The sequence below is a fragment of the Trematomus bernacchii genome, unplaced genomic scaffold (genome assembly GCF_902827165.1).
Source record: "Trematomus bernacchii unplaced genomic scaffold, fTreBer1.1, whole genome shotgun sequence".
Classification (NCBI taxonomy): Eukaryota; Metazoa; Chordata; class Actinopteri; order Perciformes; family Nototheniidae; genus Trematomus; species Trematomus bernacchii.
In genome coordinates, this window is record NW_022987776.1 from 237921 (window position 1) to 310009 (window position 72089).

Consider the following 72089-nt stretch of genomic DNA (forward strand, 5'->3'; position numbering starts at 1 on the left):
TAAGTTTCATGTATTTGTTATTGGCTATGGGTTATTGGTTATGTTCACATACACACATTTGGTTATTAAAATGTAAACCAATCTTTTTCATATGGGTGTTTTAGAGTTGTACCCCCTAGATCAGGTCTCTAGTAATTCTGCTCAAAGTGCACCAGATTGAAGCATTTTACTTTAAAATGTTAAAAAAATCTTACCCCCGGACCCCCCTAGACTAGAGGATGTGACATCCATCCCCCATTATATTGCGTATGCCTTGGATACTCTATTGATCTTTATCTTTTCTATTGTACGATTCTCTGGCTGGGGCGCCAGCTCAAATCTCACCTAGGGCAGCAAATTGTCTAGAGCCGGCCCTGGATACAAGAAAAGGTGTTTAAAACGGCAAGCCAAGCACACAGCTGATGCTGACAGCCCCGCTCCTGCCGCTCACTTGCGGCAGACCACACTTGAAAGTTTTCCGGGGAGACGCCTGGACACATCTACGAGCAGCAAGCTTTTCATAGGCCGGCCCGCAGGAGGGAACGCAACATAGAACAATTCTATGATGTGTGGCACTTTGAAAAAGGTATTTATCCCTATATGTTTGAATGGAAGAATACCAAATCAGAGACACTATCCTTTGTTCAGATATTCCTTTGTTTTACTATGCAATTTATCCTGAGCTTCTAATCAGCAGCAGACATGACATCATGTCTGGATAGATACATGATTTATATCCCCCGACAATTTGTCCCTCTAATCTGGTCTTTCCTCTGTTATTGTAAACTGTCTGCCAGACCACTTGATCACAGCCCCTTTTGTCATTGTAAATTCAATTTCACTCACTACTCTTAGGATAACTCTTTAGAATGGGAATTTACAGTGATGTGTATATGAATATGTATGGGGGTTTCCTGGGCTGGCTATTAAATGCTTTCAGACAGAAGGGTGTCTCTCTGACCATTGTCAGGCAATTATCATATGGATGTTATGGTTGTAATTAACATGCTGTGCTTACCCTTCTGTCTGCCCCCCACCCTTCTTTCCACCACACCCTTGAATATTGTCCATCACAGCACATCATTTACACACTATGGCTTGAATATTCACTTGTGCATGTGTTTTCTTTTTATCAGGTTTGTCCAAGAAACTTGTGAAACTTTCACAGAACAAGGACTGCAAGTTGTTGAAGAGGTGGCTGCACAGCATAAAAACCCATGTATACTGGAGTGCGACGAGCACAACCTCGGGGCCGGAGAAGGTGGCAAGGTGGACGTCAGTCGTCAACCACCTACAAAACATTCACGTGCACGACGACCCCCTATTCCCCAAGTGTGAACATCCTGAAAGAGCCACAACAGATGCAAATAAATGGCTAAAACCTGGTAAGTTCAATATTTATAAAACAATTGGAAATAACAAGTGAGAAATTTAAAAACACTTCACTTCCTTCATAATATCAACAATATTGAATGTAAATATAACATTGTTGTTATGGAAAATGATAGTTGTAATGTTCTAATGGGATGTTGATGTTTTTGTAATTTCACTCAAGATTCAATAACACTCCACAAAGTTGACAAAATACTCAACAACACGAGAGTTCTCAAAGATGTGAAAAAGCTAAGCCATCACTACCAGACCTCGCTGGAGTCCTTCCACAGCTTGATTCTGCGTTTTGCCCCCAAAAAGGTGGTTTTCCCCTTCATGGGAATGTTGTGCAGGTAACACACTGTATAATTGATTCTGTAGCATCTTATAACACAGTCACTGTTTAGTGGCATGAGGGTTTTATTCTGTCATAACACAAAGTCTCATTTTATTTTGCTATTCTATAGGTTGTGTCTAGCAGCCATGCATCACAATGAGAATGCTGACCGTGAGCAAGCCACAACAGCTGCAGGACTACTTGTGTACAAATTGGCCTATCCAAAAGCAAGGAGGGGAGAATGTACCGCAAAGCCTGTAAAGAAGGACCCTACATACAGTAAGTTGTCAAATATTTTTGTTTTTATTAAAAACATAACTTACATTTTAAATGATTATTGCACAAAGTACCAATGAACTGGCCAGATATATGGAGAACCGGGATGGGCATGGGCGGAGCCTCTCTGGTGGTTGACTAATCAGAACAGAGTGGCCGAGCTGACCAATCGGAGCACACTAGGCTCACAGGGAGGGGGGGGGCAGGAGCACAATCAAGCCGTTTTGAACAGAGAGTGAATACTGCTGAATACACATACTATACAGAGATGCTGTATGCGAAACCAATGTGAGTTTGGAAAATTGCACAGTATAAATCTATTTTAGTAGACCTCAACAATGTAATTATGATCAGTGGAAATGGCCATGACATGGGCCCTTTAAGGATCACAACATGAGTCCCAGTTCCCAGCTGAAGTGGAAAACTGGACAAAGGAGGAAGTGGCTCAGTGGTTAGTGGGGCATGTGAAGGGCGATGGCAAAAAGGCTGCACGATTTTTCAAGAGCAAGAAGTGTCTGGAGATTGTCTTGTTTGCTTCGAGGAGCAGGATTTCCTGCATCTGGGGCTAAAGAGGGGTCCCGCTATCAAGATCCTGAAGGAGCTCAGACGACTGAGAAATCAAGAGTCAACGCCACCATCCAGAATCAGAACTTTCTTTATGGGCAAAAACAAACAAGCAGGCAAGAATCTGCCAACGGAGAGAAAGACAACTGAAGTAACATTTCAGGTTTGTTTTCCAGTTCATGAGAATGTTGTTGTTGTTTGAGCGGTGTGAGAAATATCGGCTTCTTCCAGGTTAAACTTTAGTGCTTTATTTTTTCATTTCTATTCTGTTTTTTTCTTCAGAAACCAGCCCCGTTGATCAAGGATACCCTGGATGGGCTTTCGACTCTATACTCTAGTTTGGGTAAATGGGCCGCTAAAGATATGATCAATTTAGCCAGTTAATTAATTATCTACGATTGTTATCGAACTAGGTTGCATAACATGAACACTACTGTGTAATATATGTTTACAGATATATTTAAGAAGTACAATACAACACAAGCTCAAGTTTCATTTGTGGGCCGCATTCCATTATGCTTTTTTAATTTGCTGAGGGCTGATTCAAAATGGCCCGCGGGCTGCATTTGGCCCCCGGGCCATAGTTTGGACACCCCTGATCTATAGCAACTGAATGTGGAGTTATCTAAGGTTTTAAACCCAAAATATTACCGTACAGGTTCACTCTAGTTCTAGTTTTAGAGAAAGTACTAGGTTTGATAAGGAGACTAACAGCAGGAATCTCTTCAATCAGAGTACATAATGTATCTCCAATAAAATGTATCCTACTGATCAGCAGCCCGTGAGACGTTCAGGGAACCTGTGGGAAAGACAGAAAATAACCTGGGTTACACATGGATCTTTTGACAGATTTGTTCAATGTGGAGGAAAATATAACTGTTCACTGCAGTAACTGGTTTTGTGTGTTTTGTTTTGTTAATAAATTAATCGTTTGTACTTCAACTATTTCTATTTAAAGGGCCCATGTCATGGCCATTTCCACTGATCATAATTACATTGTTGAGGTATACTAAAATAGATTTATACTGTGCAATTTTCCAAACTCACATTGGTTTCGCATACAGCATCTCTGTCAAGCATGTGTATTCAGCAGTATTCACTTTCTCCACTAAACGACTCGTTGGAGCTCTTGCCCCCCCCCTCCCTGTGAGCCTAGTGTGCTCCGATTGGTCAGCTCGGCCACTCGTTCTGATTAGTCAACCACCAGAGAGGCTGCGCCCATGTCAGTGCTTTTCCCGGCTGCTCTCAGCGTAACATCAGTCTTATCATGGCGTCGGTACAGCGGTATATTTTATATACATATATATTTTTTAACTGTTGTTATAGAAGAGTGTGACGGCCTCAGGGCCTTTGTCTTACGGTGGGGTGGAGCTGAAGAGGGTAATCAGCGCGATCACGGACACCTCCGTAGCCGGTGCTATTAATCCCAGCGGCCCGGAGTCTCTCTCCAAAGCGGCTGCAGAAGGACGAACTGAGCGACCCTCTCCCCTCGACCACCTGTCTCTGCATTTACCACAATAAATGTGCCGTGGTTTTGTAAACTCGTGTATGTCTCCTTGTCTTTCCGTTGTGGCCTACGAGCTACTCTCATAACAAAGAGTAAGTTATTTTTACCCGTTATAAACTACTACTGTTTGATGAGAAATCAAATCATGGTTTGCTATATATGAATTCAGGGAAGAAAGGATAGGCCTACTAAGTATTTCCATTAAACTTTATTTTTAGAAATGTACAAAATGAACATAAATATACATATATACACGGTATATCATCCATTCCTCCTCCTCGCATCTTGCCTGCGCACAGTCGGTGCGGTGCCTTTTAGCACCCTCAGTAGTAGTAGAATCCCTTCCCCGTCATGGATTGTCCGCCAGGATCTGGCTGGACGAAATCAAATGCAAATCACAAAATATTAGAGAAACTTAGTTGTTTTAGATTCGTTAGTAGTAGTTGTGTAATGAACAGCTTGCCTGCTAATATGCTAACCTAGCTTTGTTTACCTTGGTAGCTAACACGATATGAACGTTAGCTTGGAGGAAAGGCAACTATAATGCAGTGTAATAAAACTACTATGAACAAAAGCTAGTGGTTCATATTAGGCTAGCAATAACGTGTTTATTATTGCAATCGTATACGGGTATTCTGCTACCATACAATGTAACTTGCATGAATACATTGTTTTGCGCTAGCATACAGCTAGCCTCGTTAGCTACATGCAGTATATGTACGGTCACAATGTACGGTAAATCACAGTACAGTATACTGTATGAGTATTCCGTGTGTGTGACTGCAGACATTCTCCTGCCATGACAAACATGTAAGGCCATCTGCTGACATTGTAGTTGATATATTTAAACGCTAGCAACGTAGCATCACAAAAATGTTTTTCTGACCAAAACTAGCTCTAGCTCCGTGTGTTAGATCGCTACGCCAGCTATAATGTAATTACGTTTCGCGACTGACCGGCAAATCACCCGGAGTATACTGTCAATAGGTATTTTGTGTGTGAATGCAGACATTCTCCTGCTATGAGATACATGTATGCAAGGCCATCTGCTGATATTAGAGTTGATATATGGAAACTCTAGCAACTTAGTTAGCACAGTTAGCACTGTGTCAATGGCTTAGCAGTCCAACACAGTTTACACATTTAAACAGTCTTGTTTGATAAATACACAAATAACAATGCAAACTTACAGGTTGTATACCCAGATCTTCCCCTGCTCCAAACGGTCCAAACAAGCTGTGCATATCCGGCCTCAAACTGGGCAATGTTTTGGAAGCTTTCGTCTGTGAAATGCCGGTTCTTCGAACCTCTGGAGGAGGAACACGCCGCTGCTGGTGTGGCCATAGCTCTTCGGGATTGGTCCATTTCGTTCCGGGTACCGCATGACATCAGGCGGTACCCGGAACTAAATGGAAGACTCAAATGGGCAGTGACGTATCTCCAACGAGGCGTTTTGGGGAGGTATTTTCTGTGTTAGAGTTTTACTCGCTACAGGGTGTACTTTGAGGGTTTTGACTCTGCACACCGTTTACATGCATAAAAACCTTCATAACACACAAGGGGACGGGTAATAACCGGAAAAGCATGACATGGGAGCTTTAAAGGTCTCCTATCATGCAAAATGCACTTTTTGATGTCTTGTCTACATCAACATGTGTCCCCGGTGTGTCGGGGAACTCACGCAGCGTCAGAAAATAAAACCCTCTCTCTTTTCCTCCGTACCCAAATCTCTAAAAAAACGGGGGAACAACGGAGCTGATCCAGATTTGCTGCCGATATGACGTAATTTCGGATGGTGGACCCACAGAGAGTTCAAATTCAAATTCAATTCAAAAGCTTTTATTGTCATTGTACAGAATACAACGAGATTTATAGTTACTGCTCCAGCGAGTTCTTTAAAAACAGACATATTAAAACACAGATTAAAAGGTCTGACAGTTACGACCAGCAAGTAGCGCACACAGCTTCGGATCGTCATGTAGATGACCAGGATTAATAAATAAATGAATAAAATAGAATTATGATCAAATATATATGATAAATATTACAGTATATACATAGAGACAGACCATAATTGTTGCACAGTGGGGATATGGGGAGTTATCTTTGTGTGTTTAATGTCCTAATGGCCCATGGGAAGAAATTGTTTGTGAATTTGGAGGTGCGGGCTTTCAGTGAACGGTAGCGCCGGCCCGAGGGCAGCAGGTCGAACTTTTTGAACTGAACCCGGCCTCGCCTATACTCTGCGCAGTCGTGTATCGTCCACCAAAGTGCAATAAGGATTTCATAAATGACTTTTCTGACTTTCTGTCCGGGATCATGGTGAAATATGATCGTGTTTTGATCTCCGGAGACTTCAATGTCCATGTGTGTTGCGAGTCCAAACCTCTGGTTAGGGACTTTTTAAATCTCCTTGATTCTTTCGGTCTCGTTCAGTCCGTGGCTGGTCCAACACACGAAAAAGGACACACTTTGGACTTAGTATTATCGTTTGGACTGTCTGTCTCTGTGGATGAAATCTGTGCAGCAACGCGTATCTCAGACCATTTACCGGTTCTGTTTACAACCTCGATCCCTTCCGCAGGAGTCGAATCACGTGTCCCTGCGCGTCGTCTGCGTTCGATTAACCCCTTGACTGCCTCACAGTTTTCTGATGTTTTTAATGCTTCTCCTATCTGTAAATTAGAGGTGAACTGTGCTCTTAGTGCGGATGAGCTTATCTCCATGTTTGACTCGACATGTACCCTAATACTGGATTCTGTTGCTCCTTTTACGCTTAGACGCACCAAAGTTCTCTCAGAGCCGTGGCTCAATGACTGTACTCGTGCTCTCAGACGCGCTTGCAGGTGTGCAGAGAGAAAATGGAAAAAGGATCAACTCCATGTCTCCCTAGAAATCCTTCGTGCTTGCCTTTCTGACTACCAGACGGCAGTCAAAGCAGCCAAAACAGAGCACAAATCTCGATCCCTCCATTCTCGCAAATTTTAGGCCCATCTCCCAGCTACCTTTTTTATCTAAAGTCCTGGAGCGAGTAGTCTATGTCCAGCTGCAGTCGTTCTTAACCACGCATGGCATCCATGAAAAGTTTCAGTCTGGCTTCAAACCCATGCACAGCACTGAAACAGCCCTTTTAAGAGTTTTTAATGATCTGCTCCTAGCCGCCGACTCAGGTAGCCCAGCTGTCCTGGTGCCGTTAGACCTGACAGCTGCCTTTGACACTGTGGACCATAGCATCCTGTTGTCACAGCTTGAACAGTCCGCTGGCATCACAGGCTCTGCCCTTGCATGGTTCAGGTCCTACCTGACAGACCGTAGCTTCTCAGTGCAGCTAGGTGCCTTCTCCTCTGCTAAAGCCCCTCTTACCTGTGGGGTTCCCCAAGGCTCTATCCTGGGTCCCATCCTCTTTTTACTGTACATACTGCCCCTAGGTTCAATTCTCACTAAACACAATATTCCCTTCCACTGCTACGCCGACGATGTACAGATCTATCTGCCTCTCAAAGCAAATGTCAAACACTCACTACAGCAGTTGATGGACTGCTTAGCAGAGATAAAATCCTGGCTGAGCAAAAACGTCCTCAACCTCAACGAGAGCAAGACTGAGGTCATCTTTTTTGGACCCCAACCTCCAGCCTCTCCGGTTGATATTCTGGGCTCTCTCAATAAAAACATCCTCCCCTCGGTCATGAACCTTGGAGTGACCTTCACTAGCACTTTTAAATTCGACAAGCAGGTCAGCACCATAGTCAAATCCTGCTTTTTTTAAATAAGACTATTGGCCAAAACCAAGTCGTATTTATCTTGTAAAGATCTAGAAAGGGTTATTAATGCCTTTGTTACCTCAAGACTGGATTACTGCAACGCTCTGTATGTGGGTATGGACCAGGCCTCAATTAGACGCCTGCAGCTAGTCCAAAACGCAGCTGCACGTCTTCTGACTGGCCACAAAAAGCGTCACCACATCACCCCAATTCTGGCCTCACTGCACTGGCTTCCAATTCGGTTCCGAATTGATTTTTACTCCTTTTATTTGTTTTTAAAGCACTAAATGGGCTGGCTCCAGCCTATATAGCTGAACTCCTCCAGCGCTACACCCCAGCCAGAGCTTTAAGGTCTGCTGACCAGCTGCTGCTGGTAGTGCCCAAGACCCTCCATGTGAGGTCGGCCCAGACCCTAGGGGTTTTTAAGTCAACACTTAAAACTCACTTCTTCTCTCTGGCCTTCTAGTCAGAGCGGAGCACGACTCCTGACATTTCCCTGTGTTTTTTATATTTCTGTTGTAAATGATTGTCTTTTATTGTGATTGTAGTAAAGTGTTTTTATTAGGGCTGTCAAGTTAACGCGTTAATAACGCGTTAACGCAAAAAATTAACGCCACTAATTATTTTAACGCGATTAACGCATGTGTATTTTTTGTCCTCGGCCGCCGTAGTTTCAGAGCGCATCAAGTTTAAAATACCATCTACAAGCTGATGCTGACAGCCCCGCTCCTGCTGCCCGCTTGTGGCAGACCACACTTCCACGCTCACCGGCAGGCCCGGACTGGCCATCGTGTTGTTGTTAGCATCTGGTGCTAGCTAGCTGAGCTAACGGATATAAGGAGCTGTTTCAATGAAAACAGAGGAGCGACATTTCGCCGACAACTGCGCCGAGCACTTGACTTTTTGCAGGTAGCCAGAGAGCACACTCAGCACGGATAGTGCCGCAACACAGCTCATACACACAGGCATATATGCCTTGAGCTGCACATAGCTCCAACGATCCTCCACATTCACACACACACACACACACACACACACACACACACACACACACACACACACACACACACACACACACACACACACACGTTCTTACACAAACAGAACGTCACAGATCAATGCGGCTCATTTGCCTAATCCTCCCTCAGGGACTTATTCTGGTGAGAACGCGATCTACTAGGACAGTTCCAGGGACTAAAGAGTTCGGGGGGAACTAAGTACCGGGGACAAGTACCGGCTAACTTAGTGTGAAAGCGGCTAATAATACATTAGCATCCTTATGTTTCTTCTCTTTCTTTCCAGACACACACACACTGCTTTTGGTGAGGCAGGCTCAGATGCCTTTTGATGAGACACAATTAGTAAATGAGTGGAAAACATCATTATTCGCACTCCATCTATTCACCCTGATATAAGAAGGGGAAGCAAGCTGTTACAGCAGTGAAGAACAGGTGGAAAAAGTATGTTCTTTTTCTTACTCTTAAGCATACAGTACATTGACCTCCCTCCAAACTTGCTGCAGCACCTCTTTTCACCCTCGTCGTTTACGTGCCTATATGACAGGAAAACCCAGACCACATTCTAGTCTGACAACTTTGAGCTGTACTCCGCCACTGGCCAGCTAAAGCACGAAAAAGGAACAGAAACCACCTATTTGCTTCGACCAGAGGCAAGCAAGAATCAAGCTTAAACTTTGAGAGACGACCACAACAAATGAAAGGTGAGAAAAACGAATGTTTGTGTATTGTTATACAGTACCGTGGGAATTTGAAAAGTAATCCGGATGTGATTTACATCTCTTCGTGGAGGTCCCTTTACTTTTTCTTTAGCTTTCTTCTCGTATCTTCCTGTCATTCTTTTTCATGTTGTGCTGCTCTGGGCTGCACTCTAGAAAAAACTGAAATGTAAATACTAGTATATACTGCAATATCTATTACAATGTGAAAAATAAAATGAAATGAAAAATAAATGGATGAAAAATAAAAAGGTCAAATTGTATCGAAAAAGCTATCTTTCAAAAACGAAACTGTATGTTTGGACTAAGTGTTTGTCTGAAACAGAGATTATAGGGACCTACAAAAAGGAAGTTAGTTTAACATAGTCTTAGTGTCTTAAGTAAGTAAAGCTGCGCGATAGATGTAGTGAAATCCAGACAAATATTTGCTTTCCACTATTTGCTTGCTTCACCGACGTCTTTCAGACCCTGCAGGTTGTTTTACCTGGTAGGCTTGGAACTTATGTGGTTGAAGTTAATAATTAACAGAAAGGGAAACCCCTTAGAGAAATGTCTGATAAAACCGATCACAGAACGATTGGTACGGATACAGATCTTTACCTTTGGCTGATGAAGTTCAATGGATCGGAACAGGTATGTAATGTTTCCAAATAGTATTTTGGGGTGATTAGACTAACTGCAGACTAAAAACTGCAGACTGAAAACTCATCTCTTTCCACTCCACTTCGAGCGATACAATCACTAACAAAGCACTTATATACTAACAAAGGACTGGCTTATCTAAAGCCTGTTGAGTAGCACTTGAAATGTTTTGGCTCTATGAAACCTGATGTACTTATATGATTCTGTTTTCTTCTAGTTTGTATCTTCTTGGTCGAATGCACTTATTGTAAGTCGCTTTGGATAAAAGCGTCAGCTAAATGCAATGTAATGTAATGTGATGTAATAATCATGGCCGAAATTATTCGTAAACAAGGAAGTAGCTTTCAGCGTGATAATCCAGAGGTTGTTCATAAGATTCATATTTTTCAGAATTAGCATTCTCAGAAAATGTATTGACAGAAAATAAATGTTAGTTATTTATTTAGGAAATATTTCCTGATTTTAGAAGTCACATCCTTTTAGGGAAAGTCTAATTTTACTTTGGGGAGTTTTGAAAGGTTTTTCTTTTATATCATATTATAATATATATAGTTATGTAGTTCTTTTAATGTTTCCTTTTTGTTTCTCTGATCTCTGCATTCTAGAGAAGAACTATAAGATGAATTGAACTACATCATTTGTTGTTACGTTTACAAACACAACATTTTTTAAATTTATTTTTAAGGATCAAGAGCGTTGACCAAAATATGCAGAGAGTCAGAGATTTAAAAAAAAAATGAATAGTTTAGTATCCCACAGTCAAATCTGTATGAGCACATTGTTCTTGTTACTTTCTATTTTCACTTTACTTTTCCACAGACGATATGGCTGCAATAAACTGATCAAGGTTCAGCTTTATGTCGTTAAACATTACAGGGTTTGAAGTTCAGTTTGTCTCCCTTCATGCACAGAACATGTTCAAACTAATATTTAAACATTCTGAATTATTATCGTAGAAAAGGGGAAGTCATGTTGTTGTTGTGCATTTGACATAAAACTCAAGAAAACGATCTCAGCCCATAAAGGAACACTTCCTCTTTGTAATCTTTCGGTGGGTGACTTTCTGATTTTAGCCTGTGCAGACCATTTACATGCACCAAAACCTTCATACAGATAAGGTTAATTGTATTAGTTGCTTATATTTATTTCCGAATTATCTGAATCTTCAAAGTAACTAATACTGTAACAGCAAACTAAAGAAATAAAAATGGAAATCTAACTTATACTAAAACTGCGTCTGGGTCACCAGTAAGCATATCTTACGCAGGTAAATATTGGGTATCACTTGACAATAAGACTACCCTGATAAAGGGTTTACGAATAGTTTGTAATTCATTTATTAATTAGGTTGTGAACACTTCATAAATCATTAATAAGCTTTTATAAGACATAAGATAAACAGGGCAACTGTGACCAGTTGATTGCCAAATAGTGAGCCCACATGTATCTGTACTGCTAAGCCTTATATTGGCTACCTAGCTTACTTCATCTTCTTCATCAGCCAGCATCCTTGGTATCTGTTGCTCACTAAGTTGATTCCCCCCCATCCATCTTGATGTTTTTGGCATCTCTTATGACCATCTATGAAGAATTACTAACATTTATAACTGCCAAAAGGGAGCCTTATTTTAAAGTGTAAAACACATTCCCATGTATTAATGAGTTACTAACATTTATAACTACTGAAAGGGTGCGTTGTTTTTAAGTTTAATACACATGTCCATTTATTAATGAGTTACTAACATTTATATTTCACCTTTCTTTATTGATTTTCACTTATATCAAAACAGAACAGGGCACATAAAAATGCAGATGTGTAATCATACAATTGAATTGAATTACATTTGTACCACAAATAAAAATGTCATTGCAGTACATATACTGTGTAAGCACATACACATAATATATATATACATATTCATACACACCCACAGATGCACTTAAAGAAATAAAATAAATAATACAATCCAATAAAATAAACAGTAAATTAAAAGGGAAGGGGGGGGGCTTCATGCAGTCAGATTGGCACAGGGGAGTTTGTTAAAATAGTCAAGGAAAGGCTGCCAGAGCTTGTAGTATTTGTTAACACATCCCTGGCTACGATACCTCAGCTCCTCCAGCTGCAAATGTGCCATCACATCCCTCACCCAGTGGGCATGAGATGGTGGAGTCCGGTCTTTCCATTTGAGGAGGATTAGACGGCGGGCAAGAAGGGTTGCAAACGCAAGTGAGTGTGACTGGCAATTAGAGAGGAGACCCCCTCAGGGGCTTCTCCAAACACAGCTATTATGGGATTTGGTTGTATGTTCTGGCCATACATCAATGAAAAAGTTTCAAATATAGAAGACCAAAATGGGGCAATGGACTGACAGGAGAAAAACATGTGCAATAGGGTAGCCGTGGCACAATGACACCTCTGGCATGTAGGATCAACATCAGGGTACAGCCTGGCAAGCCTGCTCCTGCACAGATGTAATCGATGGAACACTTTAAATTGAAGTACTCCATGCCTCACACAGACGGAGGATTTATGTATGTTCTCAGTCGCAGACCGCCAGGTCTCATCGGTTAGTTCTATGCCCATTTCTTCTTCCCAGGCACCCTTAAGGTGGTTAAGAGAAGGGCTAGAGATTTCTTGAATAATATTATATAGCTTTGAGATATAGCCTCCCTGACAAGGTTTAAGGCCCAGGCAGTCTTCCATCCATCCACCAGGTGGGGCGGCCGGGAAGGAGGGAAATTGTTTTCTTGTAAAATCGCGAATTTGTAAATATCTAAAATAATGATTCCTTGGGATGTCATATTCTTTAACTAAATGTTCAAAGGATGTGAATACCCCTTCGTAGAACAGATCAGCAACACACTTAAGTTCCTTCCGGGACCACAGGTGGAAAGCGGAGTCTATCAGGGCTGGTTTGAAAGCCGGATTGCGAACTATGGGGATGAAGGAGATAGTTTGTCTATATCCAAAATGCCTCCTGAACTGTGACCATATCCTAAGAGAGCTATTGACCACAGGGTTGTTCGAGTGATATTTTCTACTAAGTGGTAAAGGAGCACACATCAGGGAGGCAGGGGCCAGTGGTTCACACGAGTGTTGTTCCATGCTAGACCAAATAGGACCGCCCCCTTCCCGGAAATGACTCATCCAAAATGCCATTTTATGAATATTGGCAGCCCAGTAGTAGTGTAAAAAATTAGGCAGTGCAAGACCCCCCTCTGACTTTCTTTTCTCAAGAAATGCCTTACGCAGACGGGGAATTTTCTTATTCCAGATAAAAGTGGAAATATATTTGTCCAGGTCTTTAAAAAACTTTTTAGGGAGAAAAACAGGAATTGACTGAAAATAATACAGCATACGTGGCATAATAACCATTTTAATGGTGTTCACCCTGCCCGCCAACGAAATAGGGAGCGACGCCCAGCGCTTTAGGTCCTCATTAACCTTGTCCAGAGCTGGTTGCAGGTTCTTTTTAAACAGGGTTTTAAAGTCCTGTGTCACACACACTCCCAGGTAGGTGAAAGAGTCAATGGCCACTTTAAAGGGGAGTTCGCTAAATGAAAGCTTGGCCGCAGTCTCATTGATGGGGAAGAGTACACTCTTGGTCATGTTGACCTTATACCCAGACGCCTTCCCGAAAGAGGTGATTACATCGAGTGCAGCCGGAATGGACCTAAGCGGGTCGGAGCAGTACAGTAAAACATCGTCCGCATACAAAGACAGCTTATGCGTATAGCCTCCCCGCTCAATGCCTGTAAAATTTGACCGATTCCTGAGCGCAGCTGCTAACGGTTCTATGGCTATATCAAACAAGAGGGGGGACAGGGGGCATCCCTGCCTTGTGCCCCGTTGAAGCCGGAAGTATTTTGAAATTATATTATTAGTGCGAACTGCTGCCTGAGGTGCAGAGTAGAGGACCTTTATCCAGGAGATAAAGCATGGGCCGATGCCAAATTTAGCAAGAGTTGCAAATAGGTAGTCAAATTCAATGCGATCAAAGGCTTTGTGTGCGTCTAGAGAGATGAGGGCCTCTGGAGAGAGTCCTGGATTTGAGTAAATTATATTATATAGGCGCCGAAGATTCCCAAAAGACTGTCGGCCTTTTACAAACCCTGTTTGGTCCGGGTGGATGATTCTATGCAGAACAGTCTCAAGGCGCAGAGCTAAAGCTTTGGAGAGAATTTTGTTATCACAACAGACTAGACTTACTGGTCTGTAAGAGTCGCATTTTGCTGGATCTTTGCCCTTTTTAAGGATGACTGTTATCACCGCCTGAGCTAATGTGGGGGGCAGTGAACCCTGCTGGAGTGCCTCTGCATATACTTCGCGCAGCACAGGCGTCAGTTTGCCGGCAAATTTTTTATAGAATTCAATAGGGAAGCCGTCCGGTCCCGGGGCTTTACCACTTTTCATACTTTTAATAGCGCGATTTATCTCCTCATTAGAAATGTCCCCCTCTAAAGCCGAGACATCGTCAGGATCCAGTGTTGGAAGCTTAAGGTCCTTTAGAAAGTTAGCTGTCAGAGAGTCATCCGAGACTTCTGATGAATAAAGATCTTCATAGAAACTCTTAAATTGATCATTAATGCCCCTTTGATCTGAAATGGTGTCCCCATTTACCGTTCCAATTTCCGCAATTAAACTGTCTGCAGCCGACTGCCTTAATTGATGGGAGAGTAATTTACTGGCCCGCTCCCCATGTTCATAATGGGTCTGCCTAGATCTCAGATGAAGGTCCTCTATGTAGATGGATGCCAGAGAGTCATATTCCACCTGCACTGCAATGCGTTCCTTATACAGTTCAGCAGAGGGCTTTGTTGAGTGTATTCTATCAATGTCCCTGATCCGATTAGCAAGTTCTGTCATTCGCTTTGTCCTTTTTCTGCTAATACTGATTGAATATGATATTATTTGCCCACGAAGATAAGCCTTCATGGCCTCCCATACAATGCCTATACTCATCTCTGGTTGACGGTTTATTTCAAGAAAGGTATCGATGTGCGTGGAAATATACTTAATAAAATCTTCATCTAATAATAAGCGTGGGTTTAGACGCCAGATCCTTTGTGGTGGTACATGGTTTGGAAAACAAAGTTTCATGGTCACTGGGCTGTGGTCAGAAATAACAATGCTCTCATAGTCACTGGACTCAAGCACAGAAAGTAACTTTTTATCTAAAATGAAGTAATCTATTCTGGAGAATGACTGCTGGGCTGCAGAAAAAAAATGAAAATTGTTTAGATGTTGGGTTCTTAAATCGCCATGGGTCCACCATCCCGTATTCTTCAACAAAGGAGTTCACCACTCGAGCCGAGTTTGACAGTGGTCTAGAGGAGACAGTGGAGCGGTCCAGAGTGTGATTGAGGGCGCAGTTAAAGTCTGCCCCCAAAATTAGGTGATGGGAGTTCAAATCAGGGAGCAGAGAGAAGAAATTGCTAAAGAAATCGGCATCATCTGAGTTGGGAGCATAGAGACATGCAAGCACAATAGGTGTGTTGTACAATTGACCTTGCACTATGATATAGCGGCCATTTGTATCTGCAATTACTTTAGATTCCACAAACTGCACATGCCTACGTATCAGGATCGCTGCACCCCTATATTTGGTGTTGAATTTGGAGTGGAAAATGTGAGAGAAACCACCCCGCTTGAGTCTAGAGTGATCAGAAGTACGCAAATGAGTTTCCTGGAGATAAACAATGTCTGCCTTTAGCTTCTGGAGGTGGGAAAACACTTTGCTGCGCTTTACTGGATGATTGAGACCTCTAACATTCCAGCTAACAAAAGTAGTTGCCGCCTTACCCACACTCAGTGCCCTGTTTGCCTGGGTCATTGTGGGACCTTAGACAGTAATCTAGCCCCCTGTCAGAAGGGTGAGGGAGAGGAAGGGAGGGAAAGGGGGGATGGGTCACCTTAAAAAAACTGAAATAAAACACACAGCGATAAGAACATAAACACCATTGAGAACCTAAAATAGAAGGTCCATATGTAATTGAAGTGGTTGAAACAACATTCACAATAAAGAGCTGGTCCCTCCCCAAATGAGGGACTGCTACCCGCCCCCGATAACACTCGCATCTCAACGTGGACAGCTTACCTGGCGAGATCGAGCCCCGCCAGAACCATCAATAGCTTTAGATAAACCTTGTGATAATAGATATAGACAAACCTCCAAGTTGAACATTCATAACATGGTCTCAGTAGAAGTAACAAACGTATTAACCAGTTATGACAACATATGCAAACATACAGTATTGGTTGTTGAATGAAAAGTAAAGCAAGAAAAACGTGAACCTCCCCAGGAGAATAGGAGAGCAGTTGCTTGAACTAGCGGGCCGTAAGCCAACTGACTGTGTTATAATGTGGGCTAGTGTGAGCAGCGCGAGCTGGCTTAAATTACACAATAATAAGAAAAACCACAAATGTTCGTAGCAAGCCCTAGCCCACAGCCCCATATACTACAAGTGAATAAGTCAACGCCGCTATCCGGCGCCGCCTGTTATAGCTGCATTAGTCAGTCAGTCAGCTTACCTAGCATCTTAGCCGCTCTGTTTAGCCACGTTCCTCAAAACAAAGTCCTTCGCCACCCCCCGGGTCTGTGAAACTGTGTCGCTTTCCATCGGCCGTTGTGATCCGCAGAACTGAGGGATACCACAGTCCGTACTTGACACCATCACAGCCTCTTAGCATGCCTTTCACATCCCTGAAGGTGGCTCTCTGCTTCGCGACTGCTTGGGTGTAGTCGGGGAATACTCTGATCCTGTCTCCGTGTGACGTTGTCGGATCTGTGGCCGTGGCTGCCTTGCGGAGGATCGCTTCCTTCTCCCGGTAATAGTGAAATCTCACCACAAAGGCGCGGGGTGGCTGGTCCTCCTGGGGCCGTTCCCGTAGGGTGCGATGGCATATGTCTAGTAGTGGCTCTTTTTCTAAGCCCAGCGTTTCCTGGAGTAGTTTAGCTACAAAGTCAGTTGGGTTCTTCCCTGCCTCCCGTTTTTCTTGTATCCCGGTGATGCGGAGGTTGCACCTCCTAGATCGCGCCTCCAGGTCCTCACTCCTGTCAGCGAAGATTTTCATATCCTTTTTTATCTGCTGCACGTCTCGTTCGAGAGTGGTAATGAGGTCTGAGTGATCATTAGCGGCAGTATCCAGGCTCTCGACCCGGTCCTCCAAAGACTTGGTGCGGCTGCTGACGCGGTCAACGGCGGATCTCAGCTCGTCCCTCAGTTGGCTTATTTCACGTCGTAATTCTTTGGACTGCATCTCGGCGTTGTCATCGATTTTCTTCAGCAGGTCCTCTCTGAGAGATTGAATGGCCTGTAGAATGGCGGTCTCATCGCCTCGTGCTGCGCTAGCGGCTAGGGGCCCTGCCCCAGCACCTTTAGCCGGGCTAGCACTATTAGCTTTCGGATCTGGCGCAGCAGACGCCTTTTTGCGAGAGGAAGACGACATATTTCGAATTAAACTGTTGGGCGGAGGCAAGGAAGAACAGCTTAGATGAAAATTACTTGAATATAATGTAGAGGGTAGTTGTCTAATATAAATATTCTGATTCTGGCGAGGAGCTCGAGAAATGCGACCTCACATGGCTCCGCTCAGACCGGAAGACCGTTACTAACATTTATAACTACTGAACATAACTTTAAGGCTTAATATAACTTAAACAAATTATAAATGGTAGTAACTGATTAATAAATGGTGATTTGTTTAACACTTTACAAGGCTCCCTTTTGACAGTTATAAATGGTAGTAACTCATTAATAAATGGTCATAAAGAGATGTCAAGAAACATCAAGATGGATGGGGGGTAATCAACTCATACCCCTTTCACACCGGCGCTTTTCCAGCTCCTGCTGGGAGCTAGAGCCTGAAAAGCGCCGTTTTTTCCTGTTCACACCGCAGCGGCGGCGCGTCATAGCTCCGGAATGCGGTTCACTTCCAGCTCCAAAAAATTGTCGGTCCAGAGGCAAGAGCTTCGGAGCTATGACGCGGCGTCTCTTACGTCTCTTACGTCGAGGCGTGCAGGAAACCTTACTTTGATCATCCGTTCGCTGTTATTGATCATTGTGGAGATACATGGGCTATACAGGTTGTCATGTCCGACTATCAGAAGTAGAATCATAATGAAAAATACGCCGGTAAAATGTGCCTATAGAAAACGGCTTAGCAAGTAGTCAGTTTAGCTTCGGTTGCTATGCTAATATCACCCATGTTATACCAGAGAAACTTTCATAACAGCGCTGTGATGCCAAACAGCGTCAATTCAGACTGACACACATTCACTTAAGGGGAACTGGGGATATGTATCAGCTGCTTGTGTGACAGTCAGACAGTGAATACTTTAGAGCCGTGTGAGCTAACCCGGAGCTAACGGGAGAATAAACTCCCGTGGAAGTGCAGCCACTGCAGCGGTCGGTAAATGCCGCTGAAACACATTAATAAACAATGAACCACGGCACTCTGGAGAAAAGTATAAGGTTGGAGAAGTTGTTATTTAATTTAATCTGGCTTCGTATGATTAAAAGCAACACGACCCGATGTAGTCCCCGGCCCGTTGTTCTTGTGGGAGAAAATCAGCGACGTAAACTGTGACGTCATGACGCAGCAGCGGCAGCTCTGGGCAGTGTGAACAGAGCGGGAGCTGAAAAGGGAAACGGGAGCTGAACCAGAAAAGCTCTCGCGAGGAGCTAGAAAGTGAAAAGCGCCGGTGTGAAAGCCGCATCAGTGAACAACAGATACCAAGGATGCTGGCTGATGAAGGAGATGAAGTAAGCTAATGCCAATATAAGGCTTAGTCCTCTTGCCAAATAGTGAGCCTGTGTTGATGTATGAAAACTATGTTAGAACTGGTTTATAAATGGTTCTTAATGATTAATAAAGTGTTTTAATTACCTAATTATAAACCCTTTATGAATCCTTTATAAGGGTAGTCTTTTCGTCTTTGTTCGGTTTATTCTCTTGTATTCCAATAATACACACATAAAGAACAATGGTTTCACCTTTCACCTTTCCTGTGTTCCTCCTGGTAAATACCATATGCTCAAACTGGTGCCAATCCCACCACCTCGTGTCCAATATATAATTATCAGTATCAGCACTTCCTGCCCCTGATTGAACTCCACCTGCTTCCCATCCCATTAGCCTCACCTGTGCCCCATTATCATCCCTCCCCCTGTCTATTTAGTCTGCGTCCACATTCCCCTCAGTGCCAGTTCGTCTTAGTTATTCCTAGCGTTCCATCAGTGTTTATTCCTAGTACCTTGATTCCACGTGTACCTGATTGAACTGTATATATTGACTCTTTTCACCACACACTGATTCTGACTGGCACCCCACTTTATTAAAAGTAGGTCAAACCCGCTACAAAGTTAAGGTATTCACTATAATCTGTTCAATGTTATCTGACTCTCCAGATATGAATGAAAGGCCGTGTGTTTAGATTTGTTCACGCCTTCTTATATTTAGTTATATTGCCTTTTGAAAAATAAAGATCATTATTATCTAGCAGTGTATTTTTATGTTTAAAAAATGTCAGGAGGGACGATGCCCCATGGGCTTATTCACATTATCAAATCCGGCCTTCTTTCAAAAAAGTTTCGACACCCATGATCTCTAGAGAATTCAGATATTAAGGCTGCCACTTCTGGGTCATTTCCCTCAGTTAGGAACGCTCCAAAGCAAAATTGACAATTCGACCACAACCAAAGTCTAAAAAGCAGCACATAAATCAACAGTATTTAACTTGTTTCTTTGTTTAATTTTTAGTTCATCCAAAATGAGCCAGTCATCAACTGAGGAACCACCTGAGTTGAATACGTGGACCAAAGAGGACGTCCACCACTGGCTGATGAATGTGGTCAAAGTTCCTCAGAGTTGTGCCGATTCTTTTCTGGAGGAGAAAATGAATGGAATAGCTCTCAATGAGATTGAGAAGTCAGAAATATTGGAATTTAAAATACCACACGGCCCCGCTGTCAAAATCTCCCATTATCTAGAGAGGCTTAAGAAAGGATCACAACATGAGTCCCAGTTCCCAGCTGAAGTGGAAAACTGGACAAAGGAGGAAGTGGCTCAGTGGTTAGTGGGGCATGTGAAGGTCGATGGCAAAGAGGCTGAACGATTTAAGGAAGAAGAAGTGTCTGGAGATTGTCTTGTTTGCTTCAAGAAACAGGATTTCCGGGATCTGGGGCTAAAGAGGGGTCCCGCTCTCAACATCCTGAAGGAGCTCAAGAGACTGAGAATTCAAGAGTCAACGCCACCATCCAGAATCAGATCGTTCTCTATGGGCAAAAACAAACAAGCAGGCAAGAGGCTGCCAATGGAGAGAAAGACAACTGAAGTAACATTTCAGGTTTGTTTTCCAGTTCATGAGAATGTTGTTGTTGTTTGAGCGGTGTGAGAAATATCGGCTTCTTCCAGGTTAAACTTTAGTGCTTTATTTTTTCATTTCTATTCTGTTTTTTCTCCAGAAACCAGCCCCGTTGATCAAGGATACCCTGGATGGGCTTTCGACAACCGATTTCACGTCTTTTAAATTTCATCTGAACAATTACACCGACCCTAAGTGCAAAGCAATTCCCCAGTGCAAACTGGAAGGTAAAGACACCAGTGACATCGCTACAGTAGTGACCAACCACTACGGACCTGACAAGGCTTTACGCGTCACACATGAAGTTCTCATAAAAATAAATCGGCGTGATCTTGCTGACCAACTGCAAAGCCACATGGGTAAGAATGTTTCTCCCACTCTCTTCACACAGTCTTGTAGGCGTCTTTCGGTTTTCCAACCCAGTTGAGATTTAACCACGCCTACTTCCACATCGACATGTATACTCTAATTTGGGTAAATATGATCAATTTAGTATTTATTGGACCACAGTTAGTTAAGCACCTCTCTGCACGGTTCCTCTTCCTACTTCCCTTTCGAATCGTAAATCTATCGATCATAAATCTATCGATTAGATTTATAATTCGAAAATTATAAAAGTAGGGTAGACATGTGGAGATTATCCGGCTGAACAAAACGTGCATTTATCAAACAGGTTCGTTTTCCACAGATCTTATTTTTTACAATATTCCAAAATCCTATGGAGAAAACTCATAGCTTTTTTGTCGAGGGAACCCATGTGCAGCTTACTTAGGGGTCGGCCTAAAAAAATACGCCATCCCTGCACAGCTAATAATAACTGTGATCATCTTTCACGTTGAAAATAGCACTTTTTTCATTGATCTACTTGAAAAACATGCTCTATGAAGCGACTGTAGCTGAGTTGGAAAAAAGGATAGACACATGTGTTTTCCAAATGTCAGTAGTATGCATTCACTGATGCAAATCTTCAGCTTTAACTCAACAGTCTGATTAGCTTTGTATCATTATTGAATTTCTTTTATAGAATTCAATATCAGTTACTCTACTAATTGATTCATAATTTAATGCTCATACAGGTTTGGTGGAGGTCCGCCAAAAACCTTGTGTCGATGAGGACAAAGCAACGCAGTCACACTCATCCAGCTGGTCCAGATCTGAATTCACATCGAGAAAAAATAAAAAAAAAAAAAAAAAATCTTCCTGTTTTAATTTTAATGGTAACTTAACATTGTTTAAGTGCTGTTCTCCATGATTTAGTCCATTTAAGGAATCGTACCAAGCCATGCATTAGTGATGTCATACTTTTGACATCATAATTATTGTCATAAGTGTTAGACCAAAGTGTCTTAAAGGTCTCCTATCATGCAAAATGCACTTGTTGATGTCTTTTATACATCAACATGTGTCCCCGGTGTGTAAGGGTACACAAAGTGTCAGAAAACAAACCCCTCTCTCTTTTCCTCCGTACCCACATCTCTTAAAACGGGGGAACAACGGAGCTGATCCAGATTTGCTGCCGATATGACGTAATATCGGAAATGTGGGCTGGCTATACACCCACGGGCCTATCAGAAACGTTGCTATCGGAAACAATGCCCGATGTGTTTTGGTCTGTGTTTACATTAGCATCGCTAACACTCAGAGCTAACCTGTACTGGAGAGAGTATGTGTAAAGAGGCAGGAAATAAAAAGGAACTCACCTTGTGGTAAACCTGAGAGAGAGAAAGAGTTTGAGCTCCATACTGTTTCAGAAATAATCCTTGATGTGGTTTAGAACATGATATGGAGTTTAATCACGGCAGCGTTTAGCTGCATCTGAGCAGACAGCCTGCTCGTCACAGACCTCACAGCTCGCCATGCCGTGCTCCAAAGGGGGCGGGGCCAGCAGCAACACATCTCTGCCATGAAGCTATGTAATGTCTACTTCATACTGTTGAATTTACTTTAAAGGTCACCTATCATGCTATTTTAAGGCATTTATTATGGGTCTCAGATTTGGTGTCCTTAGCTTGAAAAAAATAAAAAGAGGAGGCGGAGCTAATGCCTGATCAGAATTCTACCGGAGATAAAGTTAAATTCTGCTGTGATAAAACGCCATCCTGTTCTAAACCACACCAAGGATTATTTCTGAAACAGCATGGAGCTCAAATGCTTTTTCTCTTGCGGGTTTATCACAAGGTGAGTTCCTTTTTTAATTTCCTGCTTTTTAAACACATGTGCTCTCCAGTACAGGTTAGCTCTGAGTGTTAGCGATGCTAATGTAAACAAAGACGAGATTACATCCAAAACACGCCAGGCATTGTTTCTGATAGCAACTCTCTGTGGGTCCACCATCTGAAATTACGTCATATCGGCAGCAAATCTGTATCCGCTCGTTGTTCCCCCGTTTTTAAAAGATTTGGGTACGGAGGAAAAGAGAGAGGGTTTTATTTTCTGACGCTGCGTGAGTTCCCTGACACACCGGGGACACATGTTGATGTATAAAAGACATACAAAAGTGCATTTTGCATGATAGGTCCCCTTTAAATATTTGTTCTTTTTGAATGTTGCTGAAAAAACATGCAGTAAATCTTTGATCTTTTCTACGACATTGCTTCTCGCTGTTTTCGGTCCCAGGAGACCAAACTGAAGATTCTCTGAATCAGGAACTGAAGCTTACAAATCTTTATTTGTATTTTTTGTAAATATAGTTTGGTCTTTTGATATGTCTTTTGTTATATGTATTTGTGATTTTTTTAGTTTTTTTGTGTGTTTTATGAAATATCTTTTTGTATGCTGAAATGTTGTTTTTTACTTACCGGCTACCCTTGTCGGCAACGTGCAGATACGAAGTTGTGCTATTTGATAGAGATTATAAAAATAAAAAGCTAATCATTGCATTTGGGTATATATGTTACTTGCTGGTCATTTTATAAAACATGTTGTGTCCCTAGAATTATTTGTTAAACTAGAACCAGAGAGACTATAAATAACCAGTTAATTAATTATCTACGATTGTTATATAACTAGGTTGCATAACATATTCCAAATAGCTACTCAAGTCCTGATTTATTTTTTATTATCTTTGCTTTTTAAATGCCTTTGTATAATCCTCTGTATTTGTTCTTAAATGTCTTCGATTTTATTTTGTAAAGCACTTTGGGTTGCCGTGTGCGGTAAGGTGCTATATAAATAAACTTGCCTTGCCTTGCCTTGAATGCTGTGATTGTTAATAGAACAAGAGATAGCAACATGTGGGAGTTGGGCTGTTGTCAAAGATTGCCAAATGTTAAAATGTAGAAGAATCTATTTAGCTGATAAGCCAAACTTACAACTAAAAAGGTTCAAGGGTGGTGCTAAAACCTCCACTGCTTCCACTGTATATATGTGAGAGATTTGCTCCAGTTTGTGACTCTTACAACCTCAGACCCAGTGCCTGGATACGGTTCCAGGTTCCTGCCGTGAGGACTGAGGCTGGAAAAAGGAGTCTTTTTTCATTATGGTCCTTGGTCTTGGAATGACCTTCAATCACGCCTCAAACTGACAGCACTTGTCCCTATAGCCTGTTTTAAATAGAAGTTGTCTGAGGTCCTCACCACCAGCTGCTCTTGCAGTAATAAGTAGTGCACCTTTCTTACTGTCCTAATGTGCACAATGTAGTGACTGCTTTTCGTCTTTTGTTTACTTAATTGTGTTCTCTGTATTTTACATGTTTGTGTTATGTGTAACGTTGCTGCCTTCTTGGCCAGGTCAGCATTGTAAATTAGATTTTATCTCAATGCTTTTTATCTCGTTGAATAAAGGTTCAATAAAAACCACAGGAATAAAGATGTCAGTCAATAATAATGGCAACTGTGATCTGAGTTCACGCTGCACAGGGCGCAAGCAGTTTTCCACACAACAGGAGTCTTTATCTAACAGCTCTGAGGCTTCCTGTTACTACCTCCTACCCTGCCTCCTACCTCCTACCACTGACCCTGCCTCCTACCACTGACCCTGCCTCCTACCACCTACCACTGACCCTACCTTCTACCTCCTACCCTGCCTCCTACCACTGACCCTGCCTCCTACCACTGACCCTGCCTCCTACCACTGACCCTACCTCCTACCACTGACCCTACCTCCTACCACTGACCCTGCCTCCTACCACTGACCCTACCTCCTACCACCTACCACTGACCCTACCTCCTACCATTGACCCTGCCTCCTACCACTGACCCTACCTCCTACCACTGACCCTACCTCCTACCACTGACCCTGCCTCCTACCACTGACCCTACCTCCTACCACCTACGACTGACCCTACCTCCTACCACTGACCCTACCTCCTACCACCTACCACTGACCCTACCTCCTACCACTGACCCTGCCTCCTACCACTGACCCTACCTCCTACCACTGACCCTACCTCCTACCACTGACCCTGCCTCCTACCACTGACCCTACCTCCTACCACCTACCACTGACCCTGCCTCCTACCACTGACCCTACCTCCTACCACTGACCCTACCTCCTACCACTGACCCTACCTCCTACCACTGACCCTACCTCCTACCACCTACCACTGACCCTGCCTCCTACCACTGACCCTACCTCCTACCACCTACCACTGACCCTACCTCCTACCACTGACCCTACCTCCTACCATTGACCCTGCCTCCTACCACTGACCCTACCTCCTACCACCTACCACTGACCCTGCCTCCTACCACTGACCCTGCCTCCTACCACTGACCCTGCCTCCTACCACCTACCACTGACCCTACCTCCTACCACTGACCCTGCCTCCTACCACTGACCCTGCCTCCTACCACTGACCCTACCTCCTACCACTGACCCTCCCTCCTACCACTGACCCTGCCTCCTACCACTGACCCTACCTCCTGCCACCTACCACTGACCCTACCTCCTACCACTGACCCTGCCACCTACCACTGACCCTACCTCCTACCACTGACCCTACCTCCTACCTCCTACCACTGACGCTACCTCCTACCACTGACCCTGCCTTCTACCTCTGACCCTACCTCCTACCACTGACCCTGCCTCCTACCACTGACCCTGCCTCCTACCTCCTACCACTGACCCTACCTCCTACCACTGACCCTGCCTCCTACCACTGACCCTGCCTCCTACCACTGACCCTGCCTCCTACCTCCTACCACTGACCCTGCCTCCTACCACTGACCCTGCCTCCTACCTCCTACCTCCTACCACTGACCCTGCCTCCTTCCTCCTACCACTGACCCTACCTCCTACCACTTGACTCAACTATGCCCCTCTCTGTCTGTAAACCAAACGCTAATAAAGCCATATCATTACACTACTGTGTAATTAATTGATGTCTTGTGTTTTGTGATTACTGCCTTGTCTTAGCAGGCACAGGTCCAGGCATAGGCTAGACCAGGGGTGGGCATTTTACGGCCCGCGGGCCACATCCGGCCCGTTGGCCGGCCTTGGCCGGCCCGTGTGAGGTTGATCATAAATTATAACATAATGAAAAAAAACAGCAACCTTTTCAAAATAAAAGCAACACAGCTGTATTGCTTGCATGGCGTAAATACTTTTCTAACTGTGTTGCTTTTATTTTGAAAAGGAAGCTGCTGTTTTTTTTATTTATTTACGTAAATGCGCATGCCGTGAACAGCTACGAATGATGCTGGCCGGCTAGTCCTCGAAATGTCCGCTAAGGGCAAAAAAAGAAAGATCGATACTGAATGCCGCGTTTTCAACAAGACATGGACCGCTAAGTATTTATTTACAGAAGTGAAAGGTAAAGCTGTGTGTTTAGTTTGTGGTGCGCAGGTCGCTGTGTTCAAGGAGTACAATTTGAGTCGCCACTATGCTATCAAACACGCAGATAAATACAAGAACCTGTCTGAGGAAGAGCGGGCAAAGGGGTCGGATGCTTTGCTAGCTAAGCTGCAAAGCCAACAACACATTTTCACAAAACATTCCACATCCAGAGATGCAGCTGTCAAGACGAGTTATGTCTTAAAAGTAAACCGTTTTCGGACGGAGAGTTCATTAAGGAGTGTTTGAAAGTGCCGCTCTCCCGACGCACTGTTACGAGGAGAATTGAGGACATCGCGGGAAATCTGGAGCTTCAGCTGCAGAACAGAGCGGTCAACTTTGACTTTTTTTTCCTTGGCTTTGGATGAGAGCTGCGATGTACGTGACACTGCCCAGCTACTCATCTTCCTACGTGGGATAACTACAGACTTCAAAATCACGGAGGAGCTGGCAGCCATGCAGTCAATGAAAGGTACAACAACAGGGAGTGATTTGTTCACGGAGGTAAATGCATGTGTGGAAAAGTTGGGACTGAAATGGGACAAGCTGGCAGGCGTGACAACGGATGGTTGTCCAAATCTGACAGGGAAAAATGTTGGACTATTGAAGAGAATGCAGGATAAAGTGACAGAAATTAACCCTGAGCAGAAATAGGTATTTTTGCATTGTATTATACATCAGGAAGTGTTGTGTAAGTCAGTGTTAAAAATTAACCATGTTGTTGATGTTGTAACTAAAATAGTTAACTTCATCAGGGCAAGAGCATTGAATCACAGACAGTTTGTTGCACTTTTGGAGGAAAGTGAGACTGAACATCGTGACATACCCTACCATGCAGCTGTCAGGTGGCTCAGCCTGGGCAAAGTGCTGAAAAGACTATGGGACCTGAGAGAAGAGATTCAAGACTTCTGTGTGAAGAAAGGAAACGACATCCCACAGCTTTCAGATGCAGACTGGATGGCAGACCTTGGTTTTGCTGTAGATGTGACTGCACTAATGAGTGAACTAAATGTCTGCAAGGCAAGGGCCTTTTTGTGCATGACATGTACAGTGAAGGCTTTCATGAGAAAGCTGCAGCTTCTCTCAAGCCAAATGGAGGACAACATTCTCACGCACTTGCCAACACTGAAGGAAGCCACACCATCAGCTGATCACCTCCAGAGGTACTCATCCATGTTAGAAGCACTGCATGGTGAGTTTTCAAGGCGATTTAAAGACTTCAAAACAGTTGAGAATGAAATGAACATGATATTTTCCCCATTTACATGCCATGTGGATGATGCACCCAGTGATGTTCAGCTTGAACTCATTGACCTGCAGTCTGACACACTTCTGTCAGAGCACTTTAGGTCAGTCTCACTGCCTGAGTTTTACTCTTCCCTGAAAGAGGAGAACTTTCCACACATCAGGAGACATGCTCAGAAGATGAGGGTCCTCTTTGGATCTACCTACATATGTGAACAGACATTCTCAGTGATGAAGTTCAACAAATCCAGATACAGATCCTCTATCACTGATGATCACCTCTCAGCTGTCCTTCGCATATCCACCTCAGACATTGAACCAGATTTCCGTGCACTTGTTCAAGCCCAAGACAGACTGGATTTTTCTCACTGAACAAGTAAAATTAACTGAAAAACAAAAGTCAAAAGCACTAATTTCTTTTTGTATAAAGCTGATTCATTTCTTATCTTTAACATACTGTAAAACACCTTTTCAGTATTGGTATATTGAGCAGAATTAAGTTCAACTTATTTTTGATTCGGCCCCCCCAACACAGCTCGAGTTTCTGAAGTGGCCCCTTGTAAAAAATAATTGCCCACCCCTGGGCTAGACTCTAGTACAACCTGCCTTTTGAATAATAATAATTACTGTATTTATTTTATATATATATATATATATATATATTAACATCTTAAAAGCGTTATTCATATTAATAAGATGTAGACCCAGAATGTAATAATAAATTCCTTTAATATGAAATGAAATTCCTTCACAGCTGCTTTTTGCTTGGAAGAATATCCATGTTCACTTTTTTAGTTAAAGACTTTAAATACATAGTCACCTTAGTTTATAGTTTACTCCTATTTTATTTCTCTTATCTTATAAGCGTTGCTCTACAGAGGAATATTATTAGAGTGAAGACCTAAAACCCGCTTTAACAAAAATGTATAGAAAATGGGATTATGTCCAGAATATAATTGGATTAAAGTAGGGGGAAGAGTGACTTCGGTGCAGAACCACATTCCAGGTGTTAATGGAGAAAGAGCTTTGAGTATTCGACAGGTGAAAGCATTTTGTGTGAAGGCAAAGTCATCAGTAATCTATAGAGTGGATTTCTAACTATCCTAAAAATGTGTAAAATGTATAGAAATGATTTTGAATAATGTGAAGCAGGGTGAAGGTCAAAGAAAAGAGAGGAACAATCAAAGCAGATTCATTATATTTTAATCTTTCTGTAAAGGAAATCATATAAATTAAAACTTGGTGATTTGAAAGGAACTTAAAGAACAGGTTATCTGTCGACAGAGGTCAGAGGTCATCATAGAGATTAGTAGAAGGGCAGAAAACAGTCGATGAAGAAGAGCGAGATATCCAATCACTGACGTATTATCAGCGTGTTGTGGGACACCATCTCTGAGAAATATTACAATTGTGTTTTTTTATTTACCTTTTTTCCCCTCAATCTGCTGCAGCCATTTCCTACATTTCAAGGGAGACCTGCAGCATATAGGTTCCACATGAAACATAAAAATGTTTTTGCACTCTTTTTAGTTAAGGACTTTACATTTATATTAAATTATAACTACATTTCACAACACTGAATTGTCATTTAAATACTTGTCTAGTAAAACCTGCCTTTTTAATAATCATGATTGTATTTATTTTATATGATGAACCGTGAGCTTGTGTTGATGCTATGACAACACGATCGCTTCAGTCAAATGAATAAAGTTGGGAGATACATTTGATTTAAATTCATAGATGCATACAAATGTTATGGTTTAAATCAGGGGTCGGCAACCTTTTTGATATGAAGTGCCATTAAAAAAAAGAATTATCAACGGGGGGGGGGGGTTGAGGAGCTTGACGCTCATGAACTATCAACAGGAGGGCGGGGGGGCCTCGCTGCGTGGAAGCAGTGTGTGGACCTGTCAGCACAACTTACAGGATGCCGAATTTAACAAACACATTTAAATAATTGGTTTAAACGGCATAATAATAAGGACGATCGTCCGTTCTGTGATTCTCCAGAACACACATGTTATGATATTAGGATGCAGAGTGAGATGAGATCGCTGTCCCTTTAAGAGAGAGAGAGAGAGGTGTGGCGTGCGCACGTGTGTGTGTGGATGGTAGAGCGAGAGTGAGCGAGCGTGTGTATGTTTCTGGAAGTGAAACGAGGCAGCAGAAAAACAGAGGTCTGTGATGTATTTTGTGAAACAGAAGAACAGCTAAATAAATGCAACGGCCTCCCAAGAAGAGCTCGCCTCTCTCCAGTCATTTAAGCTAAAGTGGGTTATTGAACCTGAAGCTTGTTGCTTCTGCCCTCCTCGACTACGGTCTGGGAGCCGACAGGAAAGTTCAACACACAGATGGCCAGTCCGCCCCTTTGTAGCATATTATTTCAATGAGAGATGAGCAGATCGCCACTGGGCTTTCAACTAAAGACACACACAGCCACGCAAAAACTGCGGCATTTGTAAAGCTTCTTGTGGGTACTGCAATTTGTGAAGTGCTTTCCTCTGTGGTGAAACGATCAGCCCTGTGAGTATGTGTTCGCCCTACCATATGTGTTCTGGGTCCGTCGCTTACCAATGACGTCACGCATTGTGATTGGCTGTACGGTAATCGCACGCTGATTGGTGTAACTAGGGGCGCTGACTAGGGTATACCGGGGGTCTGACTCTGATCAAAGGATGAAGCTGTTAACGTGCTGCTACCATAAACTGGCTGTGGCCCACAAACTGAAGCAGAATGATCTAGGGCTGTCCCGAATACCATTTTTCGGGCTCCGGATATTCGGTAGCAATCAGCAGCGAATATTCGTAACGGACCCCGAACACATCGGGTTGCGTTGCGTGCATGGCTTCCTTCTGCAGGTAACGGGGAGACGCGCTCTGGCGGCGGTCTCGTTCAGGATCCGAAAATACAATTTAAATATTTTGCACACTTATTCCACTTATTCCTAGTGTGCCACTGGTTACGGTGCCGCGTGCCAATGCTGGCACACGTGCCAGGGGTTGCCGAAAGGCTATTCATGTGTTTGGACCATTTACCTAAAAAATACATATAAACGTCGATTTACTGTTAGTCAATGGGATAAACATCCTTTTGGACTCAATTACATCATGAGACTGCTACAAATAATTGCCTTAAAGGGGCCCTTTTATGCTCATCTTACATTACATGTCACTTGTTAGACGCTTTTATCCAAAGTAAAGCAACATTCAATACTGTGGGCAATCCACACAGTGCCTCTACTGTGATATGTCTCCTTGCTTTAATGTTCAAAAAGCTCTTTATTTTTCTCATACTGCCTGTGCTGCAGCATCTTTTCAACCTGGTTGTTTACGTGTACACTTCCTGGGGACTTGCTCTGACGCAGCAGGCAGAACTAACGAGAAACCACATTCTAGTCAGACAATTTTGAGCTGTACTCCGCCACTGGCCAGCTAAAGCACGTAAAAGGAACAGAAACCACCTATTTGCTTCGACCAGAGGCAAGCAAGACTTAAACTTTGAGAGACTACCACAACAAATTAAAGGTGAGAAAAACTAATGTTTGTGTATTGTTATACAGTACCGTGGGAATTTGAAAAGTAATCAGGAAGTGATTTACATCTCTTCGTGGAGGTCCCTTTACTTTTTCTTTAGCTTTCTTCTCGTATCTTCCTGTAATTCTTCTTCATGTTGTGCTGCTCTGGGCTGCACTCTAGAAAAAACTGAAATATAAATACTAGTATATACTTCAATATCTATTACAATGTGAAAAATCAAATGGAATGAAAAATAAATGGATGAAGAATAAAAGGTCATTGTATCGAAAAAGCTATCTTTAAAAAATGAAACTGTATGTTTGGACTAGGCTAAGAATAACTTCAGCCTACTTTCAGCTACAGAAACCATTCAAATATCAAACTATTCAGCCTTTTCAGCACATGATGGGAAACTTTCAACTTTTTCAAAATATTTATTTTAATATTCAGCTTTTTAAAGTCTTTTTTTAACATGTAACTCAATGGGAGGAACCTTCAAATCCTCTTTTAGCACATTGCGCCAAATGCTTCTCCTTCCACATACTTTCAGCTAGAGACTTCATTCCAACTTTAAAATGATCACAAGACATTCAGCTATAACACTTGTTCTTCAGATTTTTGATATCTTTTACACTTTTTGAGATATTTAACTTAGTTTGGAGCTTGGTAAAGAGGCCTTCTTCAGATTTTAACAATAGTGTGTTTGAGCAGCTCGTTAAGGCGTGACGTGCTTTGATCAAAACAGAGTGGAGGACAGCTTGAAATTCGCCTTACATTTTTTAATTCCCAAACCCTACACTCCATGCTTGAATTGTAGGAAAACCTCTCTCTCGTTAATAACGCGTTAACTTTGACAGCCCTAGTTTTTACAGAAGGGTTTGTTCATATATCATTCATAGCCTGAATTATATAACATTGTATACCTAAAAACATGGCGAAAATTGATATGTTAGGGCTGTTGACAGTATTTTCTGATTTATGGAGTGATAAAAAGAGATATCCAAAATCCCTTCTGTAAAAACTTTAGATTCTAATATGACTACAAAATGAAACAAGAATTTGTGCAGCTTTACTTACTTAATACACTAAGACTATGTTGAATTAACTTCCTTTTTGAAGGTCCCTATAATCTTTGTTTCAGACAAACTTAGTCCAAACACACAGTTTCATTTTTGAAAGATAGCTTTTTCTATACAATTGGACCTTTTATTTTGGATCCATTTATTTTTCAATTCATTTCATTTGTCATATTGTAATAGATATTGCAGTATATACTAGTATTTACATTTCATTTTTTTCTAGAGTGCAGCCCAGAGTAGCACAACATGAAGAAGAACTAGAAAATGCATTTTCTGCAGAACATGCGTGTGAATGCTGTAAACTGTGAACATTTGTGGCTGAATTTAGCTGAAAATGCAGAAAAAGCTGAATATGTTATTAGCTGAATGGTAGCTGCTTTTAGCTACAGAGACCAAGTCAGTGTGTCGCTGAACTTAGCAGAGAAATGCAGAAAGGTGAAATGATTTGAATCAAAATTGTTACATCTCAAATGCATTGCAATGACTTTGTTGAAAACTTGAAAGTGAAATGTTAAACTGGAAGAGTAGGAAAAATAGTGAAGAAGCTTAATATTTAAAAGAAAAGGTTTAAAAAAGGTATAAACAACAACATGTATAGCCTCAATGTCCTGAAATAGCTGAATAAGTTAATAGTTGAATGGTTTGTGCAGCTGAAAGTAGGCTGAAGGAGTTACATATCAGATGTAAGTTCACTACTTAGTGAATCAATGTGTATTTTGACTGCAAACTTTTGAACTAAAACCAAATGTCACCAATAATGTATAAAATATGTGGAACGTGTTGAAGTCAGTATGAAGTCTCCATCAGACAGAAAAGAATAGGCTGAGACCCCGTTTACACGAGGACGATACGGTTTGTATCTGCATACTGTTTCTCTTTCCCTTTCGTTTACACGAGGCCGTAACAAAACGATAGAAACGGACCCCGCAAACGATAACGGGTCCCAAGGTGGATAGATCTGCAAACGGAACGCTCTGGGGGGTCAAACGGCTCCGTGTGTACGCCTCTATACGATCATTTTCTGATAACGTGAAATAGCCCCCACGTCTCCTGCTCAGAGATCAGCTGCTGGGCTCTCAGAAGAGGGGGAGGAAAAGAGAGGCTCCGTTTATTATTCTTATATGATTATATAGAGTCGTTATCAATTTGTTTTAAAGCTCAATAAATAACAAAGAAGACCTATGACCGGCACTTTTCTAATTTTGTCCGGAAGATTTTAACTTTAACGGACATGTTGACCGGCGAATTTTTTTTAACGGAAACTCTGCCGCACGGTCCCCTCGTCCCTTGGAAGAGGCGGAGAGGTGGGTGTTTTTCATCTGCTGGTGGACTACCGGAGAGAATTACAGCAGGAGCACACGCCGTCCACCGCGGAGAATAAACAGAAGGGCAACCATGGCAACCATGCTCCGGGTTCTTCTTCGCTGCTTTTGGTGTATTTTGTGGCGGCAGCAGCGCCACTTACAGGCCCGGCATATGTACTACAGCGTTTCCAGCGGGTCGAGCGGTCTCATGTGAACGGACACGTTAATTGAGCCGAATGCGTGTGAACGCAAGACTTTTTTGAAAACGCAAACGGTGCGTAAACGCAAACGTTCCCGTGTAAATGGGGTCTGAGACAGTCTTTAAACTCCAGTCTGTTTGTCAGTGTTTGTTTCTATGCTGAGCACCTAATCATAACACCTGTTTAAGTGAGCCCAGAGATCAAAGGTTTCCATGGAGATGTGCTGTGAAAGGAGAGCCTTTCCATTGTTCTGAATGAGAAATAAACCTATTACATTTCTAACTATAGTTTAAAAATGGTAGCTGCTTTCGGTAAAATGTCAACGCGTGCAGCATGTCACGGACCCTGAGCGTCTGAAGTGTGCTTTTTGTGCACTTTCGGGTCAATAATGTGGCATTTTTGGCAGATTTACTAAAGGTGTGCAGCTGCTGAATTTACAATGGGCCTTAACGCCACTAATTATTTTAAAGGGCACATGTCATGGCCATTTCCACTGATCATAATTCCATTGTTGAGGTCTACTAAAATAGATTTATACTGTGCAATTTTCCAAACTCACATTGGTTTCTTAAACAGCATCTCTGTAAACTACGTGTATTCACTGAATTTCACTCTCTGCCTTTAACGGCTCGTTGGAGCTCCAATAGCTCCAGCCCCCACCCTCCCTGTGAGCACAGTGTGCTCTGATTGGTCGGGACGTTGTGAATCGCGCTGAGCTCCGTGGAGGTGTTGTTTCCTTGTTTAGCATACACAGCGAAACACAGCCAAACTCATCCTGAGCACACACAAAGTCACAGCCGAAGTAAAAACAATAAGTGTGGCTTGATATTGAGTAAGAAAAAGGTTGATAAACGCTGTGAAAATGGGTCTGCAGAGAGAATGGGTCTGCAAAGAGAATGGGTCTGCAGAGAGAATGGGTCTGCAGAGAGAATGGGTCTGCAGAGGAGAATGGGTCTGCAGAGAGAATGGGTCTGCAGAGAGAATGGGTCTGTAGAGAGAATGGGTCTGCAGAGAGAATGGGTCTGCAGAGAGAATTTCGCCGCGATCCCAACTGTCTGTTATCAGCCTGCAGCCAGGGAGGAGAAATCAGCTGAGCTGCCTCACTGAGTGTGTGTGTGTGTGAGGAAGTCCGTGGATTGGTCAATTTGGACCAATCAGCGAGGGCTTAATGTAACGGCTCCGCGGACGTAACGTAACGGCTCCACGGATTGGTCCATTTCGATCCGGGTACGGGGTTACGTCACCCCGTCCCAGAAGAATCAAATGGACAATGACGTATCTCCAACGAGGCGTTTTGGGGAGGTATTTTCTGTGTTACAGTTTTACTCGCTACAGGGTGTACTTTGACGGTTTTGACTCTGCAGACCGTTTACATGCAGAAAAACCTTCATAACACACAAGGGGACGGGTAATAACCAGAAAAGCATGACATGGGACCTTTAACTTGCGATTAACGCATGTGTATTTGCCCTCGGCGCGCCCTGTAGTTTCAGAGCGCAAAGGCTTGACGTTGTTGTTAGTTGTTGTTAGTTGGATGGTGGGAGATTCTACCGAGAGATATGGATACAAGCAGGGCCGGCCCGTAGCACTGGCGTTATGGATGTTCGCCTAGGGCGCCAGATCTGGGGAGGCGCTGCGCTGGTAGAAAAACATTTTTGACCGTTGGTGCTCATCCTAATTTTCGGCCTTGATGTAACAATATTCATAATTAAGTAAATGTAACACCCTTTTCACCCCGGTTACACTTTTCATTTGCCCTGTACGATGGGCGCTGTAAGTGATGAAAATGGGGGATGTTGGCTTATCAGGCGCCCGCAGCTCACAGCCAAAGTGCGAGTGAGCATGGGAGCGAGCGAGGGAGAGAGGGCGCACCGGTACCGGCGCTGTTGTTATTAGACTCTGGTGCTAGCTGCGCTAACGGATATAAGAGTAGATGTTTCTACAATAATGTGGAGGGAGAGTCCTCTCCAGTCAGACTGAGAGGCTCAGTGAGGTAAAGGACTCTGAGTGTTTAGATAGTTCACTTTAGCCTAAGTTATCTCAGTGGGTCTCAAACGGTTTGGTCACAATTTATGTAAACACATATTTCCAAGGCACTCCTTTATAATTATTGGGATAAACAGGTTTGAAATCATTCCAATGATAGGACAGTAAACCAGACATATCGTTTAAAACTGGAGAGATTAAAACATATGCATAAATAAATAAATGTTAACTGGGTAAAATAAGATATAAATGAACAACAAAAATAAAATAAGTTTCATTTATTTGTTATTGGCTATGGGTTATTGGTTATGTTCACATACACACATTTGGTTATTAAAATGTAAACCAATCTTTTTCATATGGGTGTTTTAGAGTTGTACCCCCTAGATCAGGTCTCTAGTAATTCTGCTCAAAGTGCACCAGATTGAAGCATTTTACTTTAAAATGTTAAAAAAATCTTACCCCCGGACCCCCCTAGACTAGAGGATGTGACATCCATCCCCCATTATATTGCGTATGCCTTGGATACTCTATTGATCTTTATCTTTTCTATTGTACGATTCTCTGGCTGGGGCGCCAGCTCAAATCTCGCCTAGGGCAGCAAATTGTCTAGAGCCGGCCCTGGATACAAGAAAAGGTGTTTAAAACGGCAAGCCAAGCACACAGCTGATGCTGACAGCCCCGCTCCTGCCGCTCACTTGCGGCAGACCACACTTGAAAGTTTTCCGGGGAGACGCCTGGACACATCTACGAGCAGCAAGCCCGCGGGACCGGCCTATGAACTGGATTTAACTCATGTTGGTGTTGTAACCTGTAAGGTCCTAGCCAGCATGTTGATGTTTTTAATTATTATTCCTGTTTTATTTTGTTTCTCTCATTTCAGTATCAGCACTTCCTACCCCTGATTGAACTCCATCTGCTTCCCATCCCATTAGCCTCACCTGTGCCCCATTATCATCCCTCCCCCTGTCTATTTAGTAAATTCAATTCAATTCAAAACCATTTAGTGCGTCCACATTCCCCTCAGTGCCAGTTTGTCTTAGTTATTCCTAGCGTTCCATCAGTGTTTATTCCTAGTACCTTGATTCCACGTGTACCTGACCCAGCTTCGTGTCCTGACCCTGTTCCTGTCTAATCCTTGTCTGTTTTGGTTGCCTTATGGCGCGTTTCCACTACACGGCCTCGCTCGGCCCCGCTCGGTATGGCTGGGCCTCGTTAGGACTGGCTCACTTTATGGCGCATTTCCATTACAGTTTAGGAACTGGGGTAGTATCTATAGTAACGCAGTGTAGGCGGAGCCGTGACGTGATCTTCAGAGGACCCCAGAAAAACAACACAGCCGTTAGCTGTTAGCACTCAGAGCTCACAGCTCCTCATATATGTTCAGAAACTACAAGTGAAACAAGTACAAACCACAGACTGCCTGTGTCATGGAGAATACAGTCGCTGCTTTATTTATGTCTGTAGGCCGTTGTTGTGAGTGTGGACGGTCGGAGCATATACTGCGTTAGCTTAGCCAATCTCCATTCAGAAAACACGCATTTTAAAAGGTGTTTCGCCTGCCGTCTGTCTGCAGACTTGTCAAAGCATTAATTCATGGTTTTTACTAACCGGTATCAGTATGTTGTTACTTCGGCATCATTTTGAAACGTGTATTACAATTAATCACGGTCAAATATGTCCATCTTGTTGTAGTTGTAGCCCCCTTGCCAGCGATGCTCTCTCTAGTTTAGCATACTCAGCCCGACTCAGCCTCGTTGTCTCTGGCCCTAGACCCGCGATTTTATGAGGCCAGAAAAACTGTGAATTAGGACCCTCTAGCCGGTACTAGGCCAAGTGGAAACGCAACCAAAGACGGGCCGCTGACGTCACAGCCCTCTTAAACCGTGCTCCGCGCTGTAGTGGAGACGCGCCATTACTGACTGATCTACCGTGTACCGAACCTCTGCAATAAAGACCTTTTTGCATCCTAAGCCTCTGTCCCTGAGTCGTGCTTTTGAGTCCTCTACTGGTGTTCTCTCAGTCGTTACAGTAACCAACTGGACTCTTTGCATGGATTGAACTGTATATATTGACTCTTTTCACCACACACTGATTCTGACTGGCACCCCACTTTATTAAAAGTAGGTCAAACCCGCTGCAAAGTTAAGGTATTCACTATAATCTGTTCAATGTTATCTGACTCTCCAGATATGAATGAAAGGCCGTGTTTTTAGATTTGTTCACGCCTTCTTATATTTAGTTATATTGCCTTTTGAAAAATAAAGATAATTTTGACAATGACAATTGTTATATCGCAGTGTATTTTTATGTTTAAAAAATGTCAGGAGGGACGATGCCCCATGGGCTTATTCACATTATCAAATCCGGCCCTCTTTGAAAAAAGTTTCGACACCCATGATCTCTAGAGAATTCTAACAGATATTAAGGCCCTATTTCTTATTCACCAACAGAGCAATGAAGTAGGTGGTAGTTATCACATGGAAAAGGAGGGACTGAAAAGATGCCTAGATCATCTGGAGTCAAACAATTTGGCGGTTGAGTACATTGTGACTGACCGTCATCCACAAATCCAGAAGTTTCTGAGGGAACGCAAGATAGAACAATTCTATGATGTGTGGCACTTTGAAAAAGGTATTTATCCCTATATGTTTGAATGGAAGAATACCAAATCAGAGACACTATCCTTTGTTCAGATATTCCTTTGTTTTACTATGCAATTTATCCTGAGCTTCTAATCAGCAGCAGACATGACATCATGTCTGGATAGATACATGATTTATATCCCCCGACAATTTGTCCCTCTAATCTGGTCTTTCCTCTGTTATTGTAAACTGTCTGCCAGACCACTTGATCACAGCCCCTTTTGTCATTGTAAATTCAATTTCACTCACTACTCTTAGGATAATGTGAGTACTCTTTAGAATGGGAATTTACAGTGATGTGTATATGAATATGTATGGGGGTTTCCTGGGCTGGCTATGAAATGCTTTCAGACAGAAGGGTGTCTCTCTGACCATTGTCAGGCAATTATCATATGGATGTTATGGTTGTAATTAACATGCTGTGCTTACCCTTCTGTCTGCCCCCCACCCTTCTTTCCACCACACCCTTGAATATTGTCCATCACAGCACATCATTTACACACTATGGCTTGAATATTCACTTGTGCATGTGTTTTCTTTTTATCAGGTTTGTCCAAGAAACTTGTGAAACTTTCACAGAACAAGGACTGCAAGTTGTTGAAGAGGTGGCTGCACAGCATAAAAAACCATGTATACTGGAGTGCGACGAGCACAACCTCGGGGCCGGAGAAGGTGGCAAGGTGGACGTCAGTCGTCAACCACCTACAAAACATTCACGTGCACGACGACCCCCTATTCCCCAAGTGTGAACATCCTGAAAGAGCCACAACAGATGCAAATAAAGAGAGTTCTCAAAGATGTGAAAAAGCTAAGCCATCACTACCAGACCTCATCGCTGCAGTCCTTCCACAGCTTGATTCTGCGTTTTGCCCCCAAAAAGGTGGTTTTCCCCTTCATGGGAATGTTGTGCAGGTAACACACTGTATCATTGATTCTGTAGCATCTTATAACACAGTCACTGTTTAGTGGCATGAGGGTTTTATTCTGTCATAACACAAAGTCTCATTTTATTTTGCTATTCTATAGGTTGTGTCTAGCAGCCATGCATCCCAATGAGAATGCTGACCGTGAGCAAGCCACAACAGCTGCAGGACTACTTGTGTACAAATTGGCCTATCCAAAAGCAAGGAGGGGAGAATGTACCGCAAAGCCTGTAAAGAAGGACCCTACATACAGTAAGTTGTCAAATATTTTTGTTTTATTAAAAACATAACTTACATTTTAAATGATTATTGCACAAAGTACCAATGAACTGGCCAGATATATGGAGAACCGGGATGACTGGAAGCAACGATGGAGGGCTCGTCTGAGGACGACCTAGAGAGATAGCCACACTGAATTATATGTACAATGAAAGAATAAAATACAAATACAAATAATAAATTATTATATGAATGTTATATTTTTCAGTGTACGTGGGTGAGCTGATGAGGCTGGTGTTTGAAGAAGTATTTGAGGATCCAACACCCTTTGTGGAGGAGATGAATAAAATCCCCATCCCAAAGGATCCACTCAATTTGACAGGCCCTCAAAGGAGGAAGTGGTAGCCCGCCATGTCTCACGTTTTAGTCAAGGGGCGGTGGGAAGCCAACATACTGTCCAGCCAGATCAGGAAACTCCCGGCGTATGCGGCGGACAACACATGACGGGATGACCACTCTGATGCCTCGTCCTAAGAAGCCCCAGCACCAGCTTACAAAGCTGCGATAGGCAAGATGCCGAAAACGCCTATAAGAGGAGGAATGGATGATAAGATATATGTGCTGTCCTGTTTTTCACCCTTACCCTCTGGCTGCTTGAACAACTGATTTTCCCCACAGGGATTAATAAAGGTCCATCTTATCTTATACAGTGTATATATGTATATCAATCATCATTTTGTACATTTCTAGAAATAAAGTTTGATAGAAATACTTGGTAGCCTTTCTTCCCTGAATGATGTGCTCCTAGATAGCATATCATTCATATATAGCAAACCATGATTTGATTTTTCATCAAATACAGTAGTAGTTTATTACAGGTATGAATAACTTACTCTTCTTCTGTTCTACGCCTCAAAGGTCCATAATCAAACCTATACATGTTATGGAGGTTCTGCAGGGTGTATGGATTGAAACAGTTTGGCTCTAGTCCGGGGTGGTCAACCATGCACACAATAGGTTCTGGGACTTGCATCATTCGTGTTGCAACCTATAGGAAGATAAGATATTTGTAACGTAACACGTTTAGCAATTAACTCCAAATATGGCGAGGTTTACAAAATAAACATTCAATTACTATAGAATAAATAAAAGGGCATATAATAGTCTATTGACTTGACAAGTATGTAGGCCTATGGTGTATATAATGTTGTGTGCTACTGTTGGTGTTTTTGTTGTATCTGTCACCATACTTGCCAACCTTGAGACCTCGGAAATCGGGAGCATTACTAAAGAGACGCGCTACCATGGAAACCAAACAATGGTGTAGCTGTATTAAAGTCTGAGTGGAAACAGTCCAGGGTAAATCTGATTTTGTCAGAAATCGGGAGAAATGCGGGAGAAATATGACCCCGGGAGGAAACCGGGAGAGGGCTATGAAATCGGGAGTCTCCCGCGAAAAGTATGTCTGTCACCTTTCTAATTTCCCTGCAACAGACGTTTTCCACTTCGGTTGGCATGACTGCGCAGTTTCCACACGTGCACCTATATAACAGCAGTTGTAGGTACAGTTTGGTTAGCGAAACAAACTTGTTACTGTGATGTAGATAAATGATGCAGTTCTAACATTACATCTGAAATGTAAGAGCTCTACAAAATTAAAACTTTCCACTGTGAAACCGTCTGCTCCAGTCTAGTTTGGGACGGTGGATCAGGTCCATCACGGTCCGTCTCACTTTCAGGATCGGACTCCGGTTCAAACATGTACGGCTGTACTGACGCCATTTGAAAACTGATGCTCAGAGCCGAAAACACAGTGTTAGACATGGGCGGAGCCTCTCTGGTGGTTGACTAATCAGAACAGAGTGGCCGAGCTGACCAATCGGAGCACACTAGGCTCACAGGGAGGGGGGGGCAGGAGCACAATCAAGCCGTTTTGCACAGAGAGTGAATACTGCTGAATACACATACTATACAGAGATGCTGTATGAGAAACCAATGTGAGTTTGGAAAATTGCACAGTATAAATCTATTTTAGTATACCTCAACAATGTAATTATGATCAGTGGAAATGGCCATGACATGGGCCCTTTAAGGATCACAACATGAGTCCCAGTTTCCAGCTGAAGTGGAAAACTGGACAAAGGAGGAAGTGGCTCAGTGGTTAGTGGGGCATGTGAAGGGCGATGGCAAAAAGGCTGCACGATTTTTCAAGAGCAAGAAGTGTCTGGAGATTGTCTTGTTTGCTTCGAGGAGCAGGATTTCCGGGATCTGGGGCTAAAGAGGGGTCCCGCTATCAAGATCCTGAAGGAGCTCAGACGACTGAGAAATCAAGAGTCAACGCCACCATCCAGAATCAAATCGTTCTTTAAAGGCCCTGACACACCAGGCAGTCACCAGAGAACTCGCCGACATCCGACACCGACAGATCCATCGACGAGTTCTCCTGCGTATTGGCCGTGTGTCGCACTGAAATACACCGCTTTACTACAGCCGAGCACGTACGAACTGCGCATGCGTGAGTGGCAATAACTCTCCTTACCAGCAGGCGGCGGTAGTGTGTATTCGTCATTCAAAATAGGCAACAACCGGAAGACAGAGAAGAAGAACAGACTGATATAAACAAACAAATAGCGGGTGCCATTCGAAACATGTTTTAGAATATAAAAATACATGCATGATGAAATGAGCACATAAAGTGCAGACATACTATAAAATCACAGTTAATAGACCTGCATCTGATGATCGCAGTGTTCTGGCGGGTGTGTAGTTTATTGAGTCAGCAATGTAATAATGGCCACTTCTTGCTAAATTTACGATGAGATGAAAAACCGGACTTGACCAAACAAATCACGGAGCTCTCAGCAGAGGACAGCCGGGGACGCTCCCGCCGATATCAGAGATGTCCCTGCTATGTGTGGGAGGTAAGAGAGGACATTTAAATCGTTTGTTTACGTCCCTCACTTCCGTTTCGCTTCTCATTTGCAAGCTGAACAGCTGATCAGAGTGGTTTCTTGGCCCGATAGCTTGTGTCCGACACCCGGCCGATTCAACATGTTGAATCGGCCGGGTGTCGATCGTGAAAGGCCAAATAAGGCGTGTCACGGCCGAGGGTTCGGGACACACCAAATTGACTTTGGGCGACAAGGAACCCGTTTTCGCCCAACAACGCAAGACGGCCGATATCGGCCTGGTGTGTAGGGGCCTTAAGGGCAAAAACAAACAAGCAGGCAAGAGTCTGCCAATGGAGAGAAAGACAACTGAAGTAACATTTCAGGTTTGTTTTCCAGTTCATGAAAATGTTGTTGTTGTTTGAGCGGTGTGAGAAATATCGGCTTCTTCCAGGTTCAACTTTAGTGCTTTATTTCTATTCTGTTTTTTTCTTCAGAATCCAGCCCCGTTGATCAAGGATACCCTGGATGGGCTTTCAACAAAGGATTTCAACAATTTTAAATTTGGTCTGGAGAATTACACAGACCCTGAGTGCAAAGCAATTCCCCTGTGCAAACTGGAAGGTAAAGACACCAGTGACATCGCTACAGTAGTGACCAACAACTACGGACCTGACAAGGCTTTACGCGTCACACAACATGTTCTCCGAAATATACATCGGCGTGATCTTGCTGACCAACTGCAAAGCCACATGGGTAAGAATGTTTCTCCCACTCTCTTCACACAGTCCTGTAGGCGTCTTTCGGTTTTCTAACCCAGTTGAGATTTAACCACGCCTACTTCCACATCGACGTAGCTCTGCGCGACTGCATCACGGATGTAAAACGAAAACAACAACCCCATGATAACAACATCAAGTAATATCATGTATACTCTAGTTTGGGTAAATGGGCCGCTAAAGATATGATCAATTTAGCCAGTTAATTAATTATCTACGATTGTTATCGAACTAGGTTGCATAACATGAACACTACTGTGTAATATATGTTAACAGATATATTTAAGAAGTACAATACAACACAAGCTCAAGTTTCATTTGTGGGCCACATTCCATTATGCTTTTTTAATTTGCTGAGGGCCGATTCAAAATGGCCCGTGGGCTGCATTTGGCCCCCGGGCCATAGTTTGGACACCCCTGATCTATAGCAACTGAATGTGGAGTTATCTAAGGTTTGAAACCCAACATATTACCGTACAGGTTCACCCTAGTTCTAGTTTTAGAGAAAGTACTAGGTTTGATAAGGAGACTAACAGCAGGAATCTCTTCAATCAGAGTACATAATGTATCTCCAATAAAATGTATCCTACTGTTCAGCAGCCCGTGAGACGTTCAGGGAACCTGTGGGAAAGACAGAAAATAACCTGGGTTACACATGGATCTTTTGACAGATTTGTTCAATGTGGAGGAAAATATAACTGTTCACTGCAGTAACTGGTTTTGTGTGTTTTGTTTTGTTAATAAATTAATCGTTTGTACTTCAACTATTTCTATTTAAAGGGGACCTATCATGCAAAATGCACTTTTTGATATCTTCTCTACATCAACATGTGTCCCCGGTGTGTCAGGGAACTCACGCAGCGTCAGAAAATAAAACCCTCTCTCTTTTCCTCCGTACCCAAATCTCTAAAACGGGGGAAACAACGGAGCTGATCCAGATTTGCTGCCGATATGACGTAATTTCGGATGGTGGACCCACAGAGAGTTCAAATTCAAATTCAATTCAAAAGCTTTTATTGTCATTGTACAGAATACAACGAGGTTTATAGTTACTAGCTCCAGCGAGTTCTTTAAAAACAGACATATTAAAACACAGATTAAAAGGTCTGACAGTTACGACCAGCAGTAGCGCACACAGCTTCGGATCGTCATGTAGATGACCAGGATTAATAAATAAATGAATAAAAATAGAATTATGATCAAATATATATGATAAATATTACAGTATATACATAGAGACAGACCATAATTGTTGCACAGTGGGGATATGGGGAGTTATCTTTGTGTGTTTAATGTCCTAATGGCCCATGGGAAGAAATTGTTTGTGAATCTGGAGGTGCGGGCTTTCAGTGAACGGTAGCGCCGGCCCGAGGGCAGCAGGTCGAACTTTTTGAACTGAACCCGGCCTCGCCTATACTCTGCGCAGTCGTGTATCGTCCACCAAAGTGCAATAAGGATTTCATAAATGACTTTTCTGACTTTCTGTCCGGGATCATGGTGAAATATGATCGTGTTTTGATCTCCGGAGACTTCAATGTCCATGTGTGCTGCGAGTCCAAACCTCTGGTTAGGGACTTTTTAAATCTCCTTGATTCTTTTGGTCTCGTTCAGTCCGTGGCTGGTCCAACACACGAAAAAGGACACACCTTGGACTTAGTATTATCGTTTGGACTGTCTGTCTCTGTGGATGAAATCTGTGCAGCAACGCGTATCTCAGACCATTTACCGGTTCTGTTTACAACCTCGATCCCTTCCGCAGGAGTCGAATCACGTGTCCCTGCGCGTCGTCTGCGTTCGATTAACCCCTTGACTGCCTCACAGTTTTCTGATGTTTTTAATGCTTCTCCTATCTGTAAATTAGAGGTGAACTGTGCTCTTAGTGCGGATGAGCTTATCTCCATGTTTGACTCGACATGTACCCTAATACTGGATTCTGTTGCTCCTTTTACGCTTAGACGCACCAAAGTTCTCTCAGAGCCGTGGCTCAATGACTGTACTCGTGCTCTCAGACGCGCTTGCAGGTGTGCAGAGAGAAAATGGAAAAAGGATCAACTCCATGTCTCCCTAGAAATCCTTCGTGCTTGCCTTTCCGACTACCAGAAGGCAGTCAAAGCAGCCAAAACAGAGCACAAATCTCGATCCCTCCATTCTCGCAAATTTTAGGCCCATCTCCCAGCTACCTTTTTTATCTAAAGTCCTGGAGCGAGTAGTCTATGTCCAGCTGCAGTCGTTCTTAACCACGCATGGCATCCATGAAAAGTTTCAGTCTGGCTTCAAACCCATGCACAGCACTGAAACAGCCCTTTTAAGAGTTTTTAATGATCTGCTCCTAGCCGCCGACTCAGGTAGCCCAGCTGTCCGGGTGCCGTTAGACCTGACAGCTGCCTTCGACACTGTGGACCATAGCATCCTGTTGTCACAGCTTGAACAGTCCGCTGGCATCACAGGCTCTGCCCTTGCATGGTTCAGGTCCTACCTGACAGACCGTAGCTTCTTGGTACAGCTAGGTGCCTTCTCCTCTGCTAAAGCCCCTCTTACCTGTGGGGTTCCCCAAGGCTCTATCCTGGGCCCCATCCTCTTTTTACTGTACATACTGCCCCTAGGTTCAATTCTCACTAAACACAATATTCCCTTCCACTGCTACGCCGACGATGTACAGATATATCTGCCTCTCAAAACAAATGTCAAACACTCACTACAGCAGTTGATGGACTGCTTGATAGAGATAAAATCCTGGCTGAGCAAAAACTTCCTCAACCTCAACGAGAGCAAGACTGAGGTCATCTTTTTTGGACCCCAACCTCCAGCCTCTCCGGTTGATATTCTGGGCTCTCTCAAAAAAAACATCCTCCCCTCTGTCATGAACCTTGGAGTGACCTTCACTAGCACTTTAAAATTCGACAAGCAGGTCAGCACCGTAGTCAAATCCTGCTTTTTTTAAATAAGACTATTGGCCAAGACCAAGTCGTATTTATCTTGTAAAGATCTAGAAAGGGTTATTAACGCCTTTGTTACCTCAAGACTGGATTACTGCAACGCTCTGTATGTGGGTATGGACCAGGCCTCAATTAGACGCCTGCAGCTAGTCCAAAACGCAGCTGCACGTCTTCTGACTGGCCACAAAAAGCGTCACCACATCACCCCAATTCTGGCCTCACTACACTGGCTTCCAATTCGGTTCCGAATTGATTTTAAAATCCTTTTATTTGTTTTTAAAGCACTAAATGGGCTGGCTCCGGCCTATATAGCTGAACTCCTCCAGCGCTACACCCCAGCCAGAGCTTTAAGGTCTGCTGACCAGCTGCTGCTGGTAGTGCCCAAGACCCTCCATGTGAGGTCGGCCCAGACCCTAGGGGTTTTTAAGTCAACACTTAAAACTCACTTCTTCTCTCTGGCCTTCTAGTCAGAGCGGAGCACGACTCCTGACATTTCCCTGTGTTTTTTATATTTCTGTTGTAAATGATTGTCTTTTATTGTGATTGTAGTAAAGTGTTTTTATTGCATGTACAGCACTTTGGCTCGACCAAAAATCGCTTTTAAATGTGCTTTATAAATAAAACTTGATTTAATTTGATTTGATTTGATGCTGTTTGGGGGCCCTATGCAAGATGCTGTTTGGGGGTCCTAGTTTTTACAGTTTTGTAACTACAATGGGGGGGTTCCGAAGCCTTTGAGAGGATCTGTGGAGACGCATCAATCTGTTACATTTTAACCCTCCTGTTGTCTCCGGGTCAAATCTGACCGATTCACTACTTTCATCAATCATAACTTTTTTGTTTTACATTCGATTGCATTAAGGCTTCATGATATCCTTCACAGTAGACATTTGAACATATCAAATTGCTGATCACCACTATCATTGAATTTTGGATGATTTAGTCAACTTTGTAACACCCATGGTGTTCCCGGTCAAAAATGACCACCATAAAGAAAAGAAATTAGTAACCATCCGGATCAGATAAGACACAAACACCCACACACCCACACACACACACACACACACACACACACACACACACACACACACCACACACACACACACACACACCACACACACACACACACACACACACACACACACGCACACACACAGAACGTCACAGATCAATGCGGCTCATTTGCCTAATCCTCCCTCAGGGACTTATTCTGGTGAGAACGTGATCTACTCGGACAGTTCCAGGGACTAAAGAGTTCGGGGGGAACTAAGTACCGGGGACAAGTACCGGCTAACTTAGTGTGAAAGCGGCTAATAATACATTAGCATCCTTATGTTTCTTCTCTTTCTTTCCAGACACACACACACTGCTTTTGGTGAGGCAGGCTCAGATGCCTTTTGATGAGACACAATTAGTAAATGAGTGGAAAACATCATTATTCGCACTCCATCTATTCACCCTGATATAAGAAGGGGAAGCAAGCTGTTACAGCAGTGAAGAACAGGTGGAAAAAGTATGTTCTTTTTCTTACTCTTAAGCATACAGTACATTGACCTCCCTCCAAACTTGCTGCAGCACCTCTTTTCACCCTCGTCGTTTACGTGCCTATATGACAGGAAAACCCAGACCACATTCTAGTCTGACAACTTTGAGCTGTACTCCGCCACTGGCCAGCTAAAGCACGAAAAAAGGAAGAGAAACCACCTATTTGCTTCGACCAGAGGCAAGCAAGAATCAAGCTTAAACTTTGAGAGACGACCACAACAAATGAAAGGTGAGAAAAACGAATGTTTGTGTATTGTTATACAGTACCGTGGGAATTTGAAAAGTAATCCGGATGTGATTTACATCTCTTCGTGGAGGTCCCTTTACTTTTTCTTTAGCTTTCTTCTCGTATCTTCCTGTCATTCTTTTTCATGTTGTGCTGCTCTGGGCTGCACTCTAGAAAAAACTGACATGTAAATACTAGTATATACTGCAATATCTATTACAATGTGAAAAATCAAATGGAATGAAAAATAAATGGATGAAAAATAAAAAGGTCAAATTGTATGGAAAAAGCTATCTTTCAAAAACAAAACTGTATGTTTGGACTAGGCTAAGTGTTTGTCTGAAACAGAGATTATAGGGACCTACAAAAAGGAAGTTAGTTTAACATAGTCTTAGTGTCTTAAGTAAGTAAAGCTGCGCGATAGATGTAGTGAAATCCAGACAAATATTTGCTTTCCACTATTTGCTTGCTTCACCGACGTCTTTCAGACCCTGCAGGTTTTTTTAACTATAAGATGAATTGAACTACATCATTTGTTGTTACGTTTACAAACACAACATTTTTGAAATTTATTTTTAAGGATCAAGAGCGTTGACCAAAATATGCAGAGAGTCAGAGATTTAAAAAAAAAAATTAATAGTTTAGTATCCCACAGTCAAATCTGTATGAGCACATTGTTCTTGTTACTTTCTATTTTCACTTTACTTTTCCACAGACGATATGGCTGCAATAAACTGATCAAGGTTCAGCTTTATGTCGTTAAACATTACAGGGTTTGAAGTTCAGTTTGTCTCCCTTCATGCACAGAACATGTTCAAACTAATATTTAAACATTCTGAATTATTATCGTAGAAAAGGGGAAGTCATGTTGTTGTTATGCATTTGACATAAAACTCAAGAAAACGATCTCAGCCCATAAAGGAACACTTCCTCTTTGTAATCTTTCGGTGGGTGACTTTCTGATTTTAGCCTGTGCAGACCATTTACATGCACCAAAACCTTCATGCAGATAAGGTTAATTGTATTAGTTGCTTATATTTATTTCCGAATGATCTGAATCTTCAAAGTAACTAATACTGTAACAGCAAACTAAAGAAATAAAAATGGAAATCTAACTTATACTAAAACTGCGTCTGGGTCACCAGTAAGCATATCTTACGCAGGTAAATATTGGGTATCACTTGACAATAAGACTACCCTGATAAAGGGTTTACGAATAGTTTGTAATTCATTTATTAATTAGGTTGTGAACACTTCATAAATCCTTAATAAGCTTTTATAAGACATAAGATAAACAGGGCAACTGTGACCAGTTGCTTGCCAAATAGTGAGCCCACATGTATCTGTACTGCTAAGCCTTATATTGGCTACCTAGCTTACTTCATCTTCTTCATCAGCCAGCATCCTTGGTATCTGTTGCTCACTAAGTTGATTCCCCCCCATCCATCTTGATGTTTTTGGCATCTCGTATGACCATCTATGAATGAGTTACTAACATTTATAACTGCCAAAAGGGAGCCTTATTTTAAAGTGTAAAACACATTCCCATGTATTAATGAGTTACTAACATTTATAACTACTGAAAGGGTGCGTTGTTTTTAAGTTTAATACACATGTCCATTTATTAATGAGTTATAACATTCATGCTTACTTAATACACATTTTTCACATGACATGCAAAGTAAGATGCAACAGAACCAAGCAAAACATTTTATTCACACATGAAGAAAATCAGGACTCAAAATAATGACTATTTCGTACTGTATGACTGATACACATATTATAAATGAAAGACTTGGTAAGACATAATGGTACTCAGACTGGAAAGGCTTTGTGTATATCCTTGAAAAAGCGTCCAAGCAGTCCATCAGGGCGAGCAGAGCCAAGCCAAGATGACCATTCAAGAACCTTGAGGTGTTCCTCCAACAAACGTACGGTTTCCTCTCAGTCTACGGACATGTCCTTTGATGGTCGACCATGCTCTTTCTATATGTTGGGTATGACTGCCGTCTGGGGGGTCACAAACCACCTGCTGTGGCTTATGGTGTAGTGGTTGTACCCCACGTTACTCAGCACTCTCCTGTATGCCCTCTACTCATCACTAATAATGCTACTTCCTGACTTAACATGCCGTCTAATCAGAGGGACACGGTGGCATCTTGATCCTTTCTCCACTAGTTTCAACACTAGTCTCCGCCTTTTGTCTTTAACTCCCATCATTCCAAAGACCCATTTCTTCCTTCTTCAGGTATGTCCAAAGCGTCCTCATGCATACAGTAAACATTGTTGCACATCATGTTTCAAAATGTCATACTTGTTTATTAGGTGCATTGTATAACAACATTTAAGGATAATTATACAGTAATGGTCCATATTGATTATATTTTTGTATTCTCTTGTACAAGAAAGCCCAGTCTATAACTGCCGAACATAGGAACTGGGTACAGTACCTTCTCCCAGACACAAATACTCAAATAAAATAGTTTACTTTATCAGTATTGGTATTACCAATGCTTACTATTTATTTGATACCAATTTGGTAATACAATTACCAAGGTTTGGGTTTGTTCGTCCCTAATTGATGCATAACTTTAACGGACCGTCTACACAGCAGCGTTAAAAAAATCTTGGAGGTGGGCGTATCTGAAGCTTGAGGATTTTTTGCGAGCAAGGCACCAACAACCAATCACATGAATCTCCCGCCCGCGACATACGAAGCAAAAAAGCCCGAAGTAAACTGGATATAAACTCCCCAAACGGGCGAAAACATACCACTGTCTCTGCCACCTCCCTCCATGCCTGGCTCCTCCGGTTTGTATCCCGGTAGGTAAATAGGGTCTGGTCATAAAGCACCGGGTGATTCCCTACCGCTAATTTCTCCTCCATGTTTTGGAATATGAGGAAATGACCTGCGGTATGTCTCTCCCAGCATACACGCGGTTTGATTGGCTAGAGCTTGAACTGTCAGATTTGTGTACACAGGATTTGATTGGCTGACGCTTCCACCTCAGCCTCAAAAGTTGAACATTGTTCAACTTTGATTGTTTTAACTTTCAATTATGATGCGCCGGTGAAGATGGCCGCATCGTCTACGTGCTCCTCTCCAACTTTGCCCATTTTCGTATTTTGTACATATTTCATTTACTTTTGCCGTTTTACTTTTAACATGGTTCGCAACATGCTAGCCGACCGCACCTACTCTGCCATACAATATAGCAGAGAGGAACTTTTCCAATTGCGAAACTTCGTGGACAATAATAACCCTCCGACAAACAATGGAGATTCACCATGGCTACCTGTTGCTGTTCTACCTGAGAGACGCAAGAAGAAGACAAAGCGGGGATGCCGGGCCGGGTTGCTGGTCAGACTGAGAAAACGAGAGAATCGGCCCCCTCTTCCGAGTATTCTTCTGGCTAATGTTCAATCCATTGAAAATAAGCTAGATGAACTCAGAAGCCGGATTGCTTTTCAACGGGACATTAAGAACTGTAACGTGTTAATTCTCACTGAGACTTGGCTCAACCCCGCTATCCCGGACTCCGCTATTGTCCCTGACGGATTCTCTATTTTTCGTCAGGACCGGACTGCTAACTCGGGGAAAAGTAAGGGAGGCGGTGTGTGTGTAATGACTAACAACAACTGGTGCTCAGATGTGAAGATTATTTCATCGGACTGTTCCGCACATCTCGAGCACCTCATGATCTCATGTCGGGCCTTCCATCTGCCGAGGGAATTCACATCTGTTGTGATAACAGCAGTGTATATCCCGCCGCAGCCACTCGCCGACAACAACACGGCACTCGATCAGCTGTTTGGGTTTATTGATAAAACCGAGACTTCACGGCCAGATGCGGCGTTCGTTGTGGCCGGAGATTTCAACACCGCCAACATGAAGAAGGTTTTGCCAAAATATTACCAACACATCAACTTCCCGACGCGCGGGGGAAACATACTGGACCATGTTTATTCCCCTTTCCGGAATGGATATAAGGCTCTCCCTCGCCCTCCCTTCGGCAAATCAGACCATATCTCACTACTGTTGTTGCCTGCGTACAAGCAGAAACTTAAAAGGGACAGACCGATAACAAGGACAGTACAGCGATGGAGCGAGGAGTCAGATGAGGCACTGCAGGATTGCTTTGCATCTACGGATTGGAGTGTGTTTGAGGACAATAACATCAACACACACACGGACACTGTCATCTGCTACATTGGGAAATGCATCGATGACTTGGTACCGAAGGTTTCTGTACGGACATTCCCAAATCAAAAGCCCTGGGTAAACGGTGAGGTGCGCGGCAAACTGAAAGCGCGCACTCTCGCGCACACAGCGGGAGATTTGGAGGAGTACAGGAAGTCTAGGTATGATCTCCGGAGAGCAATTCAAAATGCAAAGAGACAGTACAAAGACAAGGTGGAATCTGACTTCAAAGGCTGTAACACTAGGAATATGTGGGCGGGACTAAGGACAATGACTGACTACAAAGGAGCAGCGGGGGGTGCTGCGGGAGTGTCTGCGTGCGCATCTCTCCCAGATGAGCTAAACAGTTTTTTTGCACGCTTTGAGAGCAGCCAGGCTGTGGAGGTACAGGAGCTACACTGCCCTTTTGTTTTAAATAGGGCAGATGTGTGTAAATCCTTTAAAAGGGTTAACCCACACAAGGCTCCTGGACCTGATGGCATCCCTGGCCGTGTTCTCAGGGTGTGTGCAGTTCAGCTGGCAGAGGTGTTCACAGACATCTTCAACAGGTCCCTGCTGCAGTCTGTAGTCCCCACATGTTTTAAACACTCCACCATCATTCCTGTCCCCAAAAAGACAATCATCACCTGCCCCAACGACTACCGCCCAGTAGCACTCACCTCCATCATAATGAAGTGCTTTGAGCGGTTAGTCAAATTATTCATCACCTCCTCCCTCCCTGAATCTCTGGACCCCCTGCAGTTTGCCTACAGAGCAAACAGGTCCACAGACGACGCCATAGCCCTCACCCTCCACACTGCCCTCTCACACCTGGACCCGAAGAACAGGAACACATATGTGAGAATGCTGTTCATTGACTACAGTTCAGCATTCAACACCATTGTGCCCTCCAAGCTGGCCATCAAGCTCAGAGACCTCGGGCTCAACAGCGCCCTCTGTGACTGGATCCTGAACTTCCTGACGGGCAGACCCCAGGCAGTGCGGGTGGGAAATATCACATCCTCCACCCTGATTCTCAACACCGGTGCCCCTCAAGGCTGCGTGCTCAGCCCTCTCCTCTACTCCCTGTTCACCCACGACTGCGTGGCCACACACAGCTCCAACACCATCGTGAAGTTTGCTGATGACACGACCGTCATCGGCCAGATCACAGACGATGACGAGACGGCGTACAGAGAGGAGGTCGAAAACCTGACATCTTGGTGCCAGGAGAACAACCTCCATCTCAACATCAGCAAAACAAAGGAGCTGATTGTGGACTACAGGAAGCAGCAGGGAGAGGGACACGCCCCCATCGCCATCAATGGGACTACGGTGGAGAGAGTCAAAAGCTTCAGGTTCCTTGGGGTCCACATCACTGAGGACCTGACATGGTCTCTTCACACCACCACCACCATCACCAAGAAAGCTCGACAGCGGCTCTTCTTCCTCCGCAGGTTGAGGAGGTTCAAAATGGATCCCAGGATACTCTGCAACTTCTACAGGTGCACGATAGAGAGTATCCTCACTGGCAGCATGACGGCCTGGTACGGCAGCTGCACCGACCTCGATCGTAAGGCTTTACAGAGGGTGGTGAAAACTGCACAGCACATCAACAGGACGGAGCTGCCATCCATGGAGGACCTTTACTCCCAGCGGCTCAGGAAGAAATCACTACGGATTATCAAAGACCCCCATCACCCCAGCCACAAACTGTTCTTTCTGTTGCCGTCTGGCAGACGTTACCGCAGCATCCTGGCAAGGACAAGAAGATTCGGAGACAGTTTCTTCCCGCGGGCAGTGAGACTGTTAAAAAATTGAACTGTTGAAACAACATCAAACATTCAACTGCTACTCAGTAGTATGTATCTAATACCTAATATATATATATCATTCCAATAACTTGTATATAGACTCATACTGCACTATTCCACATCATAACTTTATTTCATTTTTATAACTATTATTATTTTTGTATTGCTCATGCTCTTATTGTTATTATGTAATGTTATTATGTTGCATTGTTGGAGAAGCCTGTGACATAAGATTTTCAACTGCATAATTACTCTGTAGCTATGTCAGATTGACAATAAAGAACCTTGAACCTTGAACCTTGAACTTTGAATCCTGAAAATCCTGAAAATCTCCGCTCGCCTGCCCACAATGCATTTCGGCGAAAAGTGAGGGAAAGTGACGTCACCCCATTCAAAGTGAATGGGCAGAAGCGTTTCAAGATTTTTTTAACGCTGCTGTGTAGACGTTCCGTAAGGCTTAATATAACTTAAAGGAGAGGTGTCATGGCCATTTCCACTGATCATAATTCCATTGTTCAGGTCTACTAAAATAGATTTATATTGTGCATTTCTCCAAAATCACATTGGTTTCTCATACAGCATCTCTGTAAACTACGTGTATTCACTGAATTACCTAATTATAAACCCTTTATGAATCCTTTATAAGGGTAGTATTTTCGTCTTTGTTCGGTTTATTTTCTTGTATTCCAATAATACACATATAAAGAACAATGGTTTCACCTTTCACCTTTCCTGTGTTCCTCCTGGTAAATACCATATGCTCAAACTGGTGCCAATCCCACCACCTCGTGTCCAATATATAATTATCAGTATCAGCACTTCCTGCCCCTGATTGAACTCCACCTGCTTCCCATCCCATTAGCCTCACCTGTGCCCCATTATCATCCCTCCCCCTGTCTATTTAGTCTGCGTCCACATTCCCCTCAGTGCCAGTTCGTCTTAGTTATTCCTAGCGTTCCATCAGTGTTTATTCCTAGTATCTTGATTCCACGTGTACCTGACCCAGCTTCGTGTCCTGACCCTGTTCCTGCCTAATCCTCGTCTGTTTTGGTTGCCTTACTGACTGATCTACCGTGTACCGAACCTCTGCAATAAAGACCTTTTTGCAACCTACGCCTCTGTCCCTGAGTCATGCTTTTAGCCGCTTTCACAATAAGTACTTTGCCGCACTTAGTGCCCCGGCACTTAGTACCCCAGGGCACTAAGTACCAATCGCGTTCACACCGGAATAAGTTCCCTGAGGGAAGATTACGCAAATGAGCCGCTGACGTCACTTCTTCTTCTTCTGCTTTGGGTTTACTGGCAGGCCGCAAACAACTTCACGGCGTATACTGCCACCCGGAGTCCCCGGCCGGAAGTCCCCGGAGTTGGGGACTGGCTTCAGTAGAAGCTGCTGGGACTCCCAGCAGCTTCTACTGAAGCCTTCAGAGTAAATCGCCAGAACGCCGACACCTCCTCATCTCCACCGCTCCCATGTTTTTTTTTGTGTTGCCATAAGTTGTTCTCTCTTTGTTGGTGCGCTGGGCTAATGCTAATGCTAATAATGCTAATGCCAGCAAATACAATGGCGGCTTCACAAAACTTTTCCGAGTTTTACGGGGCGTGGTTTGCAATTCGCCCAGCCAATAGAAATTGGTACTTTTTTGGTACTTTTTTGGTACCACCTCTCTAGCAGGCACTAAAAATGGGGGTAAAAGTTCCCGGCACTTAGTACTCTTTTTGGTGTGAACGCAACATAAGGGGTACTAATGGAACTAAACGGGAAAAGTACGGGGTAAAAGTACTCCGGTGTGAACGCGCCTATCGAGTCTTCTACTGGTGTTCTCTCAGTCGTTACAGTAACCAACTGGACTCTTTGCTAAAGTGGATTGAACTGTATATATTAGCCGCGTTCACACCAAGTACTTTGCCGTACTTAGTGCCGGCACTTAGTGCCCCGGCACTTATTACCCCAGGGCACTTAGTACAGATTGCGTTCACACCGGAATAAGTTCCCTGAGGGAAGATTACGCAAATTAAGCCGCTGACGTCACTTCGTCTTCTTCTGCTTTGGGTTTACTGGCAGGCCGCAAACCACTTCACGGTGTATACTGCCACCCGAAGTCCCCGGCCGGAAGTCCCCGGAGTTGGGGAAGGCTTCAGTAGAAGCTGCTGGGAGTCCCAGCAGCTTCTACTGAAGCCTTCCGAGTATATCGCCAGAACGCCGACACCTCCTCATCTCCACCGCTCTCATGTTTTATTTTGTGTTGCCATAAGTTAGTCTCTCTGCGTTTGTGCACTGGGCGAATGCTAATGCTAATAATGCTAATGCGAGGATAATAAAATGGCAGCTCTACAAAACATTTCAGAGTTTTACGGGGCGTGGTTTGCTATTCGCCCAGCCAATCAGAACTGGGGCACTTTTTTCCCCCAGGAAAGTACCATCTCTCAGCAGGCACTAAAAATGGGGGTAAAAGTTCCAGAGATTAAGTGCTCTTTTTGGTGTGAACGCGACATAAGGGGTACTAACGGAACTAAAGGGGAAAAGTACGGGGAAAAGTACTCCGGTGTGAACGCGGCTATTGACTCTTTTCACCACACACTGATTCTGACTGGCACCCCATTTTATTAAAAGTAGGTCAAACCCGCTACAAAGTAGGAGAGGTGTCATGGCCATTTCCACTGATCATAATTCCATTGTTGAGGTCTACTAGAATAGATTTATATTGTGCATTTCTCCAAACTCACATTGGTTTCTCATACAGCATCTCTGTAAAGTACGTGTATTCACTGAATTTCACTCTCTGCCTTTAACGGCTCGTTGTAGCTCCAATAGCTCCAGCCCCCACCCTCCCTGTGAGCACAGTGTGCTCTGATTGGTCGGGACGTTGTGAATCGCGCTGAGCTCCGTGGAGGTGTTGTTTCCTTGTTTAGGATACATAGCGAAACACAGCCAAACTCATCCTGAGCACACACAAACTCCCAGTCGAAGTAAAAACAATAAGTGTGTCTTGATATTGAGTAAGAAAAAGGTTGATAAACGCTGTGAGAATGGGTCTGCAGAGAGAATGGGTCTGCAGAGAGAATGGGTCTGCAGAGAGAATGGGTCTGCAGAGAGAATTTCGCCGCGATCCCAACTGTCTGTTGTCAGCCTGCAGCCAGGGAGGAGAAATCAGCAGAGCTGCTTGTGTGTGAGGAAGTCCGTGGATTGGTCAATTTGGACCAATCAGCGGGGGCTTAACGTAACGGCTCCGCGGACGTAACGTAACGGCTCCACGGATTGGTCCATTTCGTTCCGCATCATGTCATGCCGTACCCGGAAGAATCAAATGGGCAGTGACGCATCTCCAACGAGGCGTTTTGGGGAGGTATTTTCTGTGTTAGAGTTTTACTCGCTACAGGGTGTACTTTGAGGGTTTGTGACTCTGCACACCGTTTACATGCAGAAAAACCTTCAAAACACACAAGGGGACGGGTAATAACTGGAAAAGCATGACACCTCTCCTTTAAGGTATTCACTATAATCTGTTCAATGTTATCTGACTCTCCAGATATGAATGAAAGGCCATGTTTTTAGATTTGTTCACGCCTTCTTATATTTAGTTATATTGCCTTTTGAAAAATAAAGATAATTTTGACAATGACAATTGTTATATAGCAGTGTATTTTTATGTTTAAAAAATGTCAGGAGGGACGATGCCCCATGGGCTTATTCACATTATCAAATCCGGCCCTCTTTGAAAAAAGTTTCGACACCCATGATCTCTAGAGAATTCTAACAGATATTAAGGCTGCCACTTCTGGGTCATTTCCCTCAGTTAGGAACGCTCCAAAGCAAAATTGACAATTCGACCACAACCAAAGTCTAAAAAGCAGCACATAAATCAACAGTATTTAACTTGTTTCTTTGTTTAATTTTTAGTTCATCCAAAATGAGCCAGTCATCAACTGAGGAACCACCTGAGTTGAATACGTGGACCAAAGAGGACGTCCACCACTGGCTGATGAATGTGGTCAAAGTTCCTCCGAGTTGTGCCGATTCTTTTCTGGAGGAGGAAGTGTGTGGAGAAGTTCTCAATGAGATTGAGAAGTCAGATATATTGAAATTTAAAATACCACACGGCCCCGCTGTCAAAATCTCCCATTATCTAGAGAGGCTTAAGAAAGGATCACAACATGAGTCCCAGTTCCCAGCTGAAGTGGAAAACTGGACAAAGGAGGAAGTGGCTCAGTGGTTAGTGGGGCATTTGAAGGGCGATGGCAAAAAGGCTGAACGATTGCAAGAGCAAGAAGTGTCTGGAGATTGTCTTGTTTGCTTCGAGGAGCAGGATTTCCTGCATCTGGGGCTAAAGAGGGGTCCCGCTATCAAGATCCTGAAGGAGCTCAGGCGACTGAGAAATCAAGAGTCAATGCCACCATCCAGAATCAAAACTTTCTTTATGGGCAAAAACAAACAAGCAGGCAAGAATCTGCCAATGGAGAGAAAGACAACTGAAGTAACATTTCAGGTTTGTTTTCCAGTTCATGAGAATGTTGTTGTTGTTTGAGCGGTGTGAGAAATATCGGCTTCTTCCAGGTTCAACTTTAGTGCTTTATTTTTTCATTTCTATTCTGTTTTTTTCTTCAGAATCCAGCCCCGTTGATCAAGGATACCCTGGATGGGCTTTCGACAAAGGATTTCAACCATTTTAAATTTGGTCTGGAGCATTACACAGACCCTGAGTGCACAGCAATTCCCCTGTGCAAACTGGAAGGTAAAGACACCAGTGACATCGCTACAGCAGTGACCAACAACTACGGACCTGACAAGGCTTTACGCGTCACACAACATGTTCTCCGAGATATACATCGGCGTGATCTTGCTGACCAACTGCAAAGCCACATGGGTAAGAATGTTTCTCCCACTCTCTTCACACAGTCCTGTAGGCGTCTTTCGGTTTTCTAACCCAGTTGAGATTTAACCACGCCTACTTCCACATTGACGTAGCTTTGCGCGACTGCATCACGGATGGAAAACGAAAACGACAACCCCATGTTAACAACATCAAGTAATATCATGTATACTCTAGTTTGGGTAAATGGGCCGCTAAAAATATGATCAATTTAGTATTTATTGGACCACAGTTAGTTAAGCACCTCTCTGCACGGTTCCTCTTCCTACTTCCCTTTCGAATCATAAATCTATCGATTAGATTTATGATACGAAAATTATAAAAGTAGGTATGCATGTGGAGATTATCCGGCTGAACAAAACGTGCATTTATCAAACAGGTTCGTTTTCCACAGATCTTATTTTTTACAATATTCCAAAATCCTATGAAGAAAACTCATTGCTTTTTTGTCGAGGGAACCCATGTGCAGCTTACTTAGGGGTCGGCCTAAAAAAATACGTCATCCCTGCACAGCTAATAATAACTGTGATCATCTTTCACGTTGAAAATAGCACTTTTTTCATTGATCTACTTGAAAAACATGCTCTATGAAGCGACTGTAGCTGGGTTGGAAAAAAGGATAGACACATGTGTTTTCCAAATGTCAGTAGTATGCATTCACTGATGCAAATCTTCAGCTTTAACTCAACAGTCTGATTAGCTTTGTATCGTTATTGATTTACTTTTATAGAATTCAATATCAGTTACTCTACTAATTGATTCATAATTTAATGCTCATACAGGTTTGGTGGAGGTCCGCCAAAAACCTTGTGTCGATGAGGACAAAACAACGCAGTCAGACTCGTCATGCGTGTCCGGATCTGAATTCACATCGAGAAAAAATAAAAAAATAAATAAAAAATCTTCCTGTTTTAATTTTAATGGTAACTTAACATTGTTTAAGTGCTGTTCTCCATGATTTAGTCCATTTAAGGAATCGTACCAAGCCATGCATTAGTGATGTCATACTTTTGACATCATAATTATTGTCATAAGTGTTAGACCAAAATGTCTTAAAGGTCTCCTATCATGCAAAATGCACTTGTTGATGTCTTTTATACATCAACATGTGTCCCCGGTGTGTAAGGGTACACACAAAGTGTCAGAAAACAAAACCCTCTCTCTTTTCCTCCGTACCCAAATCTCTGAAAACGGGGGAACAACGGAGCTGATCCAGATTTGCTGCCGATATGACGTAATATCGGAAATGTGGGCTGGCTTTACACCCACGGGCCTATCAGAAACGTTGCTATCAGAAACAATGCCCGATGTGTTTTGGTCTGTGTTTACATTAGCATGCTAACACTCAGAGCTAACCTGTACTGGAGAGAGTATGTGTAAAGAGGCAGGAAATAAAAAGGAACTCACCTTGTGGTAAACCTGAGAGAGAGAAAGAGTTTGAGCTCCATACTGTTTCAGAAATAATCCTTGATGTGGTTTAGAACATGATATGGAGTTTAATCACGGCAGCGTTTAGCTGCATCTGAGCAGACAGCCTGCTCGTCACAGACCTCACAGCTTGCCATGCCGTGCTCCAAAGGGGGCGGGGCCAGCAGCAACACATCTCTGCCATGAAGCTATGTAATGTCTACTTCATACTGTTGAATTTACTTTAAAGGTCACCTATCATGCTATTTTAAGGCATTTATTATGGGTCTCAGATTTTGTGTCCTTAGCTTGAAAAAAATAAAAAGAGGAGGCGGAGCTAATGCCTGATCAGAATTCTACCGGAGATAAAGTTTAATTCTGCTGTGATAAAACGCCATCCTGTTCTAAACCACACCAAGGATTATTTCTGAAACAGCATGGAGCTCAAATGCTTTTTCTCTTGCGGGTTTATCACAAGGTGAGTTCCTTTTTTAATTTCCTGCTTTTTAAACACATGTGCTCTCCAGTACAGGTTAGCTCTGAGTGTTAGCGATGCTAATGTAAACAAAGACGAGATTACATCCAAAACACGCCAGGCATTGTTTCTGATAGCAACTCTCTGTGGGTCCACCATCTGAAATTACGTCATATCGGCAGCAAATCTGTATCCGCTCGTTGTTCCCCCGTTTTTAAAAGATTTGGGTACGGAGGAAAAGAGAGGGTTTTATTTTCTGACGCTGCGTGAGTTCCCTGACACACCGGGGACACATGTTGATGTATAAAAGACATACAAAAGTGCATTTTGCATGATAGGTCCCCTTTAAATATTTGTTCTTTTTGAATGTTGCTGAAAAAACATGCAGTAAATTTGTTATCTTTTCTACGACATTGTTTCTCGCTGTTTTCGGTCCCAGGAGACCAAACTGAAGATTCTCTGAATCAGGAACTGAAGCTTACAAATCTTTATTTGTATTTTTTGTAAATATAGTTTGGTCTTTTGATATGTCTTTTGTTATATGTATTTGTGATTTTTTTAGTTTTTTTGTGTGTTTTATGAAATATCTTTTTGTATGCTGACATTTTGTTTTTTACTTACCGGCTACCCTTGTCGGCAACGTGCAGATACGAAGTTGTGCTATTTGATAGAGATTATAAAAATAAAAAGCTAATCATTGCATTTGGGTATATATGTTACTTGCTGGTCATTTTATAAAACATGTTGTCTCCCTAGAATTATTTGTTAAACTAGAACCAGAGAGACTATAAATAACCAGTTAATTAATTATCTACGATTGTTATATAACTAGGTTGCATAACATATTCCAAATAGCTACTCAAGTCCTGATTTATTTTTTATTATCTTTGCTTTTTAAATGCCTTTGTATAATCCTCTGTATTTGTTCTTAAATGTCTTCGATTTTATTTTGTAAAGCACTTTGGGTTGCCGTGTGCGGTAAGGTGCTATATAAATAAACTTGCCTTGCCTTGCCTTGAATGCTGTGATTGTTAATAGAACAAGAGATAGCAACATGTGGGAGTTGGGCTGGTGTCAAAGATTGCCAAATGTTAAAATGTAGAAGAATCTATTTAGCTGATAAGCCAAACTTACAACTAAAAAGGTTCAAGGGTGGTGCTAAAACCTCCACTGCTTCCACTGTATATATGTGAGAGATTTGCTCCAGTTTGTGACTCTTACAACCTCAGACCCAGTGCCTGGATACGGTTCCAGGTTCCTGCTGTGCGGACTGAGGCTGGAAAAAGGAGTCTTTTTTCATTATGGTCCTTGGTCTTGGAATGACCTTCAATCACGCCTCAAACTGACGGCACTTGTCCCTATAGCCTGTTTTAAATAGAAGTTGTCTGAGGTCCTCACCACCAGCTGCTCTTGCAGTAATAAGTAGTGTACCTTTCTTACTGTCCTAATGTGCACAATGTAGTGACTGCTTTTCGTCTTTTGTTTACTTAGTTGTGTTCTCTGTATTTTACATGTTTGTGTTCTGTGTAACGTTGCTGCCTTCTTGAAACAACTTCAAAACATTCTTCTGCTACTCAGTAATATGTATCTAATATCTAATATATATCATTCCAATAACTTGTATATAGACTCGTACTGCACTATTCCACATGCTCACTTTATTTTATAACTATTTTTCTTTTTGTATTGCTCTTGTTATCTGTATTGTTATTATGTTGCATTGTTGGAGAAGCCTGTGACATAAGATTTTCAACTACATAATTACTCTGTAGCTATGTTAGATTGACAATAAAGAACCTTGAACCTTGAACCTTCTTGGCCAGGTCAGCATTGTAAATTAGATTTTATCTCAATGCTTTTTATCTCGTTGAATAAAGGTTCAATAAAAACCACAGGAATAAAGATGTCAGTCAATAATAATGGCAACTGTGATCTGAGTTCACGCTGTTTTCCACACAACAGGAGTCTTTATCTAACAGCTCTGAGGCTTCCTGTTACTACCTCCTACCCTGCCTCCTACCTCCTACCACTGACCCTGCCTCCTACCTCCTACCCTGCCTCCTACCACTGACCCTACCTCCTACCCTGCCTCCTACCTCCTACCACTGACCCTGCCTCCTACCACTGACCCTACCTCCTACCACTGACCCTACCTCCTACCTCCTACCACTGACCCTGCCTCCTACCACTGACCCTGCCTCCTACCTCCTACCACTGACCCTACCTCCTACCACTGACCCTGCCTCCTACCTCCTACCACTGACCCTACCTCCTACCACTGACCCTGCCCTCCTGCCTCCTACCACTGACCCTACCTCCTACCCTACCTCCTACCACTGACCCTACCCTACCCTACCCCACTGACCCTGCCTCCTACCACTGACCCTACCTCCTACCACTGACCCTGCCTCCTACCTCCTACCACTGACCCTGCCTCCTACCACTGACCCTGCCTCCTACCACTGACCCTACCTCCTACCACTGACCCTGCCTCCTACCACTGACCCTACCTCCTACCACTGACCCTGCCTCCTACCACTGACCCTGCCTCCTACCACTGACCCTGCCTCCTACCACTGACCCTACCTCCTACCACTGACCCTACCTCCTACCACTGACCCTGCCTCCTACCACTGACCCTACCTCCTACCACTGACCCTACCTCCTACCTCCTACCACTGACCCTGCCTCCTACCACTGACCCTACCTCCTACCACTGACCCTGCCTCCTACCACTGACCCTGCCTCCTACCACTGACCCTGCCTCCTACCACTGACCCTACCTCCTACCACTGACCCTACCTCCTACCTCCTACCACTGACCCTGCCTCCTACCTCCTACCACTGACCCTACCTCCTACCACTAGACTCAACTATGCCCCTCTCTGTCTGTAAACCAAACGCTAATAAAGCCATATCATAACACTACTGTGTAATTAATTGATGTCTTGTGTTTTGTGATTACTGCCTTGTCTTAGCAGGCACAGGCTAGACTCTAGTACAACCTGCCTTTTGAATAATAATAATTACTGTATTTATTTTATATATATATTAACATCTTAAAAGCGTTATTCATATTAATAAGATGTAGACCCAGAATGTAATAATAAATTACTTTAATATGAAATGAAATTCCTTCACAGCTGCTTTTTGCTTGGAAGAATATCCATGTTCACTTTTTTAGTTAAAGACTTTAAATACATAGTCACCTTAGTTTATAGTTTACTCCTATTTCATTTCTCTTATCTTAGTGTGAAGACCTAAAACCCGCTTTAACAAAAATGTATAGAAAATGGGATTATGTCCAGAATATAATTGGATAAAAGTAGGGGGAAGAGTGACTTTGGTGCAGAACCACATTCCAGGTGTTAATGGAGAAAGAGCTTTGAGTGTTCGACAGGTGAAGGCATTTTGTGTGAAGGCAAAGTCATCAGTAATCTATAGAGTGGATTTCTAACTATCCTAAAAATGTGTAAAATGTATAGAAATGATTTTGAATAATGTGAAGCAGGGTGAAGGTCAAAGAAAAGAGAGGAACAATCAAAGCAGATTCATTATATTTTAATCTTTCTGTAAAGGAAATCATATAAATTAAAACTTGGTGATTTTAAAGGGAACTTAAAGAACAGGTTATCTGTCGACAGAGGTCAGAGGTCATCAGAGAGATTAGTAGAAGGGCAGAAAACAGTCGATGAAGAAGAGCGAGATATCCAATCACTATCTCTGAGAAATATTACAATTTTATTCTTTTTTATTTACCATTTTTCCCTCAATCTGCTGCAGCCATTTCCTACATTTCCCAGAATGCCGTTGACAACCAAATTCAGGGAGCATCCATGTCAACAAGTAAATGGTCAAAGAGCGTTAAGCATAGGAAGTAAAGATGGACATTTCAATTAATCAATTTAAAGAAAACCGAAAGAAGTCCATCTCTCACTCGAGACAGAAAACAGTGAAACTGAATGTCCTGTAGTCATAAATATGATATAGTAGTAAGCTCTGATTTCTCTTAATGTTGGTTTATTCAAGAAGACTTTAGACAATAAGCACAAACAAAGGTTGACTTATTAAATGGCACAACCACAATAGGCACAACGAGTATGATTTCTCAATCTTCACGTATCACCCTCTCTAATCGTGTATCTGCAGAACCAGCTGAGTCTCAACGTCTAACGTACTAAATCGTAAGCATGCATCCAAGAAGCAGAAGCTGCAGAAATGGCGAACACGTTGCTGAAGAAATGCAAATAAATCGTGGGCGAGATGCTAAGCAAACACAACTCGTTCCAGAGAGAATCAGGTGATGCTTTTTTTGTTTACAAAGCGCAACAGACTACTCATTGTGCCTTTTAAAACCAGCTGACTGCCAACATGCAACATGCCGGCGTTAGAGGAATGACACAAGCTGTTAATCAGACTGTTTTCACATCTTTCTGAATCCATGTGGAGTGGTGACGGCGCTATGCAACGTAATGAAGTTACATCTAATTTACATTACATCCTTAAGGAAGCTTTTTGAGAAATACAATTATCCTTTTTCCATCCAAGGGTTGGATGAGAAGATTGATACCCCACAGAAAAGTATTGTGCACAAGACGACATATTAATTATTGTATTCACACAAAACACGACATGTTAATTAATCTTTTATAGTTTGAGAGGTGATGGTAGGTTGTTAACTTTGGACAGAAAGAAGCTAATCGTTTCCCCTGTTCCTTTACTTCATGCTAAGCTAAGCTAACGTGGCTGAAGCTTCATATTTCCCCGACTCTTGTGGACGAGAGGTCTTCCCAATCTCTTTGTCTCCTGTAATCTGTCTAATAAAATCAAAAATCGGCCCCAAAATACTAAAAGAAAGGGACAACAATCACCAGAAATCACAGCTGCTCACTGATGCGTGGTCGAGCTGCAGGAGCGCCTCTGCTGAACGTCTAAAAGTAAAGAATGTAGTATTGGAAAGGACCCTAGAAATAAACACGTTCTTTGACCGGGAGTAAAATAAAATATGATATCAAAGCCCTGGTAGTTCCAACATTCATAGAGCACATACAAGACTATGTATTTAACCATTACACAGCTCATAAGGAGAAGATATTCATTCGCTTTTCACCGTGTGCAGCACAGCGTCCACCGTCTGAATCTGAGAGGAATTATTTTGATGTCCCACGAGCCTCTGGAGCTTTATCAGAAGCTCGGAAAACACCCACAGTCACTTCAGTAGTTTTTCCTCTTCCCTCAGAGGCAGATTGTTTGAGTTATTTCACTCCACAAAACCCCTCCCTCCTCTCGCTCAGTTTGAACAAACACTCGTTCTACTGTGACGGAGAGAACGTCAGGACCATCCACCCGATCACGAAGTAGAACAGGAACACGGGGTAAACGACCAGAGATTTTCGCCCGGGGGGTTGGTTGTCGGCGAGAAAAGCCGTGGAGGCGAAGGTGGACCAACCAAAAGACGCCGTTACGACCACGAGGCGCACGATGAAGCTTACTGTCCCCGAGCCGCCCACCAGAACGATACGACACACCGCCATGGCCGCCGTCAGAGGCATGATGCAGTATCCCAACACACACAGGCTCTGGAAGAAAGAGATGGTGCCGCCCAGAAGCTTGGAGTTCAGGGTGATGATGATGGAGCCGAACCACACGATGACGAAGACCTGGGGGAGAAAATATTGAAGATGTGAGTGAGGAGAGATTTATCGCTTTGTGTAAGAGACAGAAATAAGTTTAAGACTTGAATTCATTTATGTTTTATAATTCTTTGTGTGATAGAGATGATGCAATGTTCTAGTGTTTGTTATGTACCTGCCTAAGGACTGCAGATGGAAATTAGCTATTGGCTATAATCTGGCATAATTCATCCCTTCTCTTTTCTGAGATTAATGTATTTTAATGCATGGTCCTTGTTGAAATAAATACATAATAATAATAATGACTAATGCAGCAGAGGAGATAAGATACTCAAGTACAATATCCCAGTACTTCTACTTTTACTCAAGTACAAGATACTGGTACTTCTACATGTTAAGACAGTGTGGTTGAGGACATTCCCTCTTTACTAAAGCGCTTCTGGCTTCATCTGTGTTTGTAAAGTACAAGATCTGTGTACTTCTACCACCCCTGTATATAGAAGTTAGTTACCAATCATGAGTCAGGAGGCAGACAGTGTCCAACATGTTGAGAGTGTCTTCCCTTTTACTAAATCACATCTGGCTTCATATGTGTTTGTTAATCTTCAAAGCCCACTGACACAGACGTGTTTCCGGACACTTTGTGAGTTCCCTGACACACCAGCAGAGACACATATTGATGTAACAAAGACATCAAAAAGTGCATTTAGCATGATAGGAAACCTTTAATAACGCCGCTGCTGGCTTCATCTAAGTGTGTTCATCTGTAACCCCCACTGACACACAACGTCAGTCGTGTTTTTCTGGCATTAGGCTTTATAAATAAACGTTGATGTGACACTACAGTCAGGTACCTCAGTCCCAGTACTTCTACTTTGAATACTAATCTCTAATCCCCACTGACACGAACGTGTTTTCTGACACTGGGCGGCAGTCAGGTACCTCAGCCCCCCTGGTCATCGCTCACCCAGTACTTCTACTTTTACTCAAGTACAAGATCCCAGTACTTCTACTTTTACTCAAGTACAAGATCCCAGTACTTCTACTTTTACTCAAGTACAAATTATCCCAGTACTTCTACTTTTACTCAAGTACAAGATCCCAGTACTTCTACTTTTACTCAAGTACAAGATCCCAGTACTTATACTTTTACTCAAGTACAAGATCCCAGTACTTCTAGCCCACTGACACAACCGTGTTTTCTGACATTAGGATCAGAGGTGGGAAGTAGTGGAGTACAATGACATGAGGATACATAAATACACATTGTCAGGTACCTCAGCGAACTGCGGCCCCCCCTGGTCCTCGCTGTCCGCGGCTCCTCCCTGGAGCAGCAGGGCCAGGGTGACGCACAGCAGCAGCGGGCCCCACAGGTCCCAGTCCCGCAGCAGCACGGAGCTCCTCTTCGGGTACAGCACGTGGATGAATTTACTGCCCACCGCCCGAAGATCCCGCAAAATGGTCTCCTTCACAGGCTCATCCAGGGTGGAGAACTCATCCTCTTCCCCCCGCTGTCTGTTGGAGGAAGAGGAACCCATTGGCACAGAAATATCTCCCTCCACGGGGATATCTTCCGAGATAGAGACGTCCGAAAGTCCGGCGAATTGTCTGTTAGCCTCGTCCGCCATGTTTGTCTTTCTGTTTGCGTTGCGTTAATCCCGGGAGTTTAGACGACCCCAGCAAGAAGACAGCTAGTAAACAAAGCTCTTGGCTAGTAAATAAAGCTCTCAGATAGTAAATAAAGCTCTCGGAATGGAGCTGGACGGACACTTGTTGCTGTAAAAGCAGCGCAATGTTCAGGTTGGTCCAGTTTTGCTCCGCAGCTCCACGTCAGCTGAGCTTGTTTACTTCCGCAGGACGAGAGGAACGAACATCCGGTTGGTGAGTTCAGGGACAGGATCAGAGAATCGGATTTAACGCTACCAAGCATACGGTTTTTTGTTTACTGTAAATAAGGTTTTTTACTTGGTTTACATCAGAATCAGAATGTTTTTTATAACCAACACATACGATGAATTTGCTTTGGTATAAGTGGTGAATACAGAGACACAGAAAGAAGAATAGAAAGATATAACATAATAAAATGCGAAGCAAAAATAAATAAAAAGTGTACTATTATAAAAGATGATTGTACCAAATGACAACAAACTTCTACTTTAACTCAAGTACAAGATCTGAGTACTTCTCCTACCCCTGTATGCCTGTACTTAGAATTATTCACTTACCGTCACCGTATAATAGTTCCCTTATTATTCGTGATATGGGAACTATTACGCGCAGTACTTGAAGGCATCACCAGCGCTGGCTGAAGACGTCGGTTACTCTGATGACGCACAAATCCGTCGACAGCCGTTGTTCGGGCGTGTGTTTGTTTACATCCCGTGTGTGTGTCTGGTTTTAATCTGTAACTGTATCTTAAAGTAGTTCAACATGTCCTCTAAGTGGAACAGAAAAGCAGAGATTGAGCTTTATCGATCCCCGGTGATCGAAGACTGTGAGAATCTGCTGAGTCTCTTCCAGAAAACGGACTCGGTTCGATTCGAGGTTTTCTCCAAAATATGGAGAGAGATGAACTTCTCCCACATCTTCCAGTGAGTCTCCATGAAACACATCTCTTTATACTGCAGTGGTGGGGAGGAAAGAAGTAGGATACAAGTACCTGTACATCATATTCTATTTACATGTATAGAGACTTCTTGCACTATATTGTATTTCTGTATTTTATTATATATGTTGCATTGTTGGAGGAGCTCAGGTCAGAAGGATTGCATTGCCATTTCTACACCTTTGAATCTTGAATCTTTGAATCTGATGGTTCTTTAATAACGTGACAATACCATCATTCATCTGTATACAGTAGTGCCTTCACATTGAACATTCATATTCAATTTAAGATGCTATTCATTGCACACTATGTACACAATATCCTACTTTTATATGTATATATATTGTTAGCTGTAATGTGCAGAGGTGGGAGAAGTACTCAGATCTTATACTTGGGTAAAAGTAGAAATACTCAGATCTTACACTTGGGTAAAAGTAGAAGTACTCAGATCTTATTTAATTTCTTTATTACTTTGTTCCCAGCGGCGCAGTGAAACACAAGAAGCCGGTCGTTCAGTCGTCTGATCCTGGACTCGGCGTACAGCTTCCTGCTGCCTCCCTTCAGCTTCCAGATAAGAGTGGGGGGGCTTTACCTTCTTTACAGCCTGTTCCAGAGTCAGACTGCAGCGCCTCCAGAGCCGGTGAGGGACACCTCTTCTTCATGTCTCTTCTACATCAACATGTGTCCCCTCTTCTTCATGTCTCTTCTACATCAACATGTGTCCCCTCTTCTTCATGTCTCTTCTACATCAACATGTGTCCCCTCTTCTTCATGTCTCTTCTACATCAACATGTGTCCCCTCTTCTTCATGTCTCTTCTACATCAACATGTGTCCCCCTCTTCTTCATGTCTCTTCTACATCAACATGTGTCCCTCTTCTTCATGTCTCTTCTTCATCACATGTGTCCCCTCTTCTTCATGTCTCTTCTACATCAACATGTGTCCTCTCTTCTTCATGTCTCTTCTACATCAACATGTGTCCCCTCTTCTTCATGTCTCTTCTGCATCAACATGTGTCCCCTCTTCTTCATGTCTCTTCTACATCAACATGTGTCCCCTCTTCTTCATGTCTCTTCTGCATCAACATGTGTCCCCTCTTCTTCATGTCTCTTCTGCATCAACATGTGTCCCCTCTTCTTCATGTCTCTTCTACATCAACATGTGTCCCCTCTTCTTCATGTCTCTTCTGCATCAACATGTGTCCCCTCTTCTTCATGTCTCTTCTACATCAACATGTGTCCCCTCTTCTTCATGTCTCTTCTACATCAACATGTGTCCCCTACTTCTTCACGTCTCTTCTTCATCAACATGTGTCCCCTCTTCTTCATGTCTCTTCTACATCAACATGTGTCCCCTCTTCTTCATGTCTCTTCTACATCAACATGTGTCCCCTCTTCTTCATGTCTCTTCTTCATCAACATGTGTCCCCTCTTCTTCATGTCTCTTCTACATCAACATGTGTCCCCTCTTCTTCATGTCTCTTCTTCATATCAACATGTGTCCCCTCTTCTTCATGTCTCTTCTTCATCAACATGTGTCCCCTCTTCTTCATGTCTCTTCTTCATCAACATGTGTCTCCTCTTCTTCATGTCTCTTCTTCATCAACATGTGTCCCCTCTTCTTCATGTCTCTTCTCATCAACATGTGTCCCCTCTTCTTCATGTCTCTTCTTCATCACATGTGTCTCCTCTTCTTCATGTCTCTTCTTCATCAACATGTGTCCCCTCTTCTTCATGTCTCTTCTTCTTCATCAACATGTGTCCCCTCTTCTTCATGTCCCTCTTCTACATCAACATGTGTCCCCTCTTCTTCATGTCTCTTCTCATCAACATGTGTCCCCTCTTCTTCAATGTCTCTTCTACATCAACATGTGTCCCCTCTTCTTCATGTCTCTTCTACATCAACATGTGTCCCTCTTCTTCATGTCTCTTCTTCATCAACATGTGTCCCCTCTTCTTCATGTCTCTTCTACAATCACCATGTGTCCCCTCTTCTTCATGTCTCTTCTACATCAACATGTGTCCCCCTCTTCTTCTATGTCTCTTCTACATCAACATGTGTCCCCCTCTTCTTCATGTCTCTTCTTCATCAACATGTGTCCCCTCTTCTCATGTCTCTTCTTCATCAACATGTGTCCCCTCTTCTTCATGTCTCTTCTACATCAACATGTGTCCCCTCTTCTTCATGTCTCTTCTTCATCAACATGTGTCCCCTCTTCTTCATGTCTCTTCTTCATCAACATGTGTCCCCCTCTTCTTTTCATGTCTCTTCTACATCAACATGTGTCCCTCTTCTTCATGTCTCTTCTCATCAACATGTGTCCCCCTCTTCTTCATGTCTCCTTCTTCATCAACATGTGTCCCCTCTGTGGAAAGAGACTCTGAAAGTTTCAGGAACAAAGATTCTCTCTCTTTTTGATCCATTTCTATAAAAACCTGTCTGAAAATGAGCTGATCAGGATTTTGGGCCACTTGAATGATGTCATAACGATGTTTTGTCTTGTGTAACCATTAGCCAATCAGCAACCAAGGTAACCCCCCCCCCTCCCTTATTCACCTGAATCCTCCTCCTAGAGCACCATTGAGTTCTTTGTAACCCAAATCTCTCTCAGAGGGGCGTGGGGGGGGGGCTCCTTATTTTCATCTGAAGTAACAGACAGAGAATCAGCACTTTGGAAACAGGGCTGAAACAGAGGGGATTATGGGTAATGCTGCAATGATCTGTTTGGTGTTTCAGCCAATCAGAGACAGGCTCTGGATATATCTGAGACCTGTGATATATTGATGAAGAGGAGGATGATAGGAAGACCTTTAAGTACTGAAAACTAGAGTCCTCTGTTGTGTTTCCGGCTCAGATCCGCTTGGCGCTGAAGGACTGGGAGCACGTGGAGAAGTTTGAGAAAGACGCGATGGACGCTCAGCACATGGACGTCATTTACATCCTCCGACAGCTGAGGCTCCAGAAAGCTTTTCACTTCAGCGCCATGCCCACTCAGGTGAGTTCTACTTTAGAGACACACCCTGTCATGCTTTCTGATCGGTTCCCTCTCCTGCTGTGGCTTTATAGGGTTCTGTGCAGGGGGGACGGAGATCAGGTACTTGAGTAAAAGTAGAAGTAATCAGATATCTACTTCCCCCTCCTCTTCCTCCTCCTCCTCCTCCTCCTCCTCCCAGCTTGCCTTCAGAAAGCAGAGGATGAAGGAGAGCCCGGCTCTGTGTGAGAAGTTCATTGAGAGAGCGTCTCGTCCGCAGGAACTCATCAACATCGACCTGCTGGAGGTGAGAAGAACCCCTCCATTAAAAC

At 43.1% G+C, this 72089-nt stretch overlaps 4 protein-coding genes across 19 annotated transcripts in view; 3 read left to right on the top strand and 1 right to left on the bottom strand.

Moving 5' to 3' along the window:
- LOC117497101 overlaps positions 1-21909 on the top strand; it is a 26759-nt gene extending 4850 nt beyond the window's left edge. The window contains exons 2-10 of one of the 11 annotated variants that reach the window (XM_034148986.1): positions 313-565; positions 1116-1364; positions 1535-1703; positions 1818-1966; positions 9098-9255; positions 9359-9515; positions 19936-20521; positions 20640-20898; positions 21616-21909. In XM_034148986.1, coding sequence (XP_034004877.1) covers positions 19946-20521; positions 20640-20898; positions 21616-21791 — 1011 coding nt within the window. In that variant the 5' untranslated portion in view covers positions 313-565; positions 1116-1364; positions 1535-1703; ... (2 more) ...; positions 9359-9515; positions 19936-19945 and the 3' untranslated portion in view covers positions 21792-21909. Of the gene's footprint in view, positions 1-157; positions 566-1115; positions 1365-1534; positions 1704-1817; positions 1967-2322; positions 2691-2809; positions 3023-9097; positions 9256-9358; positions 9516-10103; positions 10164-19935; positions 20605-20639; positions 20982-21615 lie in introns of those variants that run through there. The other 10 variants (XM_034148987.1, XR_004557344.1, XM_034148983.1 and 7 more) reach the window with 10 other exon arrangements.
- A 9055-nt stretch (positions 21910-30964) lies between these two features.
- Positions 30965-59775, top strand: LOC117497111. Of its 6 annotated transcripts, XM_034149002.1 has the most exons (7): positions 30965-31080; positions 38094-38274; positions 38833-39197; positions 39312-39460; positions 57697-58282; positions 58402-58660; positions 59449-59775. In XM_034149002.1, the coding sequence occupies exons 4-7, from the start codon at positions 39423-39425 to the stop codon at positions 59622-59624; spliced, it is 1059 nt and encodes a 352-aa protein (XP_034004893.1). In that variant the 5' UTR covers positions 30965-31080; positions 38094-38274; positions 38833-39197; positions 39312-39422; the 3' UTR covers positions 59625-59775. The 6 variants fall into 6 exon arrangements, with proteins under 6 accessions (XP_034004893.1, XP_034004894.1, XP_034004896.1 ...); XM_034149003.1 differs by lacking the exon at positions 38094-38274; XM_034149005.1 differs by lacking the exon at positions 59449-59775 and having other exon boundaries at positions 58402-58998.
- A 4318-nt stretch (positions 59776-64093) lies between these two features.
- Positions 64094-68049, bottom strand: yipf6 (Yip1 domain family, member 6). Its single transcript, XM_034149023.1, has 2 exons — positions 67459-68049; positions 64094-66208 (listed from the first exon to the last, which is right to left on the bottom strand). Exons 1-2 carry the CDS (start codon positions 67807-67809, stop codon positions 65861-65863), a joined length of 699 nt encoding a protein of 232 aa, XP_034004914.1. The 5' UTR covers positions 67810-68049; the 3' UTR covers positions 64094-65860.
- Positions 68050-68519: 470 nt separating this feature from the next.
- LOC117497123 (snRNA-activating protein complex subunit 1-like) overlaps positions 68520-72089 on the top strand; it is a gene marked incomplete at its 3' end in the record, with an annotated part of 5552 nt that continues 1982 nt past the window's right edge. The window contains 5 exon segments of the mRNA XM_034149024.1: positions 68520-68772; positions 69269-69290; positions 69292-69426; positions 71641-71781; positions 71960-72064. Of these exon segments, the coding sequence (XP_034004915.1) occupies positions 68612-68772; positions 69269-69290; positions 69292-69426; positions 71641-71781; positions 71960-72064 (564 nt within the window).

What these genes read in the sequence shown, in the direction of transcription:
- yipf6 (XM_034149023.1), bottom strand. Translation starts at nt 67,809, where the DNA reads ATGGCGGACGAGGCTAACAGACAATTCGCCGGACTTTCGGACGTCTCT. An exon ending in GGGGGCCGCAGTTCGCTGAG is followed by an intron (nt 66,209 to 67,458) that starts GTACCTGACAAT and finishes TTTCTCCCCCAG; the next exon opens with GTCTTCGTCATCGTGTGGTT.
- LOC117497111 (XM_034149002.1), top strand. Translation starts at nt 39,423, where the DNA reads ATGTACCGCAAAGCCTGTAAAGAAGGACCCTACATACA. An exon ending in AAAGAAGGACCCTACATACA is followed by an intron (nt 39,461 to 57,696) that starts GTAAGTTGTCAA and finishes TTTAATTTTTAG; the next exon opens with TTCATCCAAAATGAGCCAGT. An exon ending in CAACTGAAGTAACATTTCAG is followed by an intron (nt 58,283 to 58,401) that starts GTTTGTTTTCCA and finishes TTTTTTCTTCAG; the next exon opens with AATCCAGCCCCGTTGATCAA.